The sequence below is a fragment of the Balaenoptera physalus genome, assembly GCF_965194825.1.
Source record: "Balaenoptera physalus genome assembly, chromosome: 1".
Lineage (NCBI taxonomy): Eukaryota > Metazoa > Chordata > Mammalia > Artiodactyla > Balaenopteridae > Balaenoptera > Balaenoptera physalus.
In genome coordinates this window covers 187,107,373-187,177,732 of record NC_138882.1, presented here as the reverse complement: position 1 = coordinate 187,177,732, position 70,360 = coordinate 187,107,373, and the positions used below count along the sequence as shown (strand labels likewise).

The window sequence follows — 70,360 nt, the reverse complement described above, 5'->3', positions numbered from 1 at the left end:
TAAAAAAAGTAAATACTTTAAAACAGTATAATTCCATTTAACCTCCTCCTTTGTGCTATCAATGTTATATTCTACCTATGTTATAAGCTCCCAAATACAAAATCACTATTTTCGTTTTAAACAGTAGTCTTTTAAAGAGATTAAGGAAATTAAAGATAGATTTATATTTAGCCATGTGTTTACCATTTCTGGTGCTCTCCATTCCCCCATGAATGTCAGTTTCCACCTTGTATCATTCCTTTCAGCCTGAAGTCCTTGCTTTAGAATATCTTGTCATGCAGTTCTGCTGGAGACAGATTGTCTCAACTCTTTTTGTGTGTGTCTGAAACAGTCTTTATTTCACCCCTGTATTTGAAGGATATCTTAGCTGGACATAGAATTTTACATTCACAGGTGTTTTTTTTTTCTTTCAGCACTTTAATGTGGACATTCCATTGTCTTCTAGCCTCTGTTGTTTCTGATGAGAAGCCAGTCATCAGTCTATATTCAAATTCCCCCAGTTATCTCCAAAATGACTTTTTATCATTGTTTAGTTCAAATCAAGATCCAAAAAGGACCCTCATACTGCATTTTGTAATAATAGATTTTTTTAGTCCCTTTTAATCAACGGCTTTTGTTTCCTGACATTGTGTGTATGATTGTGTGTGTGTGATTTTTGAAGGACTGGATCAATTGTCCTAAGGAATGTCCTCATAGTGAATGTGTCTGAATTCTCCCCTCATGGTAGGTACTTCTTCCTCCAAATTTAATTTGTTCCTATATCCCCTAAGCTTCTTGTAAACTGGACATCAGATCTGCAAGCCTGATTAGATTCAGGTGTGTCATTTTAGTATTTTATATTGTCTGACATTAATTATATTGAACAAAATCTCTCCATCTACCTCATAGGGTTGGCAGGGGGATTAAAGGATCATAAAGCGTTTCTCAGCACCTAGCTTAGAGCAAGTGAACATAAATGTTAGCTAGTGTCATTATTATCATTCAGTCAGTTATGCCACTGGTATGCTACTGACAGCCCACTGGTTACATCCAGACTACAGATGTATCTGGTCTTATTTTTTAGTTTTGAATTAATCCTCAATTTTTTTTTGTTTAGTTTTGTTGTTTTGGCTGCATCAGGTCTTAGTTGCAGCATGTGGGATCTTCACTGAGGCATGCAGGATCTTTCGTTGCAGCACCCGGGCTTCTCTCTAGTTGTGGTGTGCAGGTTTTCTCTTCTCTAGTTGTGGCGCACAGGCTCCAGGGATCATGGGCTCTGTAGTTGTGACACGTGGGTTCTGGAGCTCATGGGCTCTGTAGTTTATGGCACACAGGCTCTCTAGTTGTGGCATGCAAGCTCAATAGTTGTGGCACTTGGGCTTACCTGCCCCACGGCACGTGGGATCTTAGTTCCATGACCAGGGATCCAACCCGCGCCCCCTGCATTGGAAGGCGGATTCTTTACCACTGGATCACCAGGGAAGTCCCTCTCAATGCTTTTTTAAGTACTGGAAATTTTATATAAAATTCTAAATTTATGGCTTCTCTGGGAAAATGAGAAGTGGCAACACTCTGTCTCTCTTTCTGCATAGCCTTGATCAGCTGGAGCTGAAGTACGGATGCTTCCCTCAGAGGGCGCCCACTCACCCCAGTTGATAGTCATTGCCTCTCAGTCTATGTGGGTTTGTAATTCCTGGTCCAAGCTCACCCCGTCTCTTGGCTAAAGAGCTGGGACCATTTCTGAGGTCCTTTTCTTGTAGTTTCAGTACTCTGATCTTCAGAAAGGCTGTGATTGCCACTGCTGAGAAGAGTTCCATTTCAATTCAGCAGATGTTCATTGAGTCCTTTAACGACTCAATTAAAACAACAAAAGCCATTCTCAGCCACCATTCTGTCAATATCCCAGGGCTCTCCAAAGGGTTCTACAATTACTATCAAGGGCCAAGTGAGCTAACCCTTGGGAAAAGAATTTGACTCCATGCTCGTGCTAAAAAATGGACAAAACTACCAGTTGACCAAAGGTGGGGAAATAGGAAGAACTTGCTATGATTCATATAATTCGTTCCTGTGTATAAAATAAAACCAAGATAGAAGTGGCGTGAGCATCATGGTGGCGTGAGTTGCTGTCTTTGTCTCTCCCTTTCGATCTACAACCAGTAAAACATCCACAATTCAACTCAGGTGTCTCTGCCCAACTCACCAGGATACCCGAGAACTCCACACATTTGTACATCTAACAGCGGGTGGGCTGGAACACACAGAGGAGGTGGAACTGGGGGAACAGTGGAGATGACACCTGCAGTCCCAGACTCCCAGCTGTGGCAGCTGAGTCTGCAGCCCCCGAGAACCCAGTAGCCAGAGGGGAGGTGGTGCACACAACTCCAGCCTCCTGGCTATAGCAGCTCCCATGGCCACAGATAACTGGGCAGCAGTGAGGTCTGTGAACCCATCTCTCTGGCTGTAGAAGCATCCATGACTCTGACCCCCTGTCCCCACCCACCACGGTGAAGCCTGAACCCGACGGACAAGGTATATGCAACCCTGGCTCCCTCCTCCTTCCCCTTTCAACTGCAGTGTAGCCTGCAACTCAGGAGGTCCTGGACTAAGCACCTACCGTCCTGGTGCCCCAGACAGTGACGCCACTGACACCAGCAGCAGCAAGGCGCCAACAACCCCTAGAGGCACAAGCAGCACTAATGATGGCACTAGGTGACGCCTATGACAGAGGCAGTGGAGGGTGGAAAGTGCTGACTCTCAAATATAACCAGAGGGAGCGCCGCTAAGAGAACCCAAAAAAGTGTGCTATACCGCCACCTACTGGAAAACTAAAGAAAGGCCTCTAATTTCTAATCCATTGAATTGTTAGAATGAATTTTTTTTAAACAGCTTTACTTAAAAAAGAAAGGTAGGGCTTCCCTGGTGGCGCAGTGGATAAGAATGTGCCTGCCAATGCAGGGGACACAGGTTCTATCCCTGATCTGGGAAGATCCCACATGCCGCAGAGCAACTAAGCCCGTGTGCCACAATTACTGAGCTTGTGCTCTAGAGCCCGTGAGCCACAACTACTGAGCCTGTGTGCCACTGAAGCCCACGTGCCTAGAGCCCGTGCTCTACAACAAGAGAAGCCACTGCAATGATAAGCCCGCGCACCGCAACGAAGAGTAGCCCCCGCTCTCCACAACTAGAGAAAGCCTGCGTAAATAAATAAATAAATAAAAGGTATTCATTACTTCAAATGTGTCAGCAGAGGGACAACTCATCAAGTACCACGAAGAAGCACAGTAACTCTATGTCACGACAATTCTCCAGAAAAAGCCACAGAATATTGTGATCTACCTGATAAAAAAGATATTCAAGGGATTCTCTGGTGGTGCGGTGGTTAAGAATCCGCCTGCCAGTGCAAGGGACACGGGTTCAAAGCCCTGGTCCGGGAAGATGCCGCATGCCGTGGAGCAACTAAGCCCGTGTGCCACAGCTACTGAGCCTGCACTCTAGAGCCCAGGAGTCACAACTACTGAAGCCCGAGGGCTCGAGCACCTAGAACCCGTGCTCTGCAACAAAAGAAGCCACTGCAATGAGAAACCTGCGCACCGCAACGAAGAGTAGCCCCCGCTGGCCGCAACTAGAGAAAGCTCGCATGCAGCAATGAATACCCAACGCAGCCAAAAATAAATTTATTTTTTAAAAAACGATATTCAAAATACCTCTCATGAAGAAACTCAACAAACCACAGAAAACTCAGAAAGGCAGTTCAGTGAGCTAAGAAATAAAATTAATGAACAGAAGTGATACTTTACTAAAGAGATTGAAACTCTAGGGAATTCCCTGGCGGTCCAGTGGTTAGGACTCCGAGCTTTCACTGCTGAGGGTGCAGGTTCAATCCCTGGTCAGGGAACTAAGATCCCACAATCCCTGTGGTGAGGCCGAGAGAGAGAGAGAGAGAGAAAGAGAGAGAGAGAGATTGAAACTCTGTAAAAGAACCAAACAGAAATTCTGGGGCTAAAGAACTCAATAAATGAGATGAAGAATGCATTAGAAAGCATTGGAAATAGAGCAGACCACATGGAAGAGAGAATTAGTGAGCTCAAAGATAGAAATTTAGAAATAACACTGGTAGAAGAGGAAAAAGTGGACCCACCAGGTCATCTGCCTGGAGGAGACACTGCTGGACGGCAGGGATATTGAATAATATCCTCTGAACTGAGAAGGAACTTTGAGGCTGAAAAACAGAGCCGGTAACTCCATAAAGTGCAATTATGAAGTTTATTGTGGGTAACTGACATATAGGCAGGAGATGATCCGGAGGCATTTGCAGCTATACTCAGCACCGCCAAAAGGGATATTTAAAGGGGCCAAAGCCAAAAATAGAACCTGACCACTATGGAAGAAGCACGTCTGCACCAACAGGAACCAGGAGCTATTCCTCCCCCCGGGGACCATTATTCCTCCAGAGCCATTAACCATCTGCATCAGCAAAATGCATTCTTCCAGTTTTCGTGTCAGATGAAGGCAAGAATTAAAGCTGGTCAGGAACTTATCTGGCTCGGGTGCATTCCTGGTGAGTAGGCTAAATCTCAGTCATGCAGAGAGGGGACTGTGGTCCCAAGATGGAGCTGACAAAACAGAGTCAGTGTGATTCAGCCACACAGATAGCCGCCGGCCATCCGGGGTGACAGGGCCAAGGAGGCTGGCCACCAGTAGCACGCTGCCCTTCAGGCTGACAGAGAGAGGAAGACAAGGCTGCCCCTAGATGGGGACCAGGGGAGGGATAGGTTGACATCCACCCTCCAGGAAGCCTGAAGTTGCTCAGAAACTACCAAAGCATAGACACAGTGGGTGGCAGCATGGTATCAGGGCGCCACACCACGTGGGGGCAGCTGCCACTGCCAGGCCTGGAGGAGGAATGTCAGGGCCACCATGGCAGCCAAGTCAGGGCCGGTCTTCAGAGCTGTGAGCAATTCCTTCTGGTCTTTCAGGAGCCGAAGCAGCTCAGAGATGGCACCTGAGAAGAGCAAGCTGGGCTCAGGGGCCTGACTCCAAGGGCACGCTGGGGTGCCTGCTGCCGTCTCCACGCGTTGCTTGTGGACTAAGCCTGATTTCCCCTCACACTAGGCCTGGTGGGCACATATCCTGCCCAGTTCCCCCTGACAGAGGGCCTCCATCCTCAGCATCAACCTGTCCAGGACCAGGGCTCAGCATCCCCCAGGGCGTCCCAGCAGCAGAGGGCCTGCTCTGCTTGGAGGAAGCAGATCAGCAAGGCTCGGAGGACGTGCCTGCAGGACAGAGCCCCCACTGGCCTGGTCCATCGCTGCCATTGGCCAAGGCAGGTCCAAGATGACAGCCCCCATCAAGACCACCAGAGAAACTGCACAGGTGGCCAGAATCCTCCACATCTGGCTAGCTCCAGGGATGAAAAGGAGGCATTGGGGATGGAAAGCCCCACCGAGATGCCCAGGGATGGGCTGCTGGACACCTCACTGAGGCCAGGGGTCCAGGAGTGGAAGGAGGGGGAGCTAACAATTTTACAGTAGTTTCCAGGGAGGACAAGGATTCATGAGAAAGTCAAGGCCCCACATGAGAGTCAGCAGGGGTCCTGGGCCCAGGACTATGTCCAAGGTGATGGCCCTGACCAAGTTATATTTCCTCATCTGCAAATCCCTAATGATGACAGCAGTTATCCCATTAAGTTGTGAGAATTAAATGAAAGGATGTGGGTAGAGCCCATGGGAGGGGCTCAATAAATGGGAATCTTTAGATTATGACTGAGGGAGGGTAGTGTCATGGTTAGGGGCATGGACTCCGGAGAGAGTCTCCTGGGTTCAAATCCAGGCTCTGCTACTTACTACCTGTGGGCTTTCACCCCTCTGTGCCTGTTTCCTCATTTGTTTGTTTGTTTGTTTTTTAATATTTATTTATTTGGCTGCATCGGGTCTTAGTCGCAACATGCAGGATCTTTCATTGCAGCGTGCGGGCTCTTTGTTGCGGCGCATGGGCTTCTCTCTAGTTGTGGCGCCTGAGCTCAGTAGTTGTGGCACGCGGGCTTAGTTGCCCCGCGGCATGTGGCATATTAGTTCCCCGACCACGGATCGAACCCGTGTCCTCTGCATTGAAAGGCAGATTCTTTACCACTGGACCACCAGGGAAGTCCCCCGTTTCCTCATATGTGAAGTGAGGATGGTAAGAATAGTGACAAACACATAGGGTTGATTTAAGGATTATAAGAGTGAAAATAACTAAAGATAATTAACACTCATATGGTCATCCCAGTATCAGCTCTTATTCTCTCTCCATCTGAGGGTGATTACCAGCAACAAATTTCTAATACTAGCCCTTCCTTTTCTCAAGCCATCTTCTGAAAACTGCAGAGGAATTCTTTTATCTATGACTAAACCAAATATAAATAGGAAAGTAAATCTACTACAGAGTCACAGCATGCACCCCCAAGCCAAGCGAAAACGATGTAAATTCCCTGAAGTTTTTGTTTTGCCCACTCTATTGCTGTGGATGATGAGAAGTTAACTGGGTTAGTAGGCAGGAGCTTGGGTGGGTGCCGGGAGTGAGAAAGCAAGGAAGCAGGAGGAAGCCGCCTTCTCCTGGATGCCCAAGGTCTAAGCCCGACTGGGAGAAGCGCAGGGGCAGCTACGGAAGGAGGGTCCCCCCCACCCCTTCCCTCACAGCCAGCAGCGCAAGGTTCAGTCCAGAGACTTGAACTCTGCAGATTTAGGGGCCACCTGGGGTGAGGGCTTCATCTAATTATCTGCAGCCAGCAGGTCTAGGGTAGGGCTGACTGGGGGGATCTTGGCTGTCCTGGTCTATATTCTGGCTCAGAGCCCTGTGGAGCGATGGAAGCCGGGGAGAGCGTGGAAACTGGTCGAGGCTGCGCTTGAAAGAGGGGACACCTCTGGGAAGGACCAGGGAGGTTGGAGGCTCAAGGACTCCAGCCTCTCACCTGCTCTGGGCTCGGCTTCCCCTTAGGGTGTCCCTGACGCCCTCCTCTTCCCTCCGTTCTTCCTTCCTTGCCTCCCTCCCCGTCGGGCAGTGGAGACCCTTCGCTTCAGTCTGGGCTGGGCCAAGCGTGTCGGGGAGAGCGGGTCCTCCCCTGCCCTGACTCGAAACCGCACACCTGTCTTGGCCGCGGGGCGGCGGAAAATGAGGACCTGTCTGGATCTGAGGGCGGCTCCTGTCCGCGGTGCTGAAATGCGGCATCCGCTACAGACCCGGCCAAAGCATCTGCCCTGCGCGCTCCCGGAGGCCCCCTGCCCTCCATGAAGCCCCCGTGTAGGATTTGCGGTGCGGAGTTCATGGCTTTTCTCTAAGCCTCTGTCCTTACGTGATCAAATACTGCTTTCTGTCCCCTAAAATTGTCCCTAGTGCTTTCTCGGGATCTCTCTGCGCAGACATCACAGGCTGGCCCGTTTGCTCATTATTTGCACCTTTGTCTTACACTCCACGCCACCTCCCAACTCCGCCCCCCTCTGTCTTTTTGGGGGGACACTGACGTTTCCCACCCTTAACCGGGCTTTTTTTCTGATTATAAAAATAACTCTTGGGACTTCCCTGGTGGTGCAGTGGTTAAGACTCCTTGCTCCCAACGCAGGGGGCCTGGGTTCGATCCCTGGTCAGGGAACTAGATCCCACATGCATGCTGCAATTAAGAGTTTGCATGCCACAACTAAGGAGCCCCCGTGCTGCAACTGAGGAGCCTGCCTGCCGCAACTCAGACCCAATGTAACCAAATGGATAAATAATTTTTTTGAAAAAAGATCATGTTATAAAAAAACCCTCTTATTTATTGCTGGGAATAAATTGTTTATTATTAATATTTTTATGTTTACTCTTAAGCCTTTTATAGGCACACACATCTTTTTTTCTACCTGACTGGAATATACTTCTTTTTTTTTTTTTGATGAAAGTTCATAATAATGCAGTTGACAAGAAAATTAGTTATTTCTGAGATATACATTTTAAAGTAATAACTAGGATTATTACTTATAACATTATACCAGAACATATAAGATTTTTAGAAATTTCATGTATTGTCTGAAACATTTATATTAACATATTTCCATACATATTTCCATACAAATACAAATATAAGATTTTTAGAAATTTCATGTAATGTCTGAAACATTTATATTAACATATTTCCATACAAATAACCCAATGAAAGTTTAATATTAGTTGTTTTGTTTGTTTGTTTTTTTATACTGCAGGTTCTTATTAGGCATCAATTTTATACACATCAGTGTATACATGTCAATCCCAATCGCCCAATTCAGCACACCACCATCCCCACCCCACTGCAGTTTTCCCCCCTTGGTGTCCATATGTCCGTTCTCTACATCTGTGTCTCAACTTCTGCCCTGCAAACCGGCTCATCTGTACCATTTTTCTAGGTTCCACATACATGCATTAATATACGATATTTGTTTTTCTCTTTCTGACTTACTTCACTCTGTATGACAGTCTCTAGATCCATCCACTTCTCAACAAATGACTCAATTTCGTTCCTTTTTATGGCTGAGTAATATTCCATTGTATATATGTACCACAACTTCTTTATCCATTCGTCTGTTGATGGGCATCTAGGTTGCTTCCATGACCTGGCTATTGTAAATAGTGCTGCAATGAACATTTGGGTGCATGTGTCTTTTTGAATTACGGTTTTCTCTGGGTATATGCCCAGTAGTGGGATTGCTGGATCATATGGTAATTCTATTTTTAGTTTTTTAAGGAACCTCCATATTGTTCTCCATAGTGGCTGTATCAATTTACATTCCCACCAACAGTGCAAGAGGGTTCCCTTTTCTCCACACCCTCTCCAGCATTTGTTGTTTGTAGATTTTCTGATGATGCCCATTCTAACAGGAGTGAGGTGATACCTCATTGTAGTTTTGATTTGCATTTCTCTAATAATTAGTGATGTTGAGCATCTTTTCATGTGCTTCGTGGCCGTCTGTATGTCTTCTTTGGAGAAATGTCTATTTAGGTCTTCTGCCCATTTTTGGATTGGGGTGTTTGTTTCTTTAATATTGAGCTGAATGAGCTGTTTATATATTTTGGAAATTAATCCTTTGTCCGTTGATTCGTTTGCAAATATTTTCTCCCATTCTGAGGGTTGTCTTTTCGTCTTGTTTATGGTTTCCTTTGCTGTGCAAAAGCTTTGAAGTTTCATTAGGTCCCATTTGTTTATTTTTGGTTTTATTTCCATTACTCTAGGAGGTGGATCAAAAAAGATCTTGCTGTGATTTATGTCAAAGAGTGTTCTACCTATGTTTTCCTCTAAGAGTTTTATAGTGTCCAGTCTTATATTTAGGTCTCTAATCCATTTTGAGTTTATTTTTGTGTATGGTGTTAGGGAATATTCTAATTTCATTCTTTTACATATAACTGTCCAGTTTTCCCAGCACCACTTATTGAAGAGACTGTCTTTTCTCCATTGTATATCTTTGCCTCCTTTGTCATAGATTAGTTGACCATAGGTGCGTGGGTTAATCTCTGGGCTTTCTATCTTGTTCCATTGATCTATGTTTCTGTTTTTGTGCCAGTACCATATTGTCTTGATTACTGTAGCTTTGTAGTATAGTCTGAAGTCAGGGAGTCTGATTCCTCCAGCTCCATTTTTTTCCCTCAGGACTGCTTTGGCTATTCGGGGTCTTTTGTGTCTCCATACAAATTTTAAGATGATTTGTTCTAGCTCCGTAAAAAATACCATTGGTAATTTGATAGGGATTGCATTGAATCTGTAGATTGCTTTGGGTAGTATACTCGTTTTCACAATGTTGATTCTTCCAATCCAAGAACATGGTATATCTCTCCATCTGTTGGTATCATCTTTAATTTCTTTCATCAGTGTCTTATAGTTTTCTGCATACAGGCCTTTTGTCTCCCTAGGTAGGTTTATTCCTAGGTATTTTATTCTTTTTGTTGCAATGGTAAATGGGAGTGTTTCCATAATTTCTCTTTCAGATTTTTCATCATTAGTGTATAGGAATGCAAGAGATTTCTGTGCATTAATTTTGTATCCTGCAACTTTACTATATTCATTAATTAGCTCTAGCAGTTTTCTGGTGGCAGTTTTAGGATTCTCTATGTATAGTATCTTGTCATCTGCAAACAGTGACAGTTTTACTTCTTCTTTTCCAATTTGTATTCCTTTTATTTCTTTTTCTTCTCTGATTGCTGTGGCTAGGACTTCCAGAACTATGTTGAATAATAGTGGTGAGAGTGGACATCCTTGTCTCGTTCCTGATCTTAGAGGAAATGCTTTCAGTTTTTCACCATTGAGAATGATGTTTGCTGTGGGTTTGTCATATATGGCCTTTATTATGTTGAGGTAGTTTCCCTCTATGCCCACATTCTGGAGAGTTTTTATCATAAATGGGTGTTGAATTTTGTCAAAAGCTTTTTCTGCATCTATTGAGATGATCATATGGTTTTTATTCTTCAATTTGTTAATATGGTGTATCACATTGATTGATTTGTGTATATTGAAGAATCCTTGCATCCCTGGGATAAATCCCACTTGATCATGGTGTATGATCCTTTTAATGTGTTGTTGGATTCTGTTTGCTAGTATTTTGTTGAGGATTTTTGCATCTATATTCATCAGTGATATTGGTCTGTAATTTTCTTTTTTTGTAGTGTCTTTGTCTGGTTTTGGTATCAGGGTGATGGTGGCCTCATAGAATGAGTTTGGGAGTGTTCCTTCCTCTGCAATTTTTTGGAAGAGTTTGAGAAAGATAGGTGTTAGCTCTTCTCTAAATGTTTGATAGAATTCACCTGTGAAGCCATCTGGTCCTGGACTTTTGTTTGTTGGAAGATTTTTAATCACAGTTTCAATTTCATTACTTGTGATTGGTCTGTTTATATTTTCTGTTTCTTCCTGGTTCAGTCTTGGAAGGTTATACCTTTCTAAGAATTTGTCCATTTCTTCCAGGTTGTCCATTTTATTGGCATAGAGTTGCTTGTAGTAGTCTCTTAGGATGCTTTGTATTTCTGCGGTGTCTGTTGTAACTTCTCTTTTTTCATTTCTAATTTTATTGATTTGAGTCCTCTCCCTCTTTTTCTTGATGAGTCTGGCTAATGGTTTATCAATTTTGTTTATCTTATCAAAGAACCAACTTTTAGTTTTATTGATCTTTGCTATTGTTTTCTTTGTTTCTATTTCATTTATTTCTGCTCTGATCTTTATGATTTCTTTCCTTCTGCTAACTTTGGGTTTTGTTTGTTCTTCTTTCTCTAGTTTCTTTAGGTGTAAGTTTAGATTGTTTACTTGAGATTTTTCTTGTTTCTTGAGGTAGGCTTGTATAGCTATAAACTTCCCTCTTAGAACTGTTTTTGCTGCATCCCATAGGTTTTGGGTTGTCGTGTTTTCATTGTCATTTGTCTCTAGGTATTTTTTGATTTCCTCTTTGATTTCTTCAGTGATCTCTTGGTTATTTAGTAACGTATTGTTTAGCCTCCATGTGTTTGTCTTTTTTACGTTTTTTTCCCTGTAATTCATTTCTAATCTCATAGCGTTGTGGTCAGAAAAGATGCTTGATATGATTTCAATTTTCTTAAATTTACTGAGGCTTGATTTGTGACCCAAGATGTGATCTATCCTGGAGAATGTTCCGTGCGCACTTGAGAAGAACGTGTAATCTGCTGTTTTTGGATGGAATGTCCTATATATATCAATTAAATCTATCTGGTCTATTGTGTCATTTAAGGCTTCTGTTTCCTTATTTATTTTCATTTTGGATGATCTGTCCATTGGTGTAAGTGAAGTGTTAAAGTCCCCCACTATTATTGTGTTACTGTCGATTTCCTCTTTTATAGCTGTTAGCAGTTGCCTTATGTATTGAGGTGCTCCTATGTTGGGTGCATATATATTTATAATTGTTATATCTTCTTCTTGGATTGATCCCTGGATCATTATGTAGTGTCCTTCCTTGTCTCTTGTAACATTCTTTATTTTAAAGTCTATTTTATCTGATATGAGTATAGCTACTCCAGCTTTCTTTTGATTTCCATTTGCATGGAATATCTTTTTCCATCCCCTCACTTTCAGTCTGTATGTGTCCCTAGGTCTAAAGTGGGTCTCTTGTAGACAGTATATATATGGGTCTTGTTTTTGTATCCATTCAGCCAGTCTATGTCTTTTGGTTGGGGCATTTAATCCATTCACGTTTAAGGTAATCATCGATATGTATGTTCCTATGACCGTTTTCTTAATTGTTTTGGGTTTGTTTTTGTAGGTCCTTTTCTTCTCTTGTGTTTCCCACTTAGAGAAGTTCCTTTAGCATTTGTTGTAGAGCTGGTTTGGTGGTGCTGAATTCTCTTAGCTTTTGCTTGTCTGTAAAGCTTTTGATTTCTCCATCAAATCTAAATGAGATCCTTGCCGGTAGAGTAATCTTGGTTGTAGGCTCTTCCCTTTCATCACTTTAAGTATATCATGCCACTCCCTTCTGGCTTGTAGAGTTTCTGCTGAGAAATCAGCTGTTAACCTTATGGGAGTTCCCTTGTATGTTATTTGTCGTTTTTCCCTTGCTGCTTTCAATAATTTTTCTTTGTCTTTAATTTTTGCCACTTTGATTACTATGTGTCTCGGCGTGTTTCTCCTTGGGTTTATCCTGTACGGGACTCTCTGCGCTTCCTGGACTTGGGTGGCTATTTCCTTTCCCGTGTTAGGGAAGTTTTTGACTATAATCTCTTCAAATATTTTCTCTGGTCCTTTCTCTCTCTCTTCTCCTTCTGGGACCCCTATAATGCGAATGTTTTGCGTTTAATGTTGTCCCAGAGGTCTCTTAGGCTGTCTTCATTTCTTTTCATTCTTTTTTCTTTAGTCTGTTCCGCAGCAGTGAATTCCACCATTCTGTCTTCCAGGTCACTTATCCGTTCTTCTGCCTCAGTTATTCTGCTATTGATTCCTTCTAGTGTAGTTTTCATTTCAGTTATTGTATTGGTCATCTCTGTTTGTTTGTTCTTTAATTCTTCTAGGTCTTTGTTAATCATTTCTTGTATCTTCTCAATCTTTGCCTCCATTCTTATTCCGAGGTCTTGGATCATCTTCACTATCATTATTCTGAATTCTTTTTCTGGAAGGTTGCCTATCTCCACTTCATTTAGTTGTTTTTCTGGGGTTTTTTCTTGTTCCTTCATCTGGTACATAGCCCTCTGCCTTTTCATCTTCTCTATCTTTCTGTAACTGTGGTTTTTGGTCCACAGGCTGCAGGATTGTAGTTTTTCTTGCTTCTGCTGTCTGCCCTCTGGTGGTTGAGGCTATCTAAGAGGCTTGATGGGAGGCTCTGGTGGTGGGTAGAGCTGACTGTTGCTGTGGCGGTCAGAGCTCAGTAAAACTTTAATCCACTTGACTGTTGATGGGTGGGGCTGAGTTCCCTCCCTGTTGGTTGTTTTGCCTGAGGCAACCCAACACTGGAGCCTACCTGGGCCCTTTGGTGGGGTTAATGGCAGACTCTGGGAGGGCTCACTCCAAGGAGCACTTCCCAGAACCTCCGCTGCCAGTGTCCTTGTCCCCACGGTGAAACAGAGCCACCCCCCACCTCTGCAGGAGACCCACCAACACCAGCAGGTAGGTCTGGTTCAGTCTCCCCCAGGGTCACTGCTCCTTCCCCTGGGTCCCGATGCACACACTACTTTGTGTGTGCCCTCCAAGAGTGGGGTCTCTGTTTCCCCCAGTCCTGTCAAAGTCCTGCAATCAATTCCCACTAGGCTTCAAAGTCTGATTCTCTAGGAATTCCTCCTCCCGTTGCCGGACCCCCAGGTTGGGAAGCCTGACGTGGGGCTCAGAACCTTCACTCCAGTGGGTGGACTTCTGTGGTATAAGTGTTCGCCAGTCTGTGAGTCACCCACCCAGCAGTTATGGGATTTGATTTTACTCTGATTGTGCCCCTCCTACCATCTCACTGTGGCTTCTCCTCTGTCCTTGGACGTGGGGTATCCTCCTTGGTGAAGTCCAGGGTCTTCCTGTCAATGATTGTCCAGCAGCCAGTTGTGATTCTGGTGCTCTCGCAAGAGGGAGTGAGAGCACGTCCTTCTACTCCGCCATCTTGGTTAATCCTCCTCAATTTGGGATGATTCGTTGTCTATTCAGGTATTCCACAGATGCAGGGTACATCAGGTTGATTGTGGAGATTTAATCCACTGCTCCTGAGGTTGCTGGGTGAAATTTCCCTTTCTCTTCTTTGTTCGCACAGCTCCTGGGGTTCAGCTTTGGATTTGGACCCGCCTCTGCACGTAGGTCGCCTGAAGCCGTCTGTTTTTCTCTCAGACAGGACGGGGTTCGGAATATACTTTTGTATCTTTCTTTTCTACCAAATAAATTGTAAACATATGCATATGTCATTATACATTCTTTGGAGAAAAACATTTTAATGGCTTCAAAATAGTCCAATTTATGGAGCTACGACAATTTAGTTAATTGCTTATTGCTAGATGTTCATATCACTTCCAATTTTATTTTCATTGTAAAAAGTGCATTTTTCCACACATATATTTTTCTACATTTCTGTTCCCTTAAAATATATTCCCAAATGTGAAATTGTTGACTTGAAGTATATGAACTTTTAAAATACTCTTTTTAAGACTCTTGATAACCAAGTGACATTCTTTTTTTTTAAATTTATTTATTTATTTATTTATTTTTGGCTGTGTTTGGTCTTCGTTGATGCACGTGGGCTTTCTCTAGTTGCAGATTCTTAACTACTGCACCACCAGGGAAGCCCACCCGTGCTTTCTTAATAGCCATTTTCTCTACCAGTTGTTGACTGCAAGGCCCTGGGTGAGCTACTTCATGTCTCTGTTCAAACGTTTTTTCTGCATCTATTGATATGATGATGTGATTTTTCTTCTTCAGCCTGTTGATGTGATGGACTAAATGAATTGATTTTCAGATACTGAACCAGACTTGCATACCTGGGATAAATCCTACTTGGTTGTGGTGTATAATTCTTTTTATATATTGTGGGATTCAATTTGCTATTTTTTAAATATTTATTTATTATTATTATTATTTTTTGGTTGCACCGGGTCTTACTTGCGGCAGGCGGGCTCCTTAGTTGTAGCTTGTGGGCTTCTTAGTTGTGGCATGCGAACTCTTAGTTGTGGCACGCATGTGGGATCTAGATCCCTGACCAGGGATCAAACCTGGGCCCCATGCATTGGGAGTGTGGAGTCTTGACCATTGTGCCACCAGGGAAGTCCCAATTTGCTATTATTTTGTTGAGGATTTTTGCATCTATATTTATGAGACATATTTGCCTGTAGTTTTCTTTTCTTGTAATGTCTTTGTCTGGTTTTAGAGTTAGGGTAATTCTAGCCTCATAGAATGAATTAGGAAGAATTCTCATCTATCCTCTGAAAGAAATTGTAGAGAATTGGTATAATTTCTTCCTTAAATGTTTGGTAGAAGTCACCAGTGAATGTATCTGTGCCCTGTGCTTTCTGCTTTGGAAGGTTATTAATTATTGATTCCATTTCTTTAATAGATATAGACCTATTCAGATTGTCTATTTCTTCTTGTGCAATTTTGGAAGATTGTATCTTTCAAGGAATAGGTTCATTTCATCTAGGTTATCAAATCTGTGAGCACAGAGTTATTTATAATATTCCTTTATTATCCTTTTAATGTCCAAGGATAAAAGGAACTGTAGTGTTGTCAAAAAATAGGATGTCCCATCTCCCAGCTGCTTTCAATATTGTACTGGGAGTCCTGGTTAGTGCAATATGATGAAAAGGAAATTAAAAGTATACAGATTTGAGAATTCCCTGGCAGTCCAGTGGTTAGGACTCCGTGCTTTCGCTGCCGAGGGCATGGGTTCAATCCCTAGTCAGGGAACTAAGATCCCACAAGCTGTGCAGCATGGCCAAAAAAAAAAAGGTATACAGATTTGGAATGCAGAAATAAAACTGTCCTTTTCCACAGATGACATGATTACCTATGAAGAAAATCCAAAAAATTTACAAAAAAAAAAAAACACCTCCTGGAACTGAAAAGCAATTATAACAAGGTTGTGGGATAAAAGGTAAATATACTGATACAAAAGTCAGTCAATTTCCTATATGCCAGCAATGAACAAGTGGAATCTGAAATTAAAAACACATTACCATCAAGAGAAAGAGAAGACAAGCCACAGACTTGGAGAGAATATTTGCAAAAGACATATCTGACAAAGAACTATTATCCAAAATATACAAAGAACTCTTCAAACACAATAAGAAAACAACCCCACGGGCAACAAAAGCAAACATAGACAAGGAGGACTACATCAAACTAAAAAGTTTCTGCATAGCAAAGGAAGCAATCAACAGAGTAAGAATGCAACCTACAGAATGGGAGAAAATATTTGCAAATTATATGTATATGATAAGGAATTAATATCCAAAATGTATAAGGAACTCCTATAACTTAATGGCAAAAAAACAAAAAAGATAAAAAATGAGCAAAGGACTTGAATAGACATTTCTCAAAAAACATACCAATGGCCAACAGGGGTATGAAAAGATGCTCAACATCTCTAATCATCAGGGAAATACAAATCAAAACCACAATGTGTGGGACTTCCCTGGCGGTACAGTGGTTAATACTCTGTGCTTCCAATGCAGGGGGTGAGGGTTCCATCCCTGGTTGGGGAAAAAAGATCCCACATGCTGTGCGGTACGGCCAAAAAAAACCAAAACAAAACCACAATATGATGTTACCACACACCTATTCGGATGGCTATTATCAAAAGATCAAAAAATAAGAAGTGTTGGCAATGAAAAACTGGAACCCTTGTACACTGTTGGTGGGAATGTAAAATGGTGCAGCCACTATTGGAAACAGGATGGAGGTTCCTTAAAAAATTAAAAAGTAATACTATCATATGTTCTAGCAATCCCATTTCTGGGTATTTATCAAAAGAATTGAAATCAGGATATCAAAGAGTTATACACACTCCCATGTTCATTGCAGCATTATTCACAATAGCCAAAATGTGTAAACAACATAAATGTCCACTGATGGATGAATAGATAGAGAAATGTGGCATATCCACACAATGGACTATTACTCTGCCTTTAAAAAGAAGGAAATCCTGCTAAATGTAACAACATGGCTGACCCTTAAGAACATTATGCTAAGTGAAATGAGTCAGTCATTGCATAATTCCTCTTATGTGAAGTATCTAATATAGTCAAATTCATAGAGGCAGAGAGTAGAATGGTGGTTGCTAGGGGTTGGGGGAGGGAGACATGGGGAGTTGTTATTCAATGGGTATAACGTTTCATTGTGCAGGATGAATAAGTTCTAGAGATCTGCTGAGTAGCATTTTGCCTATAGTTTAAGTGTATTGTACACTTAAAATGTTTTAAGAGAGTGTATCTCACAATAACTGTTCCTACTGCAATAGAAAGAAAGAGAGAGAGAGAAAAGGAAGGAAGGAAGGAAGGAAGGAAGGAAGGAAGGAAGGAAGGAAGGAAGGAAGGAAGGAAGGAAGGAAGGAAAGAAAGAAGGAAGGAAGGAAGGAAGGGGAGGAGGAAAAAGAAAGAAAAAGAAAGAGAAAGAAAGACAGAAAGAAAGAGAGAGAGAAAAGGAAGGAAGGAAGGGGAGGAGGAAAAAGAAAAAAGAAAGAGAAAGAAAGACAGAAAGAAAGAAAGAAAATGAACATTCAGATTAAAAAATGGGCAAAAGACTTGAACAGACACCTCACCAAAGAAGATATACAGAGAGAAAGTAAGCATATGAAAAGATGTTCAATATCATATGTCATCAGAGTTGCAAATTAAAACAAAGAAATATCACTACAGCCTATTAAAATGGTCAAAATTCAGACCACTGACAACACCGAATGATGGCGAGGATGTGGAGCAATAGGAACTTTCATTCGTTATTGGTGGGAATGTAAAATCTTACAAACACTTCGGAAGTCAGTTTGGTAGTTTCTTACAAAACTCAATAAAGTCTTACCATGTGATCCAGCAGCTGCACTCCTTGGTGTCTACCCAAAGGAGTTAAGAACTTATTTCCACACAAAAATCTTCCTGTGAGTGCTTATAGCAGCTTTATTCATAGTTGCCAAAATCTGGAAGTAACCAAGATGTTTTTCAATAGCTGAGTGTATAAATAAACCACGGTACATCTGACAATGGAATATTATTCGGCACTAAAAAGAAATGAGCTAGCAAGCCATTAAAAGACATGGAAGAAACTTAAATGCACATTGTTAAGTTAAAAAAAGTCAGTCTGAAAATCTACATCCTGCAAAATTCCAGCTGTATGACATCGTGGAAAAGGAAAAACTATAGAGACAGTAAAAAGGTCAGTGCTTGCCAGGGGTTAAGGAGGAAGGAGGCATGAATAGATGGAGCACAGGGGATTTTGAGGGTGGTAAAACTACCCTGTATGATACTACAATGGTAGATAAGTGTCCTTATACTTTTGTCAAAACCCATAGAATATACAACACCAAGAGTGAACCCTGCTGTAAACTAGGGGTTTTCGATGGTAATGATGTGTCAATGTAGGTTCATAGATCATAACAAATGTGCCACTCTGCTTGGAGACGTTGATAGTAGGGAAGGTTGCAGGGAGGTGGGCAAGGGTCTATAGGAACTCTCCGTACTTCCTGCTCAGTTTTGCTGTGAGCCTAAAACTGCTCTAAAAAATAAAGTTTGTTAATTTTTAAAAATCTAATGAACAATTTTGCACCAATAAATTTAAGAACATAGACAAAATGGATACATTTCTAGAAAAATATAAAGTGCTGAAACAGGCATAAGAAAAATTAATACATTTCTGTATATTAATAGCCAATAAAAAAATTGAAATGAGAATCAAAAACCTTCCATCCCCAAAGCCTCAAGCCAAAACGGTCATAGATAAGTTCTACCAAACTTTTCAGGAGTATTTATCTCCTATCTTATACCAGCTGTTCCAGTCATTTGGAAAAATACAAAATTATACTCATACCTGACACCATACACCAGAATAAACTTCAAACACACCAAAGATCTAAATGTTTAAAAAAATGAAACCATATAAGTACTAGAAGAAAATATGAGCGAATTCTTTTTATAATATGCATGAGGAAGCCCTTTCTAACTATGACTCAAAACCTAGAAAAAAATAAATGATTGAGGGCTTCCCTGGTGGCGCAGTGGTTGAGAGTCTGCCTGCCAATGCAGGGGACACGGATTCGAGCCCTGGTCTGGGAGGATCCCACATGCCGCGAAGCAACTGGGCCCGTGAGCCGCAACTGCTGAGCCTGCGCGTCTGGAGCCTGTGCTCCGCAACAGGAGAGGCCGCGATAGTGAGAGGCCCACGCACCGCGGTGAAGAGTGGCCCCCGCTTGCCACAACTAGAGAAAGCCCTCGCACAGAAACGAAGACCCAACACAGACAAAAAATAAAAATAAATAAATAAATAAATAATTTTAATAAATAAATAAATAAATACATGATTGATAATTTGACTCCATCTTTAAAAAATACTTTTGCTCCGCAAAAATGAAAAACAGAAAGAAAATATTAGCAACTTACCTGGCAGATAGAGGACTAATATCCTTAATATATAAAGAGCTCTTTAAAATTACAGGGAAAATCTTTCCTTTCTGCGATATGCAGCTGCAAGATGGTAGTGCAGGTTTCCAAGAAAAATTAACTGAAAATGCACACAGAAAGAGGTAGACAAATGGCCCTTAAACATACGAAAAGATGCTCACCTTTACTTTAAGAAAGAGAAATGAAAATTAGAACTATACTGGGGGACTTCCCTAGTGGCGCAGTGGTTAAGAATCCGCCTGTCAATTCAGGGGACACGGGTTCGACCCCTGGTCCGGGAAGATCCCACATGCCACGGAGAAACTAAGCCCGTGCACCACAACTACTGAGCCTGCACTCCAGAGCCCACGAGCCACAACTACTGAGCCCACGTGCCACAACTACTGAAGCCCACGCGTCTAGAGCCCGTGCTCCGCAAGAAGAGAAGCCACCGAAATGAGAAGCCCGCGCACAGCAACCAAGAGTAGCACCTGCTCGCCGCAGCTACAGAAAGCTGGTGCGCAGCAACGAAGACCCAACGCAGCCAAAAATAAATAAATAAATAAAATTTTAAAAAATAAATAAATAAAATAAAGGCCTATCACTTTAAAAATGTATGGAAGCTAAAAGATTTTTTTTTAAAAAAACAAAATGACATCAAGATACCATTTCTCGCCTATTAAATGGGCAGAACTTCTCGACAATGTCCTATTGGCAGCTCCTAGTGGCCACCTGCACTTCTTGGCTCATGGCCCCTTCCTCCATCTTCAGAGCACATCACTGCAATCTCTGCTTCTACGTTCTCCTGTTCTGTGGTCAAATCCCACTCTGATGCCTCCTTATAAGGACCATCTCAAGATGTTTAGTGTAAGCACATCTGCAAAGTCTCTTTTGCCACATAAGGGATTAGGACCTAGGTATCTTTGGGGGCCATTTTTCAGCCTCCCACACCCACTATTGTCCATTCTAGAGCCAAAATCAGGGTACAGGGATTGGAAGACGTAATGGAGGCTGCTAATTTTCTACCTTGAGCCGCTTGCCCTACTTTTACCTGGGTACTGTGGTGTGCTCAAAAAATGGGTTGTGGGACTTCCCTGGTGGCGCAGTGGTTAAGAATACACCTGCCAACGCAGGGGACGTGGGTTCGAGCCCTGGTCCTGGAAGATCCCACATGCCACAGAGCAACTAAGCCCGTGCGCCACAACTACTGAGCCTGCGCTCTAGAGCCCGTGAGCCACAGCTACTGAAGCCCACACGCCTAGAGCCCGTGCTCCGCAACAAGTGAAGCCACCGCAGTGAGAAGCCCGCACACCTCAACGAAGAGTAGCCCCCGCTCACTGCAACTAGAGAAAGCCTGTGCGCAGCAACGAAGACCCAATGCAGCCAAAATTTAAATAATTAATTAACTAATTAATTAATTTAAAAATGGGTTGTTATACAGCAGATAAAATGCATGACCTGGAACTAGGTCTACAGATATACCCACACAAATCAATATTGAAAACATAAATGTTGCACGAAAAAGGCATGTTGCAGAAGGATGGATCAAATATATTATAAACCTGAATCTTAAAAACACAAGATCAAAGTTTTTTGTGTTTGGAGGACCCACCTCAGCTTTACTGGAGAGGAAGCAAATGCAGTTTTCAACTGTATAAAAACAGACCTAAAGCATATTTGGAGAAATGTTGACATCTCTTAAATTCAGGTGTCAGATGCACTTTCATTTGTTACAATTTTCTGTGGAGTTAGAAGTATTTCGTGATTTTTTTTAGTACTATTGTTGTTAATTTGTTTCTGCTTTATTGATGTATAATTGACAAATAAAATTGTAAGATATCTAAAGTGTATGTTGCATTAATTTGAAATACATATACATTGCTAAAGGATTCCTCCCATCCAGTTAATTAACAAACCTATCAACTTACATATTTATATTTTCTTGCATGTGTGAGAACATTTAAGTTCTACTCTCTTAGCAAATTTCCATTATACAATACAGTGTTATCAACTATAGTCACCATGTTATACCTTTTTTTTTTTTTTTTGGAAGGCTCTTTTATTTACTTATTTATTTTTATATTTATTTTTGGCTGTGTTGGGTCTTCGTTTCTGTGCGAGGGCTTCCTCTAGTTGCGGCAAGCGGGGGCCACTCTTCATCGCGGTGCGCGGGCCTCTCACTATCGCGGCCTCTCTTGTTGCGGAGCACAGGCTCCAGACGCGCAGGCTCAGTAGTTGTGGCTCACGGGCCTAGTTGCTCCGCGGCATGTGGGATCTTCCCAGACCAGGGCTCGAACCCGTGTCCCCTGCATTAGCAGGCAGATTCTCAACCACTGCGCCACCAGGGAAGCCCTAGCTTATTTTTTTTACAGCTGAAAGTTTATAACCTTTTACCAAACTCTCGCTATTTCCCCCACCTCCCAGCCCTGGCAACCACTTTTCTACTCTCTGTTTCTATGAGTTTGACTTGTTTTTTAAATATTCCACATATAAATGATACCATGCAGTATGTATTATATCTGTCTGTCTCTGACTGCCTTATGTCACTTATCATAATGCCTTCAAGTTTCACCCACGCTGCTGCAAATGGGAAGATTTCACTCTTCTTTATGTCTGAGTAGTATTCCACTATCTATCTACCTACCTATATTCTATTATATATATATATATATATATATATATATATATAACACATCCTTTTTATCCATTCATCTGTTGGTGGACACTTAGGTTGTTTCCATGTCTTGGCTATTGTAATAATGCTGCGATGAACATAACGGTGTATATATCTTTTCAAATTAGTGATTTAGTCTTCCTCAGATAAATACCCAGAAGTGGAATTGCTGGGTCATGTGGTAGTTTTCATTTTAATTTTTTGATTTAATTTTGGCCTCTCCTCCTACCTCTTTGGAGCAGGTCCTCAGAGCTATCTGAGGAGCTATTTCCCAGGCTGTAGTCCTCAGTAAGGTCCCCGAATAACGCTGAAAACCACAACTCTTTTTGTTTTTTGGTTTTGGGGTTTTTTTGGCCGCACCGTATGTGGGATCTCAGTTCCCCTGAAAATCGCAACCCTCGATTGTGCATTTTTCATTCTGTTGACAAGGGGCAGATACTGACCAGCTGGTAGATTTGGGGGTGGGAAGATAAGGCTCCTGCTCTCTCAATGAAACCCTTGGGAGGTCATGGGCTGAGAGTGAGTCAGGGATGGGGGGCATGAAGGTGAGAGGAGAAAGTTTAAAAGGGGCATACTGGGGGTGGGACAGCCAGAGAAATGTCCAAAAAAACTGAGGCCCTTCTCCGAGTTTTGCTCAATCGTCTGATATTTCCAGCAGTTCAGCCGCCCCAGAGCAGATGCTGAAAAGGCAGAGGGTGGGGTCTTCCCAGCTGAGGAAGTTGGAGGGAACTTGGGGCAGGCAGGAGGAGGAGGATAGAGGAACGGGCTCCATCAACGCCAGTCTTTGGGGTGGAGGGATCACCATGCTCCCCCTTTCCCCCTTTCCTTCTGCTACCTAGGACTTGGGGTCCTTCCTCTAACCGGAAGTCAGCTACCGCCCCCTCCCCATTTCCCACCCCACCCTCATCTATTGTTTTTCTTTTTCTTTTTAAAATGTTTATTGAAGTATAGTTGATTTTCCATGTTGTTTAATTTCTGCTGTACATCAAAGCGACTCAGTTATACATATACATATTCTTGTTCATCTTCTTTTCCATCATGGTTTATCACAGGATATTGGATATAGTCCCCTGCGCTGTACAGTAGGACCTTGTTTACTTCCCCTCTCCTGCGTCTTCATCCTCTCCCTCTGCGCTGCCTCCTCCCCAGCAAAGTTTGAACCCCTTTAACACTCTCCTGATGCCAAAGAAAGAAAAAGTCCTCTAACCTCACACGCCTTCCGGCCGGTCTCCCTGAAGCCTTCGCTCTCCACCCCACTCACTCCCTCATCAGCTCCCCACAGTGGGGCTTCTACCACTTCCACTCCCTGAAAACGCCTCTGGTCAAGGTCACTGACTTCCGTCCCGTGACATCCACTGGTCCTTACAGTCCCCACCTTAATTGACCTCGGGTGGACCTTTAACACAACTGACTGCTCCCTTCTGCCCTTGATTTCTCGGTGGTCCCCACTCCTGGTCTTCCTTCTGCCTCCCTGGCCTCTTCCTAATGACCTTCACATGCTTCTCCTGCTGCATCACCTCCCCTCAATGCCACCACCCCCTAAGGATCTCCCTAGAATTTTTTCTCTCCTCGACTTTGACCCTTTCCCAGACCTTGCCCCCCATCCAGGCCACCGTACTTCTCTCTGCTTTAATTCTCAGGCTCCTAATTAGCTTCCCCAAACCTCCTTGCTTTCCAACAATAGCCACACTTTAACCAGAGTGGTTGTCCAACAGTGTTTCTCAACCCAGCTGGCATCATGCTCACCTGGAGGGCTTGTTAAAACCCAGCTGCTGGGCCCTACTCTCAGAGTTTCAGATTCAGTGGGTCTTGGAGTAGGACCCAAGAACCTGCATCTCTAACACGTACCCAGGTGACACTGATCTGCTGGTCCCAGGACCACTGTGTTAAAAAGCTAATCTGATCATGTATTCATTTTTAAAGCTCTTCACTGCCTCCCCACTGTCCTCAGGGCAAATCCAAGCTCTTAGCTGGCACTGATGGCCATCTGGTTACTTGCCCTCTCAGCACTGTGCCTCCCAGCCTGGAATACCCTCACCACCCGGCTCCTGTGCTGCCCAGATGTCGTCTTCTGTTATCAGCGCTCATCACTGACACCTGGTTCCCCATCACACTGAGCACTCCTTGAAGATGAAATATTACAGTTACCACTCCATCCCTAGAGGCCGGCACAGGGTTGAACACAGTGGTCAATAAATTTTTGTTGAATGAATGAAGATAATTATTTCAAGCTTTTAAATTTTTATTTTATTTTATTCTATTTTATTTTATTTAACTCCAAGAGAAATTTTCACTTGTAATGCCACCTATAAAACAGACTTTTTCTAGCTGGATCAGCCTCAGCTCACTATCCCTGTTAAGTCTCGCCTCCGTTCTGCCCCCTGGCGGTAGTCTCGGTCCCAGCACAAGATGAATGAACTATTTGAGGTATCTCCGGAAACCGGAGCGTATAGACTGAGATTTTCATTTGCATATCCAGAATGCATTGCACCCAGGACAAATTTTCGACTTAAAAATGACTAGATTCTCCTTCTTTCTTAAACTATTTTTTCCCAGAAGTGAGAATTCTTTCATAGAATTGTCTGGGAAAAAAGCAGATGTTAATAGCTCTTTCAGTTAAATAATCACCGTTACTGTGTTAGGGGTAGCAGTTACCCGAGGAATGCGTGCCGCCTGAAGAAAGGCATACTCTGGTTTCTCTTCAGATCGTATAAATCTTTCGCCTTTTACTAAAGATTTCCGTGGAGAGGAACAATTCTGAGTTTTTACCCAATTTTTTGAGGTCTTGCACTAGCAAGGCCAATAACGATGTTTAAAAATAGAATTTTTAAGTTTCGGTTTTCTTGGTTGGGTGTTTTTATTTACTGCACGGTGTCTTTTTTTTTTACGCGGGAGTTAACTTTTTTCTTTTTAAGCAATTACTAGTCTTAAAACATTGGTTTTATTCTATGTTTGGGGGTAGATGCGGTAAGCTTTCTTAAGAAAGGTATCGAAGTTCTGAAAGCGGAGTAGTTGTTCTGTTGGAGTCAAAAGAGTGTTTTTGTTTGCGTTCTTTAGTTGCTGGTAAGTGCTTAATGCTTCTATCCGGGAGAGACAGTTTCTTTAAAGTTGTGGTGTTCAGGCTTCGACGCCCCGGAATTCAATAATGGCCGTCAGCGGGGTCAGTTGCCCCGCGTTACGTAGAATGTTAGTGTCGCGACCAAGAACCTAAGGCGCTGTACCCCGCATTGAAGGAGAGATTCTTAGCCGATGGACCGCGAAAAAAATCTTTAAAAAATTTTGTTTAGAAGTAAGTGTAAGCGTGGATTCGTTGTTGTTCCTAGAGCGTATTTGTAAGTGTTGCTGTTCTATTCTCATGAGATAATTTAGCTCTGAAACAGACACTGTATCATGTGCTAAAAATACCACTGAAGAAGGACGTTTGCTCACGGTTGTAACGGATTGGATGAAACTCTAGCGGAAATGACCATTTCAACCGACCAGAGTGGCCAGAACTCAGCTTTCTGAGCACGCGTAGCTGCAAAGTAGGCTGGGAAATGTAGTACTTTCTCTAGGCAGCCGTGACTTTTGCGTAGATCGTAAGAGGGAGAAACTGAATACCGCGGGAAGGAAACTAGCAGCGTCTGCACTAGTAAAGAAAGGAGGGAATCCATCCGCACGTTTCTTTCTTACAAGTTTCCTTGCCTCCCAGGCTGCTCCCTGTGGCCAGCTGTCCCATCCGTGTACAAGGAACCTCGCGGAAGCTGTAACGCGGCTGTGGGACCACCTCTTCCCAGGCCCTTTTGATGTTCTCTTGTGTAGAGAACCAGACCCTAGGCTCCAGCAGTTGTCCACCGTCTACCCCTGCCCACTGGGGCGGCTAGCTTTCTTGTCCCCCTAGAAACGCTGCTTTCTTCACGACGAGATCTGGTCACTGAGAACGAAATATTGGTGACAGTGCTTTCTTGCACTCTGAAGGCTAAGTGTGTATCTAAAGTAGGGGGTTTAACTTGTCTGTTGTTCACTTTCGGCAAAAGCAGCAATCCAGAGTAACGAGCACGCCGAGCAGCCAGAGAACTAGATATTATATGCTTCCGGGTGAAAGAGCACGCTGCTTCCATGAAGTAGTCTGGCCGGGGAAAATCGAACTTGAATCTGCTTAAGACTAGAAGTTGACAGAACAGCAGAGCACAGTCGAGCTTGTCTGCATTTCTGCGGGGATGGATGCACTCAGCAAGTCCTGGCTGCGAGGAGCTTTTCAGGGCAAACCACCAGATTTCTTCAACAAATAAATTACCAGAAGAAATGAGAGAGAGAGATAAAAAGGGAATCTATATATTGAAAGAGAGTTAAAAGAACCCATCTCACCAAGCAGAACTTACTGGGATCCTGGTTTAAACAAACACAAATTTTCAGAACTTCTTACATTTATAAGATGTCTTCTTTTTTCAATCTGACCAGATATTTGATGATATTAAGGAATTACTGAAGGATTTGGGGTATGATTATCATATTGTGGTAATGTTTTTTTTTTTAACCTCCTTATACTTAGAAGTACCTACAGGCATATCAACAATATAAACTTTTTTTGGGGGGGGGGCACACCACACAGCTTGTGGGATCTTGGTTCCCTGACCAGGGATGGAACCCACGCTTTCAGCACTGAGAGCGTGGAGTCCTAACCACTGGACTGCCAGGGAATTCCCCGGAAATATCTACAGATGAAATGCTATTATATCTTGGATTTGCTTCAAAATAATGAGTGCAAAAAAAAGCCCCACCCCCCAAATAAAAAAACAAAGACAAAAATAAAATTTTGTTTATGTGATGGTTGTTGGACTCAGTAACCAGCACACGGAGGTTCTTTATACTATTAGGTCTACTTTTGTGTATGTTAAACATGGTTCATAATTTAAAAGTTTTGAATATATATATATCTTTTTATTAAATTTTTTGGCCGCACCGCTCGGCTTGTGAGATCCTAATTCCCCGACCAGGGATCGAACCCAGGCCCCCTACAGTGGAAGCATGGAGTCCTAACCACTGGACCGCCAGGGAATTCCCTGAATACATTTTAAAAACAACTTTGCGGTTGGTAACATATGCACTTCTTCATTAATAGATCAAATATTGGTATCTAGTGGTAAGTCTCATGACTACCAGCATTTCAAAGTCACGATGAACGTGAGCAATATTTCAAGATGCCTGCCACCACTGGGCGTGTCATGACTGCATCTGTGATTTCTATTTGTGACAGTGATGCAAATGCCAAAGTTAATCATGGAAGGAAATGCTGAATTTCAGTTGGAGGTTAGCGAAAATAAAGATTTTTTTCCAATCCAATTTCGCAGACCCCCTGAATTCTGTTCAGGGACCCAAAGTTTAGAAGTCCTGATCTGCATTCCCTTGCCTCCAGGCACAAAATACAAACAATTCCCCCTTGTATGGGGAGAAGGTTTTGAATTTATCAAAGCACCTTCACACAGAGTCATTTATTTCATGGGAATTCCTAACCATCTTTCTGAAGTTGGAAGGTGTTACTAGACCCATTTTACAGGTGGGAACCTAGAGTGTAACACTTAACCCACTTGTTTGAGGTTACACAATGATAATGACGGAGCTGGAGACAGAACCCAGGTCCCCTAACTCCCAGCCCACTCCCCACTCTTTCGCATCCAGCTCCCAGCTCCAGAAATGCTGCTTAGTTAACTTTTCTTGAAGTTTTCTTTTGAGAGAAGCCACAGTCTTTCTCCTGAGCTCACCTGTCCTCCGTTTGGTCATCTCTCAGGACCCCCTTGAACAGTCACATTGATTCCTGTGGTGCTCGCGGGCCACCAGGAGCTCTGATTTCCAGCACTCCTTCACATACTAGCAGCGGTGATAGTTAACCTGCCACTGGGAGAGTGTCAGTCCTGCAAGGTGGTCAGTGACCTCTGGCAAGTCTCTTTCACTGTGTCTCAGTTTCTACTTTTGTAAAACAGGATGATTAACTGTCCTCCTTGGTTTTGGAGGAAGCTGTAAAGATTGGCTAAAATTATGACAGTAACTAGGGGAGAGTAAGTGATTAATCCTCGGGAGAAATTATTACCTGTAATGTTATCATTGCCATGAGTGAGGGCCAGAGCCCACCTACCCCTTGCCTTTACAGGTCAATGAGGTGGAACCATAAATCCCAACTCTCTAAGCTTATTACCTACTTTTTTTCCCTTCCTGGATTCTATGCTCCAGACAAACTGAAGTATTACTGTCCATTGCCTCTTTAAACTTCCCCATTTCTGTATGTCTACTCGTGCTCTGCCCACTGCCTGGACGGTCCTCTCCCACACCTTAACCTAGGGAATACTCATCATCCTCCAGGAAGCCATCCCTGACCCTCCAGTGGAGGTTAGATGTGCCAGCCCCATACTCCACAGCCCCGATCGCAGTATAATTGTCCATTTTCTTATCTGTCTGTCTCCCCTTTAGACTGTGCATTCCTCCAGCTCAGGGTCTGTATCTGACCTCTTTCCAGTCAACAAGATTACTAAGGGGATTTGGTCAAATACAGGGACTGAGAACCCCACATCAGATAAATGGGTTTGGAGATAAGTACAGTCCACCTAATGTCCTGCCCAGAGAGACTTCTGGATGAAAAAACAACAACATTCCTGATCAGAAGAGATTGGTGCAGGACTACCCTGGTAATGCAGTGGTTAAGAATCCACCTGCCAATGCAGGGGACACGGGTTCGAGCCCTGGTCCCGGAAGATCCCACATGCTGCGGAGCAACTAAGCCCATGCGCCACAACTACTGAGCCTGTGCTCTAGAGCCCACAAGCCACAACTACTGAGACTGCATGCCACAACTACTGAAGCCCGCGCACCTAGAGCCCGTGCTCCGCAACAAGAGAAGCCGCCGCAATGAGAGGCCCGCACACCGCAATGAAGACCCAACGCAGCCCAAAAATAAATAAAGAAAATTAAAAAAAAAAAAAAAAAAAGAAGAGACTGGTGCAGCTCTGGGCAAATAGGCAAGTGGCTATTTCCAAAATATGTCCACCGTGACTTGGGCAAGTAGTGTGGCCTCTAGTTTTGGAGCTAGCAGACCTGGGACACATCCCAGACTCCACAAATTGTGTGACTTTGGCCTAGTGCCTTATCACCTCGGAGCCTCACTTTCCTCATCTGTAAAATGGGAATAAAGCTTGCCCTACAGGGTATACTGGAGAGCTGTGCTTTGCTGCCAAGCATCTACTTCCCCTCCTTCCTGACAAGAGTACCCCAAATTTCCTTTGGGGAACCACTCCTCTCCTATTATTCTCTGTTCAATGGTTTGAGATTGACCCAATGTCTAGCTCTGAGGTGGCCTGAATGGTCTAACCTAATTAATATATCCCTTGCACCCTGGTCACCGTGATTGGCTCAGGGATGGGCTGTCCAATCAGAGGTGAACCTCGGCACTTTGGGTAGGAATTCTGGGACTCAGACTCTGATGTCCTGGTTAGGAGGGCAAAAGGCTTATGATAACTGTGGCCATTTTGTTTCCACAAGGGTAGCCAATCTGAGGATGGAAGCCAATCTATAGGAAGCAGAGCTAAGAGATGGATCCTACTGAAATTATTTGAGTCCTGGATCAGGCCATTCCTGAAGCTCCTCCTGGACTATACTGTTATGGAACCAGTACTTTTCCTTTTGTTTAAGGCAGTTATAATTAAGTTTTCTGTCACTTGCAACCCCCTTTGTTTTAACTGAAACACAAGGATTGAACGACATAACGCATACAGACACAATTCAACGATTATTTTTTAAACATCTACCCTGTGCCAGGCATTGTAGTCTCTGGCCATCCAGAGTCAAAGACAGGTATAGCCACTGCCTTCACAGAACCTGAGCTAGTGGGGAAGTGCCAAGCACACAGACGATGATCATCAATCGTAACCATTCCCCCTTTGTCACCCAAGGGCTGGACGGATGCATGGCCTGCTAGAAGATTCGCAATGAAATTTTTTTTTTTTTTTTGGCCTCACTGCGCGGCATGCAGGATGTGGGATGTGGGATCTTAGTTCCCTGACCAGGGATCAAACCCATGCCCCCTGCAGTGGAAGCGCAGAGTCTTAACCACTGGACCGCCAGGGAAATCCCAAAGATTCACAATGAACGTTTACTGAGTCAAATGATTTATTTGAAGCTTCCATCAGCCAAAGTCCAGAGGAGAGGCTCCCAGGAAGCACGATTATGAGACCAGGTAGCTTGTTCATGGCGAGGCTGTTTGCTCAGCTCAGCTGAGATGGGCCTCCTTTCTGCAAGGGAACAAGTGCCCCTCAGCAAGTGAGGTGATCCACCCAATCACCAGACCCCTAAGCAGATGGCCGGAGGTCAGACTTCTTGGGGGTGGGGTGGGGGGCTGAAAACAAGACCCCAAAGTCTTATCTTCTTCTTAAGGGTTTTTTTAAAGGTCAGGAATCCTTTCAAGAATCTGAGGAAAGCTACAGAAACTCTCCTCATGAAAAGAAAAAGTACATACATTTTGCAATTCCAGGGGTTCATAAGTCACTTGAAGCCAGGTTACGGACCCTTGAGCAAAAAAAACTCTAAGGTTTTTTTAATCTAAGACACTACGAATGTCTGGATTTTTGGCTTATCACCCTTGAAAAGTTCCATTCCTCCACTGGAAGAATATGACTTAGTCCGTTTGGGCTCCTACAGCAGAATACCACACACCGGGTGGCTTATAAACAACAGAAATCTATTTCTCACAGTTTTGGAGGCTGGAAGTCTGAGATCAGGGTGCCGGCGTGGTCAGATTCTGATGAGAGCCCTCTTCTGGGCTGGAGATAGCTGTCGTCTCTCTGCGTCCTCACATGGCAGGGAGAGGACTAGAGAGCTCCCTGGGGTCTCTTGTATAACGGCACTAATCCCATTCATGAGGGCTCCACCCTCATGATCTATTCACCTCCCAGAGGCCCCACCTTCAAACACCATCACATCGGGGGTTAGGCTTCAACATGTGAATCAGTCCGTAACAACACCCACAGGAGAATCCAACTTCCTCTTGGAAAAACCCTCCAGAGGAGCCACAGACCTCCTGGTTAGTGTCTTAACCCGAAGCAAAACTTGTGTGCAGGTAGTTTATTTAGGAAGAGATCCCAGGGGACAGCAGAGGGAGGCTGGGGGAGGGTAAAATGGAGGGAGGGAAATTGAATCAAGGGTGTCTTCCCAAGTTCTTCACCACTGTGGGCAGTGGGGGGCCTGATCTTGCCGTCTGAGGAGCCGTGTAGAATGTGTCACAGAACTGTCCACCCAGGGGATGGCGGAGGGAGCACTGGTCCACTGGCTCCGTCTCTCATGGGAGAAGGGCTGCCCCTAGCAGCGACATCCTTGGCCTGCTTTGAGGCTACACACATGCTGAGCGCAGAGCAGCTTCCTGAAGGTCAGAGAGAAGGTGAGGTCAGATGCTGCCAGGAACCCGCACCTGGAAAGAGCTGGTGGCTGCAACCACGGCAGGAGTGAAAGGTGGCCTGAGAGGACGTGAGATGGGGCACGAGAGGCCAAGGTGCCCGTAGGTTTTCAGGGAGTTAATACATTTCCAAACCAACTTTTCAGCTGTTGGGAAGTGCTGGGTAGTATGCAATTCCATACCAGGTGTCTACCCCTGAAAAGCAACTTGACCAAGCCTCTTTGTGCATCCAGCCCAAGAAGAAAGCTCCAGTGCATTACTGGACCGTGAGAGGCAGACCCACTAGAGTTAGTGGATGGCCTGCTCCCAAATGAGGCTGAACTGGAGGCACTGCAGAGGCTCACGGCAGACGCCCAGCCGCTTTCAGAGTGGGCTGACGTCATCCCAGAGGGCAGGAGCAAATGCATTACCCACCCAATCCTGCGGGAGCCATCAGAGGAGTGTGTGTGGAGAGAGCATGGGGAGAAACAGAGTGTGGGGGCTGAGAGAGAGGCTGGGCTGACAGCGAGCCCCAGTTTGCATCCCAGCCTGGGCTGCTCGGCCTGGAGCACGTTTCCTCATCTCTCAAATTGGGATCTTAACCCTTAGCAACCTCCTCCCTGCATGAGGCTGTGTTGATGTAAACTACCTAACACACGTGCTCGCTTCAATGACCTATAATTCGCAAGTATTCGTCTACTGAAATTCTAGTCGTTGGCTCGGTATTCTCCAGGCACAGGTACGTGGGTTCGTGTTTACATGTACGGGAGCCCACACCATGCCTGGTTCCAAGTTAACAGGGTGAGTGGGAGCCATGAAGTGCCGCTCCTGTGGTCAAGCAACTTCCAGTTGAATGCAATGACTAGAGGGCATGTCACGCCATACACCACAGCCCACCTCACCCCCTGCCAGTCAAGGGCCCCTGGCCAGAAGGGTGAGGCACCCTCAGAGCAGGGGTGGAAGGCGCACAGGACTGGAGCGACAGCAAACCAGAGCGACTTGTAGAAGAGCCTGAAACCCTTGTGTACTTTCTCTCCCAGCCACCTGCGGGGGCCGGACATTCGGCAACTTGGCAAGCAAACCTGGCTTCCTGGTAAGTCAGGCTGCCCATCTGGGAAGCCAGGGAAACCACCAAGACACTAAGGTGATGGTGCACACTCAGCCTGGCCCCTCTTTGCTCCATTCTCCCCACAAAGGAAGGACTCAGACCTTAGCTTCGAGAACGATCTGCAGGAGGCCCACTCATGGTTTTTCCTGCCCCCGGTCCTATGGGCAGCAAAACCGGGGCAGGCAACTCTCTTTAGGGCAGGCAGGGGGAGAGGCACTGCAGCAGGAAGGGGCCAGCGTAATGCTCCTCGAGCAGCCCACTCAGCTGGGACATGCAGCAATCCCCCAGGTGGGCAGCATGGGGGCCACCCCCACAGCCTCTGAGTGGGCTCCTCTGAAGAGGAGAGGACGTGGGAAAAGAATACTGTCACCACGGTGGGGTCTTTGCTTCGGACTCTACCCAAAAGCCTGGTGACCGAGGAAGGTCCGATGTCTCCAGAGGTCTCAACCACACGCAAACCGGTCGTGGAGGTTTGAAAGAGATTTATTTAAAAACAGAACACAAAAAAAAGCTTTGGTATTCCAAAACCCAACAATCATCATCACTAGAAAGTTAAACACCTCCCCTAAAGCCCAGAGGTACAAAACCACAGATCTCCATAGGCTCATGATAAGAAAGACGCAATGTGCAAACCCGAGGGCGACGGAGACCCACCTCCTCCACGCAGGCGGCATGCGGGCCTCCAAACCTCCCGAGGTGGTGCATATTGGAAATCACTGCCAAGATTCACTACCAAGAGTGGATGCAAAAGCCATCCAGTAAAATCGCAACAATAAATTAAAAATTCATTCAAGAAAGAACACATTAAATTAGGAAAAGAACACATTTTTTCCTAGACAAGTCTTTTCAAAAGAGGGCCTATTTCCTGGGACAGAAGAAAGGGGGAAAGTGGAAAGAGTGAGTTCAATTTCAAGTATTTTCCGTACAGGTTCATTTTATTGAGTTGAAAGCTTACAAAAAGTCCACCAGCCCCTCCCCTCCCGCTCCCCGATGCAAACTCCTGAACATCCACACGCACTTCCGAGTCACTGGTGTCCCCCAACAAGGCACAAAAGGCTGGGTGCTTTCCAAGGATCCCTTGTTCGCAGCAGCAGGACTTTCAGTGCTGGGTGTCTTGTGCAAGTGGTGACTGAAAGCAGGACTGATGCCGCTCAGACACTGGGATCTTCCTGTTCAATCAACAAGACAGGTCGTTACTGCTCACGCCAACCCCAGTGGACAGCTACAGCAATCTCAAGGGAAGCAGGCGATGGAGACACCCTGCTGGCACCCCACCCAGGCTCCAAGCCCGCCTTGCTGACAGCGCTTGGCCCAGGGACGGGCTAGAGCTGCCACAGACTCGGGGGCCCAGGTGCCTCCTTAGGCGGGTGCGGCGAGTTCACAGGCTCTGCTCTGGCCAGGCCCGGCTGGAGGGGCGGGCAGACGACGCTGGGCAGGACCTGCGAAGGCAGCTTGGCCTGTACCCCTGATCAGCTGGGAACCACGGGTGAATGGGGATACGCCAGATTACGAGCAGAGAAGCCCACCACCTAGCAGGGAGAAGCGGCTCGTCCGCCTGCTTAACAGAGGCTGCCAGATCCATGCGATGCAAACGCAGCCCCTGTCCTGTGACGGCCACCCGGGAAGGCGGCCTGCACATTTCCCTTTGATCTGACTTTTCGGGTTCTTCACGCTTGAGGAGCTCTGACCTGCCTCTGGCCCTTCTCCCACTCCTGCAGGTCAAGTGCTACTTCCTTCTCCAAACCAGAAGCCACAGAGCCCGTTTCTCCTGAGTCCGGGCTCTTTAAAGAGTGGGAGCACAGAGCTGGAGCTTAACGTACCCTCCACCCCACTACACTAGACTCGGGACAGAACGCGAGGCCAGGGCCCCGGGCTCTGGAGGCGCAGTGGCTTTATACCTTACTCCTGAAGAGGGGCTTGGCGCCAGGCCCACAGTACTCGTTGTAGATGAGCTTGAATAGGAAGAGGTGGAAGAGGGTGATGAGGGAGGCCACGCTGAACCAGAAGAGGAAGGGCAGCCCGGGGTCCTGCTGGGCCATGTGCTCGTCGTGGGCCAGGATGGCCTTGAGGTGCAGCGTGTGCCGCAGGTCCTGCAGGTGCGTGAGGTCGGTGGAGATATAGAGCAGCGGCGTGATGGGCTGCGTCACCATGACCGAGAAGGTGTGGCCCTGGGGCGCCGAGGTCAGCTCCACAGGCTCGTCCAGGCAGCCCGCTTCGCAGGCGTAGATCTTGACGAGCTGGCCGCGGGACTCCACAGACACGTGCAGGTACGGCTTGCCCTCGGGGTCCGCGAGCACGGCCAGGTTGATGTGGTCGTTCTTGTAGCGAATGCCATGCAGGGCGTAGCTGTTGTGCAGCACGTCGGGGTCGGCCTGGAACTGGAGGTGGTTCTCGGTGAACTGCAGGCCGCCGAAGCTGAGCACCATGCCCTGCAGGATGCCCGGGGCGCCCGCCCGCACCAGCCCCTTGCAGCCGCGCTTCTGCAGCGTCAGCCTCCACAGGTCCCAGAGCTGCAGGATCTGCTGGATGGAGGACAGGCGGCCCGGCCAGAGGTTCCCGGCGTGCATGGTGGCGTGGCCGCTGAAGCAGTGATCTTCGTAGTTGAGTGTCGACTCCATCTGGTCCCGCTCCCTGTGGCTCAGGTCGGGGCTGAGCAGCGGTGCGGGGGAGCAGGAGAGCATGTAGTACAGCGTCAGGTTCACGGTCAGGCCTGACGGAGTGTGGGCATCGGTGATCTTCTTCATTTCCACACCTGTAACACCACAGAGGTTGTACGTTAAGGAGGAACGGCATTGCCAAGAGGCTGAGGCTATGAAACAAAGCCCAAGAGCAGCAGAGACACGAAGCTTTTGTCCTTAGGGATGAAAACAGCAGCTCCAGTCTCCCACGAGTACGGGAGAACAGCATCCTGCCTGGCTTCCTCACGTGACCACCTTGAGCTCTCTGGGCCTGAAACTGAAAATCCTGCCAGTGGGGCTCCTGCCAGAGCCCAGAAGAACACAGATTTAGCCAAGCCTAGGGCGCCAAGTAAAAAGGCCAGTTCCCCGACTCCAAGAACTGTCATCAACGCCCTGGCCAGTCGTGGGCTGCTTCTCTCTCACCGGGCCTGCAGCTTTAAACATCTGAGCACAGGATCTCCCAGATTTGTATGAGCTCTCGACTCAGCTCACCGCCCACGTGGTGTCTCAAGCTGGATGTCTGACAAGCATTTGGAAACTGACAAGGTTTGAATCCTTGCAGCCCCATGCTAATCCTTCCCTAAATCATCTCCAGACACCCGCTGGAGCCCTCCCCGCAAATCCAGGAGTCACTCTCAAGTTCTCACTCCCCACAGCCAGTCCACAGAACGCCCCGGTGGCTCCAGCTGCAAAAGTATCCGACTCATCCACCTCTGCTTCCGCAGTCACAGCTCTGGTCCCAGCCACTGTCCTCTCACCTGGGCTCCGGCCAAAACCTCTTATCTGGTCTCCCCACTCTACCTCCCCCCTCTCCCCCACACTGTCTACACTCTGACACAGCAGCACCGGGACCTTTAAAAATGTGCACCAGGTAGTGCCTCCACCCTGCCTCCCATCTCACTTAGAATAAAATTCACTGTCCTCACCAAGGCCCCAAGGCCCTTTACTCTCTCTCTGGCCACTGCCACCCTCCCCTTGCTCACTACCTGCCAGCCACAGTGGCCACTCAACCAAGCCCGCCCCTGCCTCAGGGCCCTGCCCTGCTGGCTCCCTCCAGACCACCACACGGCGCTTCTTCTAGCTGTGTAGGCCTCAGCTTCTGCGATTCCTGCTCAGAGAGGCCTCCCTGACACTCTTCGCCCCACCCACTGCAGTCACTCACCCCCAAGCACATATTCTTATCTTTTCTCCTTAAAACGCTTGAGCCTAAAAAGCTATCTCGCTTTTTTTATCCGAATTTTCGCTTTCTAATGTCTGTCTTCCGCCCGCCCAGAACTTAAGAACCATGAGAACAGGGACTTTGTTCTGTTTGCTTCCATATGCCCCACGTGAAGAACACTTTCTGGCAGAAGCATTCGATAAATACTTGACTAAATTAAAGACTCTTTGAGCAACTAAGTTTAGGATTTAGACAAGTAGAACCCTGGAAACCAAAATCTCTTAATCTCTCTCTCCTCTACACTAGGATTTCCTTTTCTTAAGCAGTCAACGGGGCGAAGGAGTTTTCATTTAACAGGAGCATCCCACCTGCTGAAGAGATTCCACTACCCACCCCCCCCCCCATGAGAAAGCTGCAGCCACAACAGCGAGGCCACAGCTCAGGCTAGCGGGAGTCATGTCAAGAAGCCCATGCCTGTCACCAGCCAGAACTGTGGGGAACTGAGTTAAGAATCCCGGGATCGGGCTTCCCTCGTGGCTCAGTGGTTAAGAATCCGCCTGCCAATGCAACGGACACGGGTTCGAGCCCTGGTCCCGGAAGATCCCACGTGCCGCGGAGTAACTAAGCCCGTGCGCCACAACTACTGAGCCTACACTCTAGAGTCCGCGAGCCACAACTACTGAGCCCACATGCCACAACTACTGAAGCCCACGCGCCTAGAGACCGAGCTCTGCAACAAGAGAAACCCGTGCACCGAAATGAAGAGTAGCCCTCGCTCACCACAACTAGAGAAAGCACGCGTGCAGCAGCGAAGACCCAATGCAGCCAAAAATAAATAAGCACATTTAAAAAAAAAAAAAAAAAAAGAATCCCGGGATCGGCCAGGCCTCTGGCTTATCCTTTACCAATTGACCTCCCAAACCACCCTGCTCAAATAAGGCTTCAGCCACAAGAACGAATAACAATAAGACCTACCCTTCACACTCCTCTTTCACGACAATCTCATAAAAGTCCTCTGAGGTAGGTGCTACTGTTATTATTGAACACAAGCCCAGAGAGAGTAGGGTTCAAGGTCACACAGCTACTAAGTGGTGGAGCAAGAGTCAGCCCCAGATCAAACGCCAAGCCCAAGTTTGAACCACCCCGGTACCCCGCCCTTCAGTGTCACCTCTGCAGACTTTGCAGGGGCATCTCCAGGGTGGACCGTGCTCACCCTGGTGCAAGGTGTGGACGGTGGACCAAGCACTCGCCAGGCCTCACCTGGGCTGAAGAGCTGGGCCCAGAGGCGCTGGTGGTCCTGAAGCAGCTCCGCCGCCGGCATCTCCAAGAGCTCCAGCATTTCCTTCCGTGCCAAGTCCTGGAGCACCTTGAGCTCCTTGCCTGCTTTGCTTTTGAGCACCTGGGGGTTAAGAGGGCCGGAGACGTGCACCACCCACAACACAGTCTCGTCCAGCTGCGTCTTGGGAGCCACTTGGAGACGGTTCACTAACTTCTTGGCGGCCACCACCAGCAGGTGCACCAGCCCCGTGGGAAAAGGCGGGGACCGGCCCGAGTAGAGGAGAAACTGATGGTCTCCGACCTTCTCCAGGGTGCTGGTGAAAGCCTTGGGGACCGGGCCGGCAGTGGGCCCGACAGTCTGCAGCGCGGCCACGCGTTCCGTGGGGTTGTTGAGCTGGATGCGCTGCAGATAGACATGGGGTCGGCCCCGGTGCGCCAGGAAGTCCTCTTGCAGCAGCACGCAGTCTCGGCCGGATCCCGTGACGAGGCCGGAGGCCGAGGCGGGGCCCGGGCCGGCGGCCGCAGGGCCGGGACCCGGAGTCCCGAGCTGCAGGCAGCGCACACGCCGCAGCAGCCCTTCCCGCAGCAGCAACACTGACTCTCCAGCTTCAGAGAGCGCGCTCAGCGGGCGCAGCTGCACGAAGGGCACGAAGTCCGGCGCCACGGCGGGCTCCCGCTCCCCAGGGGTCACCCACAGCCGGTTGGCGACCACGTCCAGGGCCAGGAAGCCGTTGGCCACCAGGGCCGGCACTCCGGGGCCCAGCGGTACAGCCTCGCCCCGCTCCCGCAGGCCGCGCCACGCGCGGGTGGCTGCCTCCAGACAGGCAGAGGGCTCGGCGGAGCCCGGCTCGCCGCGGGGCCAGGGCAGCAGCTGCAGACCGCCCGCCGCCCGCCGCGCCCCGGAGCCTGCGAACCACAGAAGCAGCACCAGGAGGCCGAGCAGGCAGAGTAGGCGGCGGGCCCAGCTGCTCGACAGCAGTCCCGGCAGCCCCTTAAGCCGCTGCTGCAGCCACATCGGGCCGCCAGGCGCGGGCGCGGCGCGGGGGCGGCCGCCGGGCCCGCCGCCCAGCCCACCGGCCCGGCCGCCCGCGCCTCACTCCCGGGCCCGGACCGCGGCGCCCACCCCAGCCCCCGTCACAGGCGCCGCGGCAGCCGCCACAGCCGCTTCCTCCTCCTTCTCGATTGCCTCCGGCCGTCAAACGACACGGGCCGTCAAGCGCCGCCTACTCTTTTGCGACAGATGGAAAAGGGGAGGGCGGAGGGAGGGGAGAGGGGCGGGCCCGGGAGAAGGAGGCGGGGCCACAGCGAGGAGGGGGCGGGCACCGCCGGGGTTTGGACCGTCAGTTCTCGCGCCTGCAAAGTCAAGTCCAGAAGAGGAGAGGGGTCTGCGGAGGACTGGAAGCGGCCAATTCATGGAAAACAAAAACAAAAACGAAAAAACCCACCGCGCTAGCTAAACCGAACACGTGTTGGGCCCCATTCGCTACTAATGGATTCAACAGCCCCAAGATTTTTAAAAAATAATTTAAAAACTTTTTTTCTGTGAAAATGATCCTCACTGCAAAAAAAAATAAAAGACTTAGAACTGTACAGAATAGTACCCCCCAAAAAAAGAAAGAAAGAAAAAGAAAAGAAAGTAAGCACTGTCAACCAGACTTCCTAGGATATATTTTGTTGACAACTCTTCCCGACCTGTCTGGCTGCATGTACAGCATATGGGACACAAATCAGGCCCAGGACTGTCCATTTCTCTACCACACCAACTTGTCTGCTTGATGTCAACCGTGAGTCTTAACTTATTAAATAACATAAAACACTAAAGTCTCATGCTTTGAAAATGCTTTTAAATTGTGTATTATCAATGCAAAAGACAAATTTTGTTTTGTTTCTGGGGAAAAAATTCAATCTGAGCACAGGGGCAGACAATGGGGCGATTGTTTCCACTTTAGTTTCAGGACATTCCAAAGCCAGACAGACAGTGCTTCCCAGTTGTTGAAAATTAAACGGTCATTTGAGGTGGCTTCTTGTGGGCTGTGAGCAGACACATGTGTGTTTGCCAAGTCTTAGGGCCAGCACCCTATAAGAAGGCAGCTGTCCAGGTGATCCTACAGTATGCTTACCTTCTTTTTTTTCTTTTTTAAGATCATTATCAAAACATACACACAAAATTCTTAATTTCCACCAGGATTTCACAAACCCCACAGAATAACTTCATGGATGTGCAGGAATCCATAACCTACAGTTAGAGAGATAGGATCCATCCAAGCCCCTCAGGGAGGCAGAAACACTTGGGAGGCCCAGTGAGATGAGAGCAAAGGACTAAACCAGGCTTGATCCCACCTGTGAAATGGGGATGACCAGAGAAACTGCCTCTCAGGTTTCTGAGGAATAAGTAAGTTAATACAGGCAAAGCAAGCAAGGTGTATGACACGGGGTAAGTACACAGTAAATGTAAACCCACATAATTATTTTTCCCTATTACGAATGTCTGTGTAATAGACATATACCTTGGCCTACTTCTGAGACTGCTTCTTGGGGAGCAATTCCTGGAAGTCGATTCCTACGTTAAAGAGAAGTTTCATGCTGGTGCTCTTAACTCCCTTACCACTCTCAAACGCCCCAGGGGAGGGAATCACAGCCCACGATCAGCAACATAGCCACAACAAAGCCAGGAGGTCAAGAGTAAGGACACTGGCGTGAGGCTGCCTGGGTTTTGAATCTTGGCCTTGCCCCTTGCTAGCAAGTCAGCTAATTTCCTTGGGCCTTGGTTTCTCCATACATAAAATGGGGATCATGAGACAGAGTAGGATTGCTCTGAGACTTAAGTTAGATAAACAAGTTAAACATTTAGCATACTGCCTGGCTTAAAATAACCATTCATTATTTAATTTATTTTTACTAGGAAACAGGAAACACATGTACGTGACACAAAATTCAACATATACGAAAGGGTGAAGAGCGGCCATTAAGTCTTCCTCTTTCCTGGAGCCCCAGCTAGTCAGTTCCTCTTCCCAGATGCAACCACTGCTTCCTGTTCCTTGGATGCTCTTCCAGAAATTCTATTCACTTACAGATATATAGCCATATAGACAGAGACCTGTATTTTTCCCTTCACAGAAATTGTAGCATATTATATACTCTTGCATATTACTTTTTTCATTTAAGGGAACAGCTTGGAAATTCCATTATTATTATTATTATCATCATCATCAAAGGGGGTAGGTGCCGGTGGGACTAGCTGATGGGTGTAAAGGGGGAGGAGGCTGAGAATCGGCTGGCAGCACAGAACGTGGCTGTCCACTGAGGCCATCGCTCTTCCTCGGGTCAAGAAAGGAAATGGTAAAAATGGAGAAAAGCAGAGGATGAAAGGGAGAAAAGCCCCTTGTGGCACCAGACCACTACCCTCCAGTCCAGCTATCCTTTCTGCTTCCCAGAAAAGCAGAGTCCTGTGCCTTTAACTGTGCACAACACTTGCAGCACGTAACCTGAGTAACATCTAGGCAGCAGCCACCCCTGGTTAAAGAGACAAGTCCTCCTTTTGGATGAAGCTTGGACCGAGTTCAAGTTCCAGCACTTAGGTGAAGGGTGGCAGGCAGGCTTCACCAGGGTGAATCCTTTCTCCAGGGGAGGCCAGCAGCCTCCAAGATTGATTCCCCCTCCTGATTTTGCAATGACTCTGGGAACTCCACTGCCCAAGGATTTTTTTCCGTCCATAGTATGTCACCATTGAGGTTCTCCTTGGGCCCGAGCAAAAGGGAAGTTAGAGCCGGTTTCCAAAGTCGCCTCCCTTACTGTGGTCCCCCATCAGCTGTGTGACTTCGAGGAAGTTGCTTCACATCTCTGAGCCCCGGTTTCCTTATTTCACAAATGGGGGCAATACTGCCTAACTGGCAGGGCTGTGGGGAACATGGCATAAGCCAGAGCTTTGAAAATTGAGCCAGTCAACACATGCTCCTTCTCTTCCCCTCTGCTTATCCCTCCATTTCCTCCTCAAAGGAGCTGGAATTTCAGTCTGCATTCTCCTGAATTCAAAAACATCCGGTGGATTCTGGCACCATGTCCTGTCCCCAGCTGCAGAAACACCCCACCCTAGGTCCCAGGTCCCAGCTGGGTGGCAGAAGCCCTGGATTGCACTCATGCCTCTTCCCTTTACTTGCCTTTCGAATTTAAGCTTGCTGTTGGGTCCCCCTGGGCCTTACTTCTACCATCTTTACCATGAGTAAATCTCTGTTCAGTGAGATGATTTCCCAGGTTCCCAGGCATTGTACCTATCAACTAAAAAGAACATGTGTTGGCTTTGTTTGGATTGAACAAATAGTATATATTCATTGTAAAATGATTGTAAAAACAATGAAAAATATAAATAAGAAAATAAAAACTACCTGGCAATAACACACACACACACATTCCCACAAGTTGGAAATAATGACTGTAAATATTTGGCTGTCATTTTCTTTTAGCATCATCTCTATGCATTGTATCTGTAAGGATATATTTTTGCTGAGTGGGGTCATACAGTATATACTGCTTTTCCCATGTAACATCATGTCAGTAGTGCATTACCCTGGCTGAAGCAGTCTTAAGAGTGCTGCTGATTTCTCTTTTCCCCAGGACCTAGCATGGCCTGCTTTATGTTGTTCATTGATAATCATGACATTCCTCCTCCCTCTGCCCTTTCCCCCTGTGGGTGGGGAACCCCCTGCCCACCCAGGGTTGTACCCACTACCCACTCACTCCTCTGGAGCCTAACCTGCTGGAAAGGATCTCCCTTTGAGGGTCTCTGCCAAGGATGAAAATTGTTGTTGTTGTTTTCCCAGAGATGGCTGCCTCTAGCTGACATCTGCTCCAGGAACCCTTGTTCTAGAAACCCTTGATTTGTTTTTTGAAGACCCACATCTGTGAAGAGACCCTAAACAACTTCTTTCTTCCTTCCTTCCTTCATCCCTCCTTCCCTCCCTCCCTCACTTTCTTCTCTCTCTCTCTCATTCATTCATTCATCCATTCATTCAACAATGTGACCTCAGGAACAAGACCTTCCTTGTCTCAGAGGTTCCCTTTGCCTCCCAGGGACAAAAAGGCAGATTAAGTGAGTCCCTTTCTGCGGGGCGGTGATGCGCTTTCTGCACTTGCAGCAGCCAGGAGGGTCTCGGCAGGCGTGTGGATGCCTCTGAACACATTCCTGCCAGGCCTCGCCCGCTCCAGGCTCAGACCCTCACGCCCAAGGCTTTGGACAAGGGCGAATGAAATCTGAATAGCTGAGATTTACTGAGGGCTTATCAAGGGGCTGTTCTAAGGGCACTGCAGGTAACAATGTCATTAACCCGTGCAAGGCCCAACGCATAGATACCATTATAAACCCCACTTTCCAGAGAGGAAACCGAGGCTTACGTTTATTGATACCATCAAGGCTTGGCGCGGGGTCCGGGGTATAGAAATTGTTGCCTCGCCCCCGTCTCCCCTCCTCTTTCCGGTCGGAGTGAAGCCCCCGGAGAAGGGAGGGAGGAGGACGGCGGCGGAAGGACCCGGGAGCCGCAGGGACGGGCCCGCAGGGAGCTGCCCGGACTCGGAGAGGCTGCGGGTTCGGGCGAGTCTGCAGGAAACCCTTCCCCCCGGCAGCGCGGCGCGACACCGCCCCCGGGGCGGGCCCAGTGCGTGGCAGCGGGATCGCCGGCCCCGTCGGGAAGTTTCCAGCCTGCGAGCGAGCGCCGCTGGACACGCCGGACGTTCCCAGACCCGGACCATGCGGCTCCAGCTGCTCCTGGCCCCGCTGGGCTGGCTGCTCCTGGTCGAAACGAAGGGTGATGCCAAGCCGGAGGGTGAGGGCTCTGGGCCGGGGGCAGGGGGGGGTGAATCCGGGGCCGGAGGTGGGGTGGGGGGGATGGGGGCAGGTGGGCTGGTCTGGGGGCTGCCTCCGTTAGGACCAGCCTGTAGGGGAGGCCTGGGCTTCCGAGGGGTTCTGGGTTCAGGCCAGTTGTCCACTGAATCAGTGGTGACTTGGACAAGGCACTTCCCCTCTTAGGGTTGCGTTTCCCACTTTCGGGCAGCTGGAGGGGAGGAACGGCCCAAGTCCCGTTTAGTACCCAGAGGGTCAAATAATAATAGCACTCATAATAATAAGGACCATAACTACCTTTGTGGAGCACTGGCTATGAGTCAGACGTCAATTAAGCAGGATCCTAACCTTTGGAAGTGCATCCTTCTATCATTTCCATTTTCCAGCTGGGCAAACTGAGGCTCCAGAGTTGATTCAGTTGCCCAAGGTCACACCGCTTGTGGGCTTTGAAATCAGGATTCACACCTAGGCCTCATAACTATGGAGCGAGGGGCACCTGGGCGGGGTGGGGGACAGAGGAGGTGGCTCACATCACAGAACCGTTTGTACTTTCACCCGTGTCCTCAGTGGTCTGCTCTGCCCCTCCCAGGTGGGTCTTGCTCTCTCCGGGTTGCACATGAGGAAACTGAGGCCCAGACAGGTGTAGTGACTGCCCAGGGGGGATCCAGCTTTGGAGTGGTGGGTCTCAGATCTGCTGGACTCCGGGTCTAGTGCTTTTTCTACAACCCCAAGGCAGATTGGATTTCAAAGTGTGTCCCACTATCCTGAGCGGGTGCTACTCTCCTCCCCAGCCCTCCCTGGACCACCTGCAGGGCCGCCTGGTCAGCATCTGAGAGCCCCAGGAGGACACAGACCGCTGGCGAAGCAGAGCCAGACTGACCACACCCTCCATCATCCCCCGTTCCCCTTGGCCCACTCTTCTAGAGAAACTGGGAACCAGAGTGGGGCAGGATGGTAGTTTAGCAGACGCTTGGGCCAGGAAAAGGGATGGGAACCACCATTTCTTGAGTACTTCCTTTGTGCCAGGTTCTGCCCAAGGCCATGCGTCTCCCGTGGTAAAGCAGTGGTGCTTAATCTCCATGAGGCTTGGTGTTCTAGCCTGCAAAACAGGCATGATGATACCTCCGTCCTAGACCTCTTGACAAGGATTCCGTGGGATGTGGCCTCTTGGTGAGAGTTCAGCTCAATGCCCAGCCCATAAACGCATTTTCTTTCTTGGCCCAGCGCTGCCAGCTTTCCCGGAGTATCCCAGCAGGGCAGTAAGACAGGTCAAAAAATCCAGTGAGGGAGGTGCTAAGCACAGGGCTGGGCTGGTGGTGTGTGCAAAGGTCCTGTGGCCTGGGTCCAGTTGCTGGCCTTTTTTCCCCCTGGGCCTCTCTTCCCTCTGCTTCTGCTGATGTAGGCTCCCTCCACCCCAGACCATGCCAGGAGAGAAACTCCAGCTGCCCAGGGAGGTGATGAAGCCCAGGGAGGTGAGTTGGAGGGACCAAACTGATGACAAGGCTTCGGGTGCCCTGACCCCTAGCAGGCGATGGGAGGGGACAGAGGAGACACAAGGCAGCCCCCACAGAGGGTACAGGATTCAGGGTGTTGCTGAGATAATCCAGGTAAAGTACCTAGTAGATAGTAAGCGGGTCCCCAGGCATGTGGCGAAAGTCAGGCCGCTCTCAAGTTTGAGGCCCTGTGCTTCCCTTGCTCCATTCAGACCCTTTTGATACATAAGGAATCATTGGCCTCATTTTGCAGATAGGAAGCCTGAGACCCTAAACGGTTAAACACCTGGTCTCAGGTTGCCACAGCTGATTGGAAGTGGCATCACTGAGTGGGACTCAGACCCTCTGCCCATTCCTGCTGACCCCTACCTCCAGATGGGGGGGCAGGTGTTGCCGGCAGATGCTGCCTGGGGAAGTCTGCCCAACTGTCCCAGACCCAGGTGGTTGGGAGCCCTCAGCCTGCTGGCCAAGGAGGCAGCATAGGATGGTAGTTTTTCCTACAGGCCTTGCCCAAGCTGCCCACTGGCGTCAGTGCCCTGCCCTGGGGGGCCCCCAGACTGATGTGGGGGACAGAAAAAGGCCTTCAACAAAGCAGCATCCGAGCAAGCAAATTTGCACAGAGCTGAGGGGGCGGGAGAGTCCAGGTGCAACATGGTCCGTCCTTCTTTTTGTAGTTGCTTCTAGCTGAGCCCGCCTCTCTCCCTGGGCCCATGCCTTTCCCTGCAGGCCTTCATCTGGCCACGGAGAGGGAAGGACCGGCCTGAGCCCGATGGCCGCTGAGATCTGAGACTCCAGGGATGCCGGCTGGGCTTGGGCGGGAGCTTCAGGTCGTGCTGTTCCGCCGCAGGAAATGGAGAAGCAGGCAGACCCAGCTGGTTGTGTGTGTGTCAGGGCGGGGGAGTGTGAGGAGACCTGAGGTGGCAGAAATGAGTGGGAGGCCAGACCTGGGGAAGAGGTAGAGTTGGCTCCAGCCCTGGGAATCCCCATCTCCTGGCTTCCGTTCCAGCCCCAGATGGGTGTGGGGGATGGGAGAGGAGCTTCATTCATTCCCACCTCCCCAGAGAGCAGACTGGGTGTGTCATGACCGTGCCTTGGGAGCCAAGGCCACACACTGACCATCCACCCCCTTGCCTGGACCGACACTGCTTGGGGAGAGGAGGTGGCATCTGAAGGAGCACGGCCGAACAGGGCCTGAGTCCTCAGCCTTCTCTTAGGATCCCAGAGAGATGTCTGCACTCCCCGCAAGGCCCCCGTGCCCCACCCCCCCGACTCCCCATCATTCTCACTCTCAGGAACGCAGCTCCTCTCCATCCCTGCCCTCCAGGGCAGCACTTTAGTTCCCCGACCAGGGATTGAACCCGGGCCCTTGTCAGTAAAAGCGCAGAGTCCTAACCACTCCTGGACCGCCAAGGAATTCCCTGGTACTACTGTTATTACTCCCATTTTACAGATAAGAAAACAGAGGCACAGAGAGGCTAAGTTACTCTCCCAGCAATCTGTGGCAGTTTGCCACTCCACTCTGCTCTCTGGTTTGTCTCTGCTGACCCTGGATCATGGGTCATCTATCTGGGGAAACCACTGCTGGACTTTGAGCAGCAGGTCAGGGGGACCAAGAGCCCTGTATGTCGGGCCTCACGTGGGCCCTGGCCTCAGCCCAAGGCAGCTGGCTGGACCAGACAGAAAGCAGGTGGGCGGGACCCTGGGCCACGTTGTCACCCTGTAGGCTGCCCAGAGCTCTGGCTGTGCAGTGAGTTGGGGAGAGACCTCACCCAGTGACTGGAGCGGGTGCCCACACTGGGGAGGTCTGAGAGAAGGTGGCTGGAAATGCTGGATTCAGTCTACAGCTGGGATTCCCAGCATTCCGGGATGTTGGACGGGGAAACAGTGCGGTGAAGGGCATGGGCATTTGGAATTCCACCTCATTTCCTTCTCACTTCGAGGTCCTGTGACCTCGAGGTTATATAGCCTCTCTGTGCCTCAGTTTCCTCACCTGTAGAAGCGGGGGTAAAAATATCACCTACCGCACAGGGTGTTGATGGTTAAATTTGATAATGAATGTAACACGCTTCACGAGGTGCATGGCATCCAGAAAAGGCTCAACAGTGCTAGCGGTTACTAATCATCTCCACACCACAGGGCTCCTGAAGGCCAGACACTGCACCTGAGGCCCAAGTCACACTCAGTCCGAGTCCTGGGGAGGGGGAGGGACACCAAGGAAATAGAGATGTGGGCCTGGCCTGGCAAAGGGAGGAGCAAGTTTGTACTGGTACTTCACCTGCTGTGCACACGGAGACGGGCCAAGGACTGACTGGGTAAGGGGATGAGATTGAGGAGGGCTTCCTGGAGGAAGTGGCCTGGGGCCTTTTCAGGGGAAGGAGCAAGTTTTGCAGGCAGGACAAAGGAATGCGGTGCTGGCTGGGTTCAGCGACGCAGTTTCATGGGGCTGTTGAGGGGTGATGCCAGGGTCCCTTACGGGAGGGACCTGCCTTGCGTTCTCTTGCTGTGAACCACCTCCCAGGCCCCTGCATTGGAGCCCAGAGTCAGAGGACCAAGGGATGTGTTGGACCAGCGGTTTCTAAATGTGGCTGACATCAGAAATCACCAGGGAAATGTAGGACAAATCCAGACTCCTGGGTCCATCTCAGATCTCTGGTCCTGGGGCCCAAGAATGTGGATTTCACAACCTCCCCTGTGATGCTGATATGCAGGCAGGTTTGGGGCCCTCTGCGCTGGGGGATTTTGTGGGGTCCTTGGCTAGGAGAGTGGGCGTTGTGTTGCCCAAGGAACCCAGGATTTGTTAAGACGCCATTGCAAGCACCTGGCAGGAAAACTGAGCGGAGACAGGCTGGGCAGGAGGAAGGGGGCGTGTGGGGAGGGTCCAGCATGGCCTGAGCTGGTCAATCTCATTAGACAGATGGAGACGGACGCCTGGCCACGTCCCAGGCCTGAGCGGTGCGTGCAGAGGTTAAGAGAGGGGATTCTGGGTCCAGGTATCTGTGTCCAAATCATGGTGCTGCCACTTCATGGCTCCCTTGGGCAGGTTACCGTGTCTGAGTCTTGGGTTCCTCACTTCCCCTCCCCCACTTCCTGACTTCAGGAGCCCTGGTCCAATGGAGAATCCAGAATCTCACATAGATACACACGCTGGCTTTTTCCATCCATGAAATGTGACACTCTTCCTGTCCCCAGCAGCCCCTGTTGTCGACAAGAGGGCCTCAGAGCTGGGGCTCTGGCTCTCCTTGCCTGAGGGCAGACTTAACCATCCTGGCAGGAGCTGGGGGGAGCCCTTCCCCAAGTGTGAGCAGCACCCCTCTTTCCTGGACCCCAGGGTCAGATGGTGAGGCTTCCCCTCTCCACATCTGCCTAGTGAATCCACCCGCTTCTGCCCCAGGTCTCTGGACCCACCCACAGCGGATTCTTGCCAATCCTGGCTGGGCCACCTGGCACCAACCCCTTGCTCTGGGACCAGCAGCCTGCCCCTCGGCTCAGCCAGCTCTGTCAGGCTGGACTCCTTTGTTCTTTTACCCCAGGCTCCTCCTGACTTCCTGGGGAGGTCGAGGTGGGAGGGCCTTACCTGCCTGTGCTGGCCTGGCCACTTGGTGAGTCTGTTCACCCAGAAAAGTGTTAAGACCTGGACCCCAGGGAAGTAAGGCTCAGCCAGTGAAACAATGATGGGCGCTGCAAAGTGGGGTCCTGCCCTCTGCCCAGAGAGAGGTCAGGAGAAATCCAAGAAGGCTTCATAGAGGTGGTGGCAGGGAAGAAGTGTCACTGGCCCTGGGACCTGGAGGAAGGTTAGAGAAAGAGCAGAGAGAGGGAGCCCTGGCAGGAGGGAGGAGCCCAGCCAGGAGGAGGGCCCACTCAATGGAGGGAATGAGTGTGTCACCAGGCCAATCAACGGAGGCCTTGAATGCCAGAGCAAGGCGTTTGCCTCTCAGTAATAAGCACCAATAATAGCTTAGTGTGTCCCAGCATCCCAACAAGGATTTTACAGGCCTGATCTCGTTTAATTAGTCCAGCAGCCCTGGGAAGTAGGTACTACTACTATCCCTATTTTACAAGGGGGAAACCAGCTCAGAAGGGTCAAGGACTTGCCCAAGGTCACACAGTTGGTGAGGAGCAGAGAGAGCTAGGAGCCTAACCAGGCCAGCTACAGGGAATTTTTTTTTTCCTCTCCTGTGCAGCGCGGCTTGTGGGATCTCAGGTCCCCGACCAGGGATTGAACCAGGGCCTCAGCAGTGAAAGCCCGAAATCCTAACCACTAGGCCACCAGGGGACTCCCAGAGCCTTCACTTCTCATAGAACACAGCCTCAAAGTATGGTCTGGGAGGGGCTTCTTCAGGGCTCCCAGAGATGGCATCTGGGAGTGTTTCCAGCAGGTTCTGTTGCAGAGGCGAAGCCACACTACAGAGCCCAGAGAGGTCCGTCGTTAAAAAGGTAGCATAGCCGCTCTGGCCAAAGGCCAGGATTTCAAGTCAGTTTCCACTTCAGGCCAGCTCTTATTGGTTCTCACAGTGTTGGGAGAATCCAAGGCCAAGTGAGGCTCAGCAAGAAAGTCTGTTGGGATTGATTAGCAATGTCTGCCCTGAGTGCGGGCATGGAGAGCTGTGATTGTTGCCAGGCTAATGTCTGATATTGGCCAGAGAGGTCCTCCTGTTGTTCAGCATTCAGAGCGAATCCCTTCCTCTGCTCCTAAATCCAGAGAGACCCAGTCTCACAATGCGAGGTGCAGACGCCTCTGCTCTGGGTACTTCCTGCCACATTGGTCAGTTACCAGATGAATGGAGCCCTGAAGGAGAATTGGGAGATGCAGGTTATGTCCCAGGTCTGTCATTAACCAGCTGAGTGATCTTAGGTGTGTCTCTTCCTACCTGGGCCCTGGGCCCTTGTCTATAATGGGTTGACATGAAGATACATCCTGTGGGATTTGACACATCCCGCTGGGCACGGTCATCCACTCCTGCTGTCACCTCTCTTCATCCTTCATTCCCTTCTCTATCCCTAGACAACCTTTTGGTCCTCACAGTGGCCACAAAGGAGACCGAGGGGTTCCGACGCTTCAAGCGCTCAGCCCAGTTCTTCAGCTACAAGATCCAGGTAAGGGGCTCCCCAGGTGGGGCAGAGATAGCCGATGGGTGGTGGGAGAGTCCAGGAGCTGGATGTCTGCCTTTCCCAAACTGACTTGGGCCCAAAGGGAAATCTTCTGGAAAAGTAAGATGGGAAGAACATAAGCAAAGTCTAGGAGGTGCTGTAGATAGAGGGTGTGTGGAAGGTGAGACTCGAGAGGTATGTGGGAGTGCTCATGTTAGTGCATAAGACTCACCGGGGGACCTGTGGCTAGTTTAGAGAGTAGGGCCTGGGGATCAGCATTTCCACAAGGCCTCCCAGGTGATTTGGGGATGCCCTCATCTGGATATCTTACCTGTATAAACACTGCTGTAAAGAAACACAAGCTAACGCCATGTCCATCAGTGGCATGGATTTCATGTCCTGTGCTTGCAGTCTGTGGGGCTGAGCCCTGCAGGGAGAGATTCCTCCATTTCACTGAGTGTGCTGAGTGCCTCCTTGTGTCAGGTACCGTGGTTGGCACTGGGGACAGAATGATGGACAAGACAGACCAGGGCCCTGCCTACACAGCTTGCAGTCTAGTGGCTTTAAGCCAGAAAGAAAGTGTATTAGTTTGTGGCTTCCCTGGTGGCGCAGTGGTTAAGAATTCGCCTGCCAATGGACGGGACAGGGGTTCGAGCCCTAGTCCAGGAAGATCCCACATGTCGCGGAGCAACTAAGCCCGTGCGCCACAACTACTGGAGCCTGCGCACCTAGAGCCCGTGCTTCGCAACAAGAGAAGCCACTGCAATGAGAAGCCCGCATACTGCAATGAAGAGTAGCCCCCGCTCGCCACAACTAGAGAAAGCCTGTGCGCAGGAACAAAGACCCAACGCAGCCAAAAATAAATAAATTAAATAAATAAATTTTTAAAAATTCAATATAAGAAAGTGTATTAGTTTACATAAATGGGGCTTGAGGCAGAGGGTTGCTTCAGGCATAGCCGGATCTAGGAGTTCAAGCAGCATGGTAAGGGCCTTGTCTTTCCATCTCTAGGCCCTGTTTGTTTTCATTTGCAGACATGCTCTCTCTACATGGTGGCAGGATGACCACCAGCCGTAGACCCACATGCCCCAGCTTCACAACCTCAGCAGAACAAGACAACCTTTCCTTACCTTTAACAGAACAGTCCCAGGGAACACTCTGATAGGCCCTACTTGGGTTACATGCTCAAACTGGTGGCTCTGGGAGAGATGGGAGTCTCTGATTGGCCAGCCATGGTCACATGACCACACCAGGCACCTGCTCAGCCACACATATGTCTTAGAATGGTTTCCCATGGGGGGGGAGGAGGTGCTGGATACAGACAGAAGCAAAGATGTGCACTGCCCAGGTGGGGCTGGAAATTGAGCTGGCCAGATTTTTCTTTACCAAAAGCTCATGTTAAGGGGCCTTTCTCTGCAGGCGCTGGGGCTGGGGGAGGACTGGCACGGGGAGAAGGAGATGTCGGCAGGTGGAGGGCTGAAGGTTCGACTACTGAAGAAAGCCCTGGAGAAGCACGCAGACAAGGAGGACCTGGTCATTCTCTTCACAGACAGGTAGGCAGCTGAGAGGTAGAAGAATATTCTAGAATGAGGCCCTGCCAGGACATCAGGGATGAGGGGGGGTTACTCTAGCTAAGGTTGCCTGCAGTTTTAAGGGGTCTATGAACCCCAGAAAAGACCCATGTCCACTCTTGGTGAAAAGATGTGTGGGGGGACCTGCCCAGGTATGGTGAGCTATGCTTTGAGTGTGAGATGGGCACAGATTATGGGGACCACGTCTCTGCCCAGGCAGGGGGTGGAAACGTGGTGGGCAGGGGCAAAGGCAACAGGGCAGATCCATTTCCCAGATGTGGCCTGGGGCTGGCGTGGGAGGAGGGGGAGAGCCTTGATCCCTGGTCTCCTCCTGCCTGTACCCTCCTGAGCCCCTGCCTCCCTCTCCCCCGCCCCTTCTCCTCCCTGTTCACCTCTGCCCTGCCCTGTCTTCTCCCCGGCTCTGGCCACAGCTACGACGTGCTGTTTGCCTCGGGGCCCCGAGAGCTCCTGAAGAAGTTCCGGCAGGCCAGGAGCCAGGTGGTCTTCTCTGCCGAGGAGCTCATCTACCCAGACCGCAGGCTGGAGGCCAAGTACCCGGTGGTATCTGACGGCAAGAGGTTCCTGGGCTCTGGAGGTGAGGAGCCCGGGTGCGGAGTGTGTGGCAGGCTGGGCAGGCTCCAGAGGGGCCCATCTGCTGCCTGGGTGAGGACCCCCCCTGGCTTGACATCCCATGCGGATGGCTCACAGGTCCTGAATGCAGAATGTCCTCAGTAGAACTCCTGATTTTTTAACTCTTAAATCAGCTTCTCTGCAATCTTCCTTGTCTCATTCAGTAGCCCCCCATCTGCACAGGGAAAAACAGGGAGTCACCCCTGATTCCTCCCTTGCCTTCCCGCACCGTAGTCCGTCAGCAGGTCACATCACTCCCAATTCAAAAGATCTCTGGAATCTGCCCTCTCATGTCCACGCCCCTTGCCCCTGCCTCATGGGGCCCCTGGCATAGGCAGTAGTCTCCTAACTGCTCTGCCAGCCTCCACCCTCGCCCCTTGCAGTCCATTCTCCACCCAGCAGCCAGATGCGAATCTACACACATCACTCAGTGACTTCCTACTGCACAGAGAATAAAATCCGTATTTTATTCTGGATTCCTCTGTCCAGCCACGGAAGGGGGATCCGCCCCCAGGGACCACGTTTCCCCATCGGCCAGGAGAGTTAGCACAGCCCAGATGGCCTGGCCCTGGCCCAGGGGTAGAGGTGTCCCCTGGGGCAGGGCCCTCCCTGGCTGCCCACCTTCTCCTTTTTCTCTTCCCTTCTCACCAGTCTGCACTGTAGCCTGGGGGCTGTGTGGGCCTTACCCTCTAAGCCCTCCTGTACTGTGTGACCTTGGCTCAGCCTCTGCCCTTCTCTGGGTCAAGTTTCTCAGATAACTGTAGAAAAGGGGCTCCAAGCCTAGGCCCCACCAGCCCTGCTCTCCTGGGCTTCTGGTCTAATTCATTTATTCACCACCTGTGTGGTGCCCAGGACCTGAGCTGGTGCAGCTTAATGGACAGCACTGATTCTTCTCTCTGGGCTCAGTGGGAACTTGTCACCAAGTGGCATTAACTGGCAGACTGTTTCCAACCTGTAGACATCACCTCTTCTTAATCCAGGAGGGCTTCTGAGAGGAGGCAGGGCTTATGGGTAAGGAAGTGGGAGGTGGATGAGAGGGGAGGCTGGGAAGAGGCCCCTGGCTTAGAGGCCGGAAGCTAAGTGTCTGTCTCTGTGTGTCCCCCACCCCCAGGCTTCATCGGTTATGCCCCCAACCTCAGCAAACTGGTGGCCGAGTGGGAGGGTCAAGACAGTGACAGTGACCAGCTCTTTTACACCAAGATCTTCTTGGACCCGGAGAAGAGGGTAAGAGGCAGTGGGTGGGACTGTGGGATCTTGACGCTGGATTCCCCCAGACCAGGCTGCACTGGGAGCCGCACCTGCCCCCGAGGCCTGACCCACTGGGTTGGGTATTGACACTCCATTTATCTATTCTTCGATTCACTCATTTATTCAACAGGTATTTATTGAGTGCCTGTGGTGTGTGAGACACTATCAGGTGTAGGGCAGGGATATGGCAATGAACAAGACAGCTGGGGTCTCTGCCCTCGTGGACCTTCAAGCTGGGGACACAAGGAATTTACAGCCTCGTGTCAGGTGGTGAGGATGGTCATGAAAGGAACTGACAGGCTGAGCTGCCCCTGCCCAACCCTACCTGGAGGGTTTCTAGGGGGCTGATGTGATCTTGGCTGGACCTGGGCCCCAGAAGCTAGGCCTCTCAGCCTGTCTCAAGGCAGGGATCATTGGGGAATTCCCTGGTGGTCCAGTGGTTAGGACTCTGTGCTTTCATTGCCGAGGGTGCGGGTTCAATCCCTGGTTGGGGAACTAAGATCCCTCAAACCACGTGGCAAGGCCAAAAAAAAAACAACACAGAGATCATTGAGGGGAATGGAGGTAGTAGAACTGGGCCAGTGTAGCCCCAAAGCCAGCCAGTGTCCTCTGGGCAGGCAGGAAATTTAGGGAGCCCTTGAGGGGGGTCAGTATTCCTGGATTCTTCCCTGCTTACCCCACCCCCAACCCCTGTTTATTCTGTGCTGCGTGACATAGGGTAACTCACTTTCCCTCTCTGGGCCTCGATTTTTGTTATCCGTGAAATAATGAAATGAAGCAATTGGACTTGTGCAGTGGAAACTATGAACTTGATCTTTAGTTAGCTCAGTCCTTCCTCCTCCTTCCCCTTTGCCTCCAGTGACATTGCTAGCAGAAACCCATGGTCGAAAACAAAACAGTGGAGCTGTTCTCTGTGGGATGAGGGCTGAGCCTAGAGTGTCACTTGGCCTGGCCTAGGGTTCCATGAGACACAGTCAGATCTCGAAGAGGCAGCATTATGCAGTGAACGTGGACCTCAGGGCCAGGCTGCCAGGCTCAGATGCCAGCTTAGCCAGTTACTAAGTGTGTGACCTTGAGCAAGTTATCCAACCTCTCTGTGCCTTGTTTGTTTGGTTTTTTAAAAAATTTTATTTATTTATTTACTTATTTGACTGCGTTGGGTCTTCGCTGCTGCACACGGGCTTTCTCTAGTTGCGGCGAGCGGGGGCTACTCTTCATTGTGGCGCGCAGGCTTCTCATTGCCGTGGCTTCTCTTATTGTGGAGCACGGGCTCTAGGCACGCGGGCTCCAGTAGCTGTGGCTCTTGGGCTCTAGAGCGCAGGCTCAGTCGTTGTGGCGCATGGGCTTAGTTGCTCCGCGGCGTGTGGGATCTTCCCGGAGCGGGGCTCAAACCCGTGTCCCCTGCATTGGCAGGCAGATTCTTAACCACTGCGCCACCAGGGAAGTCTGTGTGCCTTGTTTTTAAATCTATAAGGGTGTTGTGTGGATTAAGTTAATGTACATATAATACTTAGGATGTGATTGGCACATAGTAAAGTGCTAAACAAGCATTTGTTATGACTATGGTTGTTGTTGTAGTTGAACCAGCTGTTGCCTTAGATTCCTTCCAGTTCTGAGGGTCCCTGGTTCTCTGTGAATAGAGCCACTAGACTAGTAGATCCCAGGGGCTTGGCCACTGGCTGGCCTTCCCAGGGCTTCCAGCTGCCCTGATGTGACAGGGCACATCAGTGGGTGTGGGGAAAGGAAGTGGCAGAAGTGGGAGGACAGACTCCCCACACTGGGTGATGGAACCTTGTCCTCTGCCAGGGCCTGTCCCTGCTGCAGCCTGGTGCCCTCTTTCCTGCAGGAGGGGATCAATATCACCCTGGACCACCGTTGCCGTATCTTCCAGAATCTGGATGGAGCCTTGGGTGAGCAGCCCCGACGGGGAGGGGGATCCTGAGAGGAGTGGTAAGGAGATGAGGGTTCCAGGCAGGACCTGAGCCTAGGAGGTTCCTCTTGGGTTGTTGTGCTGGGATGTCACCCACCTCATCCCCAGGTCCCCAGAGACCACCTGGATGTCCTCTGGGGGCAGAGCTGTGTCTCTCTGGGGGTGGAGAAAGGAGGGCTAGGAGGTCATTCCAGAGAGCCTGCCGGACACCAAGGCTCAGCCTGGGAGGAGCTGGGTGATGCAGTCAGTGGGTACCTGATCCCTGCCCTGCATACCTGGTCTTTAGAGGTGAGCCTGCTTCACCTCCTTCCCCTTCCCTCCCACCTCCCACGTGAAGACTTCCCGGGCTGGGGGCAGGGAGTTGATGGATGACTTCGGAAGCAGAGAGGCCATTTGGCCCTTGAAACCACAAATGCTCTTGGCCTGGTCCTGTCGGTGGCTGGTGATGACATTGCTTTGGTACTATCTTGCTGGGTGACCTCAGGCAAGAAACACACACACCCGCCTCGGGCCTCAGTTTTCCCATGCTTAGAAAAGAGAATTTGGACCAGATCATTGATTGGTGATTTAATGGGGTAAATGGACCCCTTTGAGTATCTGAGGAGAGCTCCAGCTCCCCTCCCAGGGAGGTGCAGAAGCATTGCGCGCTTTGGCCTGTGGGTTCTGGGAGTTTGTGAACCTAGGTTAAGAAGCTGGGTCCAGGCCACCTCTTAGGTGGATCAGGAGCTTGCACAGAGGGGCTCCCATCACATGATCACCCACCACAAAAGGCCTCCCAGCCCGGCATCTTCTCAGGCCTCTGGGAAAAGGGCCTTTTCTAACTAACTGTCAGGCAAGGCAGCGTCCTACCCGCTGTCTTACGTGCAGACTGACCAGGTCAGAGCTTGGGTATTGGGACCCTACTGCAGGGGCTTTCTCCACCGGGACAGGATCTGTCCCTGCCCGACCCAGGCCTCCCTGCTGGTTGAACTGCACCTGGAGCTGGGATGTTTCAGGTCTTTGCTTGCTCCCATCCTCTGCTTCCGGCTCTAATAAGTAATCACAACAAACAGTAGGGGTTGCCATGGATTCCATGTTTACCACGTGCCAGGCGTGGTGCTAAGTACTCGAAGGACACGGAATCCTCCCACTCTAACCCCCATTTTACAGATGAGGAAACTGAGGCTCAGAGAGGTGAAGTGACTAGCCCAGGGCCTCACTGGGGGAGACTTCGGATTCTAGCCCATCCTGTCAGCCCTGGAGCTTGGCCTGTGGGCCTGATGCTGGACAGGTCTCTACTTTCTGCCCCCCAGATGAGGTGGTGCTCAAGTTTGAAATGGGCCAAGTGAGAGCAAGGAACCTGGCTTACGACACCCTCCCAGTCCTGATTCATGGCAATGGGCCTACCAAGGTAGGGAGGGGCCCCAGCTCCCGGGGGAGAGTGGGATGTGGGTCCAGAATCCCAATTGTGCTCCCACTGTGACGCCACCGCTTCTCCTTGGGGTCAGGGCCACCCACCTGGGACCCACTCATTGCCTCTGACCTCACATCTGAGTGCAGTGTGGTGCCTTCTCTCCTCACTGTGGTGGTTGGTGGTGCCCTGTCCATCTCTGCTGGACCACAAAGGAGGCTCCTGTCCCTATCCAGACCCAGACTGGGCTGCCCTCAGTCATCTGTACTCTGCCACTCCCGGGCAGGCTTGTTTCTACATTCAACAAACATCGATTGAATGTTTGTACCAGGGCATGAGGCCTCGCCAGCCCTGAACAGGACAGACTGTTCCCTGTGCTCCCAGAGCTACAGAAGGGGCGGGGGAACAGGCCAGACCCAACTGGCCCCTGGGGAACGGGCCCCTGGATCACAGCACATTTCTTGAAGTGTGGTCCTTGACCACCCTCGTCAGAATCACGTGGACGGAGGGGAAGGAGAGGGTGTTAAAATGCAGATTTCCTGATGCCACCCAAGAGCTGCTCATTTGGAATGTCTGCAGGGGTGGGGCTCAGGAATCTGCATTTTACAAGCTCCCAGGAGATCCAAAGATGAAGAAGCACCGGAGTGCTGAGTCCTCCCTCCGCCCTCCCTCATAGCCGCTTTGGTGATCTCCAGGGGGACGGACATGCTCTCCAAGTCCCACCCCAAATAAAGCCACATTCCTGGCCCCTTAGGGGAGGCTGGGGTGCAGGCCCACAAGGGGCCCAGGGAGATGTGACTTGTTGGTTGGGGGGGGCGGGGGTGGGGGCTGAGTCTGTTTCCTCTCAGACCCCCCGTCTCCCCACAGCTGCAGCTGAACTACCTGGGCAACTACATCCCACGCTTCTGGACCTTTGAGACGGGATGTGCTGTGTGTGATGAGGGCCTGCGCAGCCTCAAGGGCATCGGGGTGAGGCTGCTGGACCCCGGGGTTCCGTCCCTCGGGGAGGGGAGGATGGTGGATTCTGGAGACTCTGTTGTCTTTGGTGGGAGGTAGAGGGGTCACCTCCCTGTCTGGGGTTCCATCCACCTCCTCCTCACCCACACACCTCCTCCTGGAAACCTTCTCAGACTACACGCTCCAGCTTCCCCCAGATGCCTGTGTTCCGGTTTCTTCTGCCTGGTCCTTCAGGTGCTCCTGCAGCCTTCTCCCCATCCCACGAAACTTACTCCTCATTTAAGGCCCACTTCAGACCCCATGCCAGCCAAGCTCTCCCAACGGCGTGCCGTCAACCCGTCCTCGCTCCAAGTCTGGGCTCACACTGCTCTCGTCCCCGGCAGGGACAGCCTCCTGCTGCTTCCCTGCCGGTCCCGGCCTCTGCCACCTGCACATCCTGCTTGGAGCGCCCCGGCCCAGGCCCCTTTCCTGCTAAGTCCACAAGCGTCTGCCTGTGGCTCCAGATCCCTCAGGCCATCCTCGGGGCTCAGCGGTGGCACAACGGCTGGACATCACCGGACTCTTGTGCCACCCTCTCCCCATGCAGGATGAAGCTCTGCCCACGGTCCTGGTTGGCGTGTTCATCGAACAGCCCACGCCGTTCCTGTCCCTGTTCTTCCAGCGGCTCCTGCGCCTCCACTACCCCCGGAAACGGCTGCGGCTTTTCATTCACAGCCATGTGAGTAGCAGGCACTTGGTGGGGTCGCCGTGTGGCTTGGGTCAAGGGCTCAGCCTCACGAGACGCCCTGAGACCTCTGAGGAAGTGACTGAACCAGGGTTGTCTGGGCCAAACGGAAGTGGGCAGTGGGCTGTATCCCCAGTCGCTGGGTTGACTCTGGAGTCAGACTGGCCGGGTTTGAACCCCAACATCACTGCTTATATTAGCTGTGTGACCTTGGGCATGTTATTCAACCTCTCTGGGCTTCAGTTTTCTCATCTCTTAGGTCTCTTAGATAGGGATAATGTTAGTGCAGGCCAGGAGAATTGCTGCAAGGGTTAAACAAGTTGCACAGTAGGTGCTCTCAGCTGATGTCATTGTCATTGTTTCCCTTCCTGCTTCAGGCTGTCTTTCCTGATTTGATCTGGTGATAGTCAAATTGGTTTTCATTCTTTGAGTACCTTCTGAGGAATCGGGGAGGGCCTGGAGGCCTGCTACTTTGTGGCTAGCAGGACTAGCTCCCTCCCTTGCCTGCCTCTCCTTCCCAGCCAGTTAAAGTCCCACCTCTCAGCTTTTGCTGAGAGAAGCCAAATACGCTCTCCAAATTCTACCTGCTGTTAAGGCTCCTTGTCTTCCCTAGAGTCTTCTCAGCTGCCCCGTCTAGGGTCACCCCTTTCCGAGACCTCTCGGCCCTGACTGTCTGCACCCCACCCCCAGGGACCTGTGGTCCCCCACTCAGCTCAGCTCTGCGTGGGTCACAGACATTCATTCAACTGTGCCACCTGGAAACAGGAGGAGGGTGTAGGCCCTGCCCTTGGGAGGCTCCCAGCTTCCCTGGAGACATCAAACCTCACACGCATGAACTGTGACTTTGTATAGAAAAAGAGAACTGTTCCAGGCAGTCTTTGAGGACCTACTTTGTGCTCTGACTTGTTGACTCCTTGCAGTGACCCCGTGAGGGAGGCATGATCGCCCTCCCATTTTACAAAGGAGGAAACTGAAGCTGAGACAGGTGAAGTGACTTGTCCAAGTTCATGCAGCTAATCAGAGCAGAGCTGGACTTCTCTCTGAACCCTGGGTTTGTTTTTAAACACCCTGCTCTTTCCGCTTCCCGGTGCAGGGGCTCCAGGTATAAACTGTTTTTCAAAGTGCACTTTGAAGATCGCCTGGAGCGTTTTAGAGCAAAGCAGACCCCAGGGCCACACCCTGGACCAGCAGAATCAACGACTATGGCTGTGCGGCTTGTGGGGTGAGGGGCACTGTCCTGGTGACAGAGGCTCTTAAGAGGCCTGTGGGCCTGGCCTGGTCAGAGGAGGATGGTCAAAGGATGGGCCAGGAAGGGCACTCCGGGCAGAAGGTCTGGTGTGGGCAGAGTTCTGGGGCTGGGAAAGCAGATGGCCAGGGATGTTCCAGGCATGACGGAGAGCAGCCTGCAGTAGCAGAAGGTGCTGTGGTCCCTGGGGTGAAGCCTCATTCTCACCCTCCATCCCCTCACCCCCAGGAGAAGCAACATAAGACTCAGGTGGAGCAGTTCCTGGCAGAGCATGGCAGCGAGTACCAGTCTGTGAAACTGCTGGGCCCCGAGGTGCGGGTGGCGAACGCGGACGCCAGGAACATGGGCGTGTGAGTTGGGTGTCACAGCAGAGGGGCTGCAGTATCAGGAGCACCAGGCGGGGAGACAGGTTCAGAAGGCTGTGTGGTCTCCAGCAAGTCCTGCCCCTCTCTGGGCCTCAGTGTTCCCATCTCTCAAATGGGGAAATAGTTGGGCCAAGCTCGGTGCTCCTGGGAGAGGCTGAGCACTGTCATTTAGATTCAGGAAGCAAATGAGAGAAAGAGGAAGGACTGGAGGGTCAGAGGAGATAAATGCTGACAATTAGAGAAACAATCTCTGATTTTTTTTTCCTTTATCATTAAAACAAACAAGTAATTTGTGTTGACTATAAAAGAATTAGAAAGTCCAGATCCGAGACTGGCAATTTTTTTAGAAAGGACTAGCTAGTAAATCTGTGTAAATTGGCTTTGTGGGCTCGGCCGTGACCACTCAGCCCGGCTATTGGAGCACGATTGAGCGTGGCAGTGCTCCAGTAACATTTTATTTATCAACACTAAAATTTGAATTTCATAGGATTTTCACGTGACTTCTTTTGATTTTTGTTTTCCCCAACCATTGAAAAATGTAAAACTGTTCTTACAGACTTGTGGGATGGGGTGGGGAGGGATGGATTGGGAGTTTGGGATTAGCAGATGCAAGCTATTATCTATAAAATGGATAAACAACAAGGTCCTACTGTATAGCACAGGGAACTATATTCAATATCCTGCGATAAACCATAATGGAAAAGAATATGAAAAAGAATGTGTGTGTGTGTGTATATATATATATATGTATAACTGAATCACTTTGCTGTATAGCAGAAATTAACACAACATTGTAAATCAACTATACTTCAATAAAATAAATTTTAAAAAAACAACAAACCGTTCTTAGCTCATGAGCTAACCAGGCAGTGGGCTAGATCTGGACTGTGGCCCGTAGTTTGCTGAGCCCGGCACCAGATAAACAAAAAGAACATAGTTTTTTTTTTTTTTTAATTTAACTATTGTTGACTTACAATATTGTGTTAATTTCAGGTGTACAGCTTCAGATTCTTTTCCATTATAGGTTATTATAAGATAGAGAATATCGTTCTCTGTGCTGGACAGTAAATCCTTGTTGTTTATTTTATATGTAGTGGTTTGTATCTGTTAATCCCATACTCCTAATCTATCTCTCCCCCTCCCTTTCCCCTTTGGTAACCATAAGTTTGTTTTCTATGTCTGTGAGTCTATTTCTGTTTTGTAAATAAGTTGGTTTGTATTATTTTTTTAGAATCCACGCATAAGTGATATCTTATCACATTTGTCTTTCTCTGTCTGACTTACTTTACTTAGTATGAGATTTTTAAGATTTTGGGTACAAGTTGCCAAACTATCCTCCAGAAAGGCAGAACCGGTTTACCCATAGCCCCGGGCAGTGTAGGCACCTGTCTGTGGGCCTGCTCTCGCCAGTAGCAAGGTTTTCAGGGCACTAGACACCACTTGCCAGGCGCTGGGTCTTGTCTTGACAGCTCCGTAGCCCAGGGGTTGGGTCTCGGAGTTGCGAGGGACCTGGAGGTGGCTGGTCCCAGCCTGCAGCAGGGCCGGCCTGAGCTCCCTAAAGACCCTTGGCTGGTACCTGGTGATCGCAGATATGGGCAATGGTTGGGGACTGCAGCCTCGGGGTAGCTCTGGGATCCTGGGTGGGGAGGCTGGCGCCAGAACCCTGTCCCCGCTGACCCTGTGTCCCCCTCCATGCAGGGACTTGTGCCGGCAGGACCGTGGCTGCACCTACTACTTCAGCGTGGATGCCGATGTGGCCCTGACCGAGCCCAAAACCCTGCAGCTGCTAATCGAGCAGAACAAGTGAGGCTTGGGTGGGCTGTGCCTGCTGGAAAAGCAGGCCCTCAGAGCCAGGGCTCACCATGCCCCTGGGCCTGGGCCTGGGGTGGGAGCCCCTCCCCTGCCTTTCTCCTCCTCCCCCGCCTTGGCCTCACCTATGACCGCGGGCTTTTCCCAGCCTGGCTACCTTGGTCTAGGATGTTCCCCAGCTCCTGGCTACGAGACCCCAGCCTCACCCCCCAAATCCCATCCCCGCAACCCCCCACCCCAGCCTTTCCTGGCTGCCCTGTGGGAGGGAGCTGGCACCAGATGGGCCAGACCCAGCTCCAGGCCCTACCCTAGGGAGGTGCTTGCAGGGTGAAGGCACTCTCCCTCCCCTTCCCCATACCTGGGTCTGCCCCAACCTCCCTGTGGCAGAGGGACTCCCTCTGAGGTGCTTCCTTCCCCAGGAATGTCATCGCCCCGTTGATGACCCGCCACGGGAGGCTGTGGTCGAACTTCTGGGGGACACTGAGTGCAGATGGCTACTACGCCCGCTCCGAGGACTACGTGGACATTGTGCAGGGGCGGCGTGTGTGAGTACCTGCAGGGTGGGGGGCACCCTCATCTGCTTTCCTCTTAGCCTCACAGCACTGCCCTCCCCAGTATTCCTGTCCTGCTGCTCTCAAATTCCTGTTTAACTGAAGAAAGGAAAACTGCAGTCAGACACACAGAAGGACTTCCTGATAGTTATCCTGGGCCCATGTGCCCAGTGTAGGGGAATCAAATCACCACCATCGTGCCCTCCCAGCCTGTGACTTCCCCTTTCCTCCTCCCCCTGACCCCCAGACTATGACCCCTCGCCATCGCCTGTGGCCCCCTCCATCTTCCTTTCTTTCCCTTAGCGGCGTCTGGAACGTGCCCTACATCTCAAACATCTACCTGATCAAGGGCAGTGCCCTGCGGGCTGAGCTGCAGGAGATGGACCTATTCCACCACAGCAAGCTGGACCCGGACATGGCCTTCTGTGCCAATGTCCGGCAGCAGGTTAGCCTGGGCTGGGCAGTCAGAAGAGGCCCTGTTGATGGGGAAGATCGACCACCTTGTCACCATAGGCCCTGCAGCTTCTGAGATCCCAGCAGGGCTGCTTCAAGGCTGCCAGGCCCTGGTGGGGGCACTTGGGGCCCCGGGCATGAGGGCTGGTCCTCGGGATCTGCAGGATCATTTTTTCACACCATCTCTTTTATTTACGTTTTCGACAGAGCCTAAAGAAAACTTTCTACCTAAAACTTTCCACCTTTACTCCAAGTAATGTGCCTGAGATGCCCTTACCCTATCCCCGTGCCCCACACAATATTATTTTGTGGCTATTTTAAAAACTGTGATGGCAGGGTAATGTTTCCCCTGTGCCCACAACTAACTCCAGGATCAGAACACCATCCTTTTCTTTTGCACATTCATTCTTTCATTCCTGTTCAGTCCTCCAGGAAGTCTTCCTTGATTGCATTCCCAGTGTCAGGCCTCATCCAGGCACTGGGGAGATGGGGTGAACTCGAATTTGGTGGGCAGAGGAGGCTGCAGTCGTGCCCCCCACCCCGCCCCTGGGGGTGTGCAGGGGAGGGGGAGGGTCTCTTCCATCCGGCCCGTTCTCCCCAGGATGTGTTCCTGTTCCTGACCAACCGGCACACCTTCGGCCACCTGCTGTCCCTAGACAGCTACCAAACCACCCACCTCCATAACGACCTCTGGGAGGTGTTCAGCAACCCCGAGGTGAGGCCCTTTGTGGGTGGGCAGGGGTGGGAGCGGAGGGGACCCCAGTGATCCTGTGGCCTGAGGAGCCTCCCTCTCACAGCCCGACCTTGGCTGGGACCCCAAGCCACCCCTACCCCCGCCGCCTCCCTCTGCCCCAGGGGGCTTGTTGGGCAGGATTTCGGTGGGGAGAGGAGAATATCTCCAGAGGCAGTGCCGTCTGGTGGAGGAGGGACCAGGAGTCAGAGGCCGAGGTTTGTGGTCCATCAGCTGTGACTTAGTTGAGCCTCTCCACCTTTGGGGCCTCAGTTATCTTAGCTCTAAAATGGATGTACTATCCCAGCCTGCCTCACCTCTGAGGGTGTTGTGATGATCAGAGGAGGAGAAAGTTGTGACAGCATCCCTAGACGTTGCAAGCTTGTGGCTGATGTGGGCACATGTACATACCTGCAGGCAGACCTGTACACACATGCACACACGTGTACACGCACATGCAGACACCCCCTCCTGCAGGCACACTTGTGCACCCATCAGCTCACATGACCCAGTGGCATAGGCACATACCGGCTCCCTCCCACCGCGCCCCGCAGGGGGCTTGCGGGGCAGAACTCCATCTTGGAGCAGCTCATGCAGTGGAACAAGGGGTGAGCCCCAGCTGGCCCAGGCAGGCCTGAGAACCCCACCTCTCCCACTCCCCACAGGACTGGAAGGAGAAGTACATCCACGAGAACTACACCAAGGCCCTGGCAGGGAAGATGGTGGAGATGGTAAGGACTGGAGGCCCTTTGGGAACAAAGCTGCTGGATTCATATCGGCACCTGCTGCGGGGGGGGACAAACAGCAGAGGAACAAAGCCAGCCGACCTGGGCGGGGAGAAGGCACCTTTCTATGCTGTGGCACTGCTTGGGGTGAGGGAGTGGACAGTGGGATGGGCCCCCTCCTCTTGCTGGCACTTTCCAGCTGGAGTCTGCAGGGGCCTGGGGGTGCCTGACGCTTCTTCCCTGGCCTGAACAAGAAAGGAGAAAATATCCCCAAATGTGGTCTCAACTGTGGACCGTGGGCCTAGGGTGAGAAACAAATGCTTCTCTGCTTCTCCCGGAGCCTGCGGGCCTCTGCTCCCTGGGGGCACTGGGGATACGCATGTCCCTTTCCTGGCCCTGGCCCTGGCCCTGGCTGCTCTTGGCTGAGAAAGGCCAGCTCTGAGCTCTGCTTCCTTCCCCCTTCAGCAGCTCCCTGAGCCCCTGCTCCCTGCGGACACTCGTGGGGACATGGAGGGCTCACAGACTGGAGTGTGTGGGACTGGGCATAGACCACATGAGGGGCCTTGCCTGCGGTGGGTTGTGCAGAGGGCCACGGGGGCAGGGGAGAATGCGGTGAGGCCACTCTGGACACTGTGACCGAGTCCCCGCCCTCCTCAGCCTTGCCCAGACGTCTACTGGTTCCCCATCTTCACGGAGACGGCCTGTGATGAGCTGGTGGAGGAGATGGAGCACTACGGCCGGTGGTCTCTGGGAGATAACAGGGTAACAAGATAACAAGGGGTCCCAGACGCCTGGATTGCCACTGGGGGTGGCTGCCCCTCCCCCATGCCTGCCCGCTGGGCTCTTTTCCTGGCAAGCCAGCAAACCTCTCTGCGACTCTTGGAGATGGGGGCACTGGCAGGGGTGCCTGCGGGCACTTAGGAGTAGAGGGATTGAGAAATGGGATGGGGCGTTGGTCCTCAAGCTGCCATAGCCGCTGGGTGACTTTAAGCTGCCTTAAGCTTAAATTGCAAGTTTTCCAGTTCCTGGTTTCTGATTAGAATGATTTAGCTTCCTTCCCCAGATCAGGTGTGGATGGAGATGGGGGAGGAATGAGCAAGTGTGGGACGCAGAAGAATTAAGAAGCAACAGCAGTGCCAAGTTCACCAGACAGCAGAAGCAAGGGGCGTGGTTTATGTGACAGGCTGTGCATTCCCTGAAGGAGGAATTCATACGTCTTGGAAAGTTCAGGAACCATTTTTAAAGGCACATGAGCCCCTGGGCCTATGTGCCTCAGAGACCAGCTAACCTTTGGGCTGGCAGCTTGACTAAGCAGTGGTTCTGGTTACTGCCTAATCTACGTGCTTGGTGGCAGAGCTCATCTGCAGAACCCAGTAACTCGAATAGCCCATGTATGGGGTCTGGTGAACCCTCGTGCTGCACTGACCGGGCCAGCCCTGGGATGCTAGGGCCCCAGCTAACCTGTGGCCTTCTGCATTGGTTTTCTGTGCTGTGGAACAAATCACCACAAAGTTTATCAGCTTAAAACAACACCCATTTATTATCTCCCAGTTTCTGTGGGTCGGGAGTCCGGCTCAGGGCCTCACAAGGCTGCAGTCATGGTATCAGCCGGGATTGGGGTCTCATCTGAGGCTTGGGGTCCTTTAACAAGCTCATGTGGCAGAACTCATTTCTTTGCAGCTGTAGAATTTCAGGCAGCTTGCTCCTTCCAGGCCAGCAGGACACAGAGTCTCCCTCTTCAAGATCCTCCTTGAAGGGCCCACCCAGGATGAGTTCCTTTTTTGATTAACCCGAAGTCAATAGACTGGTTACATTAATTACATCTGCTAAACCCCATCACTTTTGTCCTGTAACCTAACCTTATCCCATTGGGTTCACAGGTCAAAGGAGGGGATTAGACAGAGCCTGTACACCAGGGGGCTGGAATTCCAGCGGGGTGGTGGGTGGCCCATCTTAGAGTTCTGCTTACCACACTCTCCTTGGTCACTTCCAGGACAACCGCATCCAGGGTGGCTACGAAAACGTGCCGACCATAGACATCCACATGAACCAGATCAACTTTGAGCGGGAGTGGCACAAGTTCCTGGTGGAGTACATCGCCCCCATGACGGAGAAACTCTACCCGGGCTACTACACCAGGGTGGGCGTGCCTGGGGTGCAGCCAGGATGAGGGCTTGGGGTGGAGTGGCTGGGGCTTGTGGGGGGGAGGGTGTTCCTGGCTTGGGGGAGAAGTGACAGAATATTTGGTCTCCGGGAGTGAAGTCTCCTCCCATCAGGTGTGAGGCGGGGCCCCGGGAGGCGTCTAGGGTAATGGAAGGCCACTGGGCCTCTAGCCTCTGACTCACCCCTTTGCATCTTTCTCTGTGTACTTAAATCCTGCCTCAGTGACTCCTATGCTAGCCCACCAAACAAGCCCCCAGTTAGCTGGCCAGCGTGCCCATTCCTTTAGCTCCTGCCTCATGTGTCTTTTGACTGTCTCTTTGGCTTTTGCACTCCTTCTCTCAGTCACCTCCTCTTTAAATGGTTTTCTCCAAATACCTGCTTTGAGTGTGCCTGGGCCTTACCCTCAAGGAATCACCAGCCAGAACTGGTCGTGAGGATTAAGTTCATTTCCTCCCTTCTTTTTCTCCCCTCCTCTCCTCTGCATCCTCTCTTTCTCCCTCTCTTCCCTCCTTTCCTCCATGTCCTCCCCTTCTTTCCCTTTCCTTCTTTTCCTTCCCTTCCTCCCCACATTTTAACTGAGAACCTTTTCTGTGCCACACACTGGAGAACACAGCATAAACAGACCTGCCCTCCCAGCCAACGTTCCAGCGACTGGATGAGGGGTCCCTTCTGTGCACCCCTGCCTTTCCCGGCCTTCGGGGGCCTCTCTCTAACTCCAGTTCTCTCGTCCCGCTTCCTCGACGCAGGCCCAGTTCGACCTGGCCTTTGTTGTCCGCTACAAGCCTGACGAGCAACCCTCGCTGATGCCACACCATGACGCCTCCACCTTCACCATTAACATTGCCCTGAACCGGGTTGGGGTGGATTACGAGGTGAGCGGCGGCCACCTCGGGCCGGGGGCAGGCCGGGGGGAGGGCTGGCTGGGGAGCACTCACAAGGTGGTCGGGCAGAGGGGCCCTGGGTATGCCGGTGCCAGAGAACCCGAGAGAAAGGGTTCCAGGTCCATGGGGACGGCTTCTTGGACGGGGTGGGTTCAGAGCACAATTTGGTGGGAGGGAGAAGGCTTTAGACATAATAGAGCAGCGGCACAGGAGGACCGGGACCAGACCGCTTGGACCTGGGTCCTGCCTCTCCCCTCACCAGCTCTCTGTAACATATAACCAGGCACGTTTCTTAGCATCTCAGTTTCCTCACGTCTTAGATGGGAAAACCTAGAGAGGCCCCCGTAGAATCGTGAGAATTAAATGAGTTCATCCAGGTAATTGCTTACATGGACCCATAATGAGTACTCAAGGAATGATAGCTATTAGTAATCAAAAGCTTAGGGTTTTCATCATTCTTGAAAGTAAGATGCAGCTTTGGGAATGACAGGACAGAGTTAGTGCAGGTGCGGGGCACAAGCTAGAGGCCAGAGGGGAGGGCTAGGGAAACCAGGAAGACATGAGGGTTTGGAAGGAGCAGTTGAGGGCCTCAGGGCCCCAGGGAAGGCCTCTAGGTGTGATCAGCTAGGGAGCCAGCCATTCATTCATTCATTTACTCCTTAAGCTACTATTTTCTAAGAGCTTTTTGGGACTCAGTCCTGAGCAGGCACTGTGAAGGACACCCATAAAAACACCTATCATTTTTTTTGAGAGTTTACAATGTATCAAGGTTCTCATAGGGGGTGATGTTGCCCCTCTCCCTGGGGGGGACATTGGTAATACCTGAAGTTGTCACAACTATGGGGGTGCTACTGGCATCTAGTGGGTAGAGGCCAGGAATGCCCAGGACACCCCCCGTGAGAAAGAATTATCTGGCCCATGGTGGTGATAGCTGTACAGCAGTGTGAATGTACTTAATACCACTGTACACTTAAAAATGATTACGATGGGAAAGTTTATGATATATGTATTTATCCCAATTAAAAAAAAAAGGGGGCGGGAAATTATCTGGCCCAAAATGTCCGTAGTGCTGAGGTTGAGAAACTGAGCCCTAAGCTCTTACTTGTATCATCTCATTTAATTCTTACCACCCTGTACAGTTTAATGCCCATTTTCCAGAAGGGGAAACTGAGGTTCAGGTTGGTCACAGAGTTAGTTGGCCCTGCCCAGTGCTGCCTACCTGCAAGGCCAGTGCTCTTGATCCCTTGGTCTTTGCTGAGTGTCTTCCTTAGGCAGCTCATGGCCGTCGCTCTGCAAGGCATCCCCAGGCAGGCTGTGCTGAGAGCCCCTTGGCTGTGATGGCTCAGATGGGAGAATGGGGGTAGTAGGGGAAGGGCCCAGCGTCCCATTGGGGAACTGGTGCTTCCTGTTGGGGAACTGACACCTCCTGTCTCCCAGGGCGGGGGCTGTCGGTTCCTGCGCTACAACTGCTCCGTCCGAGCCCCACGGAAGGGCTGGACTCTCATGCACCCCGGGCGACTCACGCACTACCACGAGGGGCTCCCCACCACCAAAGGTACCCGCTACATCGCAGTCTCCTTCGTCGATCCCTAATTGGCCCCGCCCGGCCACCACAGACCTTTTCCTCTTTGTCAACAACCACTGCCCAGCAGCCTCTGGGACCTCGGGGTCCCAGGGAACCAGATCCAGCCTCCAGGCTCTTGACCTCTCATTGCTCTTGGAGCCGCCATCAGAGAGACTGGGCCACAGGCTAGAGGCAGAGCACACCTCCTTGGCTGGGACTTTCCTGGTGCTCCGGACACAGCCCCGGGAGAAACTGTTCACTTTCACTGCTTTGTAGCAACTCATCCTTTCCCATTCGTCTTCCTGAAAAACCTCTTCCGGCAACACTTGAGCAGAAGAGGGGCTGACCCAGCTGCCCAGAGAGACTCTCGGGGTGAGAAGCCATGCCCCAGAGCTTCTCCCCAGCAGAGCTGCAGCCCCGGGGAATTCTGCTCCAAGCTTCAGGGTTGACACCGAGACCTGGATCAGACTCAAGTCCCCACCCTGACCGTGGGACTGCTGAAGCCCCATCCTCCCTGGCTCCTATCATGAGAGCAAAACTCTGTCCCTTGGAGACGGTGACTCAGAAAACCTCCTGGGAGACAGGAAATGCACGGATGCCACAGCCCCATCCTCTACTTGACCCTTGCTGGGGGCGCAGAGCAGGGAGTGCTGTGTCCACACTGCACTGTGTCACCCTGTCTTGAATGCCTCCAGAGAGAGGGACAGACAGTCAGAAACAGGAGAGTTTCTACTAAAGGTCATTCAAACCACTGAGTGGGAGATGCTGGGGTGGGCGGGTGTACACATGTCAGGGCGGGTGTCTGCAGGGAGAAGCTTTAACAGCTCACGATTGGCAAGGAAGGCCAGCCGTGGGTGACTTGGCAGATTGGGTCAGGCAGATTGGGTGACTTGTGTTTCCCACACCCAGTCACATGTGATCTCCATGTCATTTGTATATTCCATAAACCCTCCGTATAAGCCAGGCACTGCTACCTGGGGCATACTGTGTCATCTCTTAAGATCTGAGTCTGGTGTCACCCTCCTCCGAAGCCTTTGCTGACCACCCTTCTTGCAAACGTGAATGTCAGGGAACAGTGAACTTCTGCCCCACCATACCCTGGGCAGATCTGTAGCACCAATAACACTTCAGGGCATTTATTAATAATAAGCAGTAACCTCTATCCGTCCCTGCTCTGGGCGGGGCGTCGTGCATGTCAGGCCGGCTCAGCACGCAGTC

At 50.1% G+C, this 70,360-nt stretch overlaps 2 protein-coding genes across 2 annotated transcripts; one reads left to right on the top strand and one right to left on the bottom strand.

The window, feature by feature from the left end:
- Positions 1–33,141: 33,141 nt before the first annotated feature.
- On the bottom strand, positions 33,142–38,996 carry KIAA2013. Its single transcript, XM_082416708.1, has 3 exons — positions 37,774–38,996; positions 34,575–35,428; positions 33,142–33,845 (listed from the first exon to the last, which is right to left on the bottom strand). The coding sequence occupies exons 1-3, from the start codon at positions 38,804–38,806 to the stop codon at positions 33,828–33,830; spliced, it is 1,905 nt and encodes a 634-aa protein (XP_082272834.1). The 5' UTR covers positions 38,807–38,996; the 3' UTR covers positions 33,142–33,827.
- A 4,416-nt stretch (positions 38,997–43,412) lies between these two features.
- Positions 43,413–70,115, top strand: PLOD1 (procollagen-lysine,2-oxoglutarate 5-dioxygenase 1). Its single transcript, XM_082416699.1, has 19 exons — positions 43,413–43,607; positions 50,120–50,211; positions 51,625–51,758; positions 52,208–52,371; positions 53,518–53,630; positions 55,501–55,564; positions 56,877–56,974; positions 57,842–57,943; positions 58,518–58,649; positions 60,130–60,251; positions 61,965–62,069; positions 62,495–62,620; positions 62,930–63,071; positions 63,681–63,794; positions 64,475–64,540; positions 65,192–65,296; positions 66,528–66,674; positions 67,444–67,569; positions 69,016–70,115. The coding sequence occupies exons 1-19, from the start codon at positions 43,532–43,534 to the stop codon at positions 69,169–69,171; spliced, it is 2,184 nt and encodes a 727-aa protein (XP_082272825.1). The 5' UTR covers positions 43,413–43,531; the 3' UTR covers positions 69,172–70,115.
- The last annotated feature ends 245 nt before the right edge of the window (positions 70,116–70,360 follow it).

Excerpts from the sequence above, each read along its gene's own strand:
- KIAA2013 (XM_082416708.1), bottom strand. The coding sequence starts at position 38,806 with ATGTGGCTGCAGCAGCGGCTTAAGGGGCTGCCGGGACTGCTGTCGAGC. Across the intron at positions 35,429-37,773 it reads GGCCCAGCTCTTCAGCCCAG|GTGTGGAAATGAAGAAGATC; the intron begins GTGAGGCCTGGC and ends GTGGTGTTACAG.
- PLOD1 (XM_082416699.1), top strand. The coding sequence starts at position 43,532 with ATGCGGCTCCAGCTGCTCCTGGCCCCGCTGGGCTGGCTGCTCCTGGTC. Across the intron at positions 57,944-58,517 it reads GCAGCCTCAAGGGCATCGGG|GATGAAGCTCTGCCCACGGT; the intron begins GTGAGGCTGCTG and ends CTCCCCATGCAG. Across the intron at positions 62,070-62,494 it reads CTGCTAATCGAGCAGAACAA|GAATGTCATCGCCCCGTTGA; the intron begins GTGAGGCTTGGG and ends TTCCTTCCCCAG.